Raw genomic sequence first — 70,898 nt, 5'->3', positions numbered from 1 at the left:
GTTGTAATTTTGCCCGGTAAATTGTAATCTTGGATTTATATCAGCTTCTGTGCAGAGAAGCCATACCAGTTTTAAAAAGGCGGTGGCATCTTGATGCCCTAGAACAGAGGGGAAGCTGATGGTTCTGGATTTCAAGCCCCTGCAAATGAACACAGAACCCCCTGAGCACTGAATAGCTCAGCAGTGCGGGAACTTTGCTGCTTCACACCCACGCACCAGCCTAGAGGGATGGGCGGATTTGAAGCGTGGCTTAAAAACAATGACCCTGATGTGAATTTTTTTTTAAAAATTGACACTTTCAAAATGGCAATGTACCAGAAGTGCCTGTACTAACCATCCTTAGCAACTGATGCTTTCCAGAAGCTTCCAGTAACATGTACTTTTACTTAATTATTATATATTCAAATTGATACATTGTTCACAGGGAAGTCAAGACTTCATTGTAAAGCTCTGCTCTGGAATCATAATTAAGTGGTGGCTCTAATTTAGGGATATTTTGTCTCAGTCTAGGTTGGTTTATTTATGCTCTCACAGTTCAAACAAAAAACAAACAAAAAATCTTAGAGTTGAAAGAACGAGCCTGTAATTCTGATTAAAAGAACAAAACAAGTTGTTTATACCGAACGATTTTCAAAAACCTGCAAACGCACTAGTAGACGTCACCACTGGAAAAGCAAACTGATGAGTTGCTGTACAAAGTTTTACTTCTGATACTTTGATTCTGGTTTGTGAGCGCTTCAGAAACAAAGTAAAAAAGCAACCTGTCTTCCATTAGTGCTCTGAAGTTAGCAGCAGCTGCCGAAAGAAATTAATCAGACTAGAATTTGCTTTTACACCCACTGTTTAAACAGAAAGTCGCCCAGTGCAAATATCTGTATAGTCTACTTAAGATTGTCATCTAGCAATGGCAGAGAGACAGGAACTGTAAACATTCCCACTACAACTTACAAACAGGCTGGGTGGGGTCATAACTACACCTTGAATTGGGTGTTTTCTACTCCAGTTGCTACAATTACTTTGACATTTATAGGTAAAAAGCTTTATTCAGATAGGTATAAATACAGGGCCCATTTCTGCACATACAGCCAGCTCAGTCCCTATGATGTCAGGAGAGATGGGTTGGGGTGTGAAACAGGACAGAATTTGGTCCAGATGATTTAGACATAAAATCTGATGAAAGCATTAATGTCTTGCTAGGGCTTAAATTTCCCAGGCCATTATGGCAGCAGTCTTACAAAACCAGTCAGCAACTGGACTTGTGGTTTCACTACAGACATGTGGACTCGGTGGTTAGAGACCCTTCTACCATATACAAGTTCCTAGCCTGCTCTTGGGCTTCATCAGGTTGGTTTAGATGTGGGCCAGATCACATCTATGGTCAGGAGATTTAATAGTTTTGTCAGCTATATAAAGAGGATTTAGAGCAGGGCAGGGAAGTTGCCATGCTCCTTGAAACTCTTGTTTGCATAGAGGACCTGAAAGAAAAATGGGTCAAAACAAGCATTTTCAAACCTGCTGACTTTCTGGATGGCCTGGGATTGGAATCAGATATGCAGTGACCCTCAAGAACTCCACATGTAGGGTGACCAGATGTCCCGATTTTATAGAAACAGTCTGGATATTTGGGGTTTTTTCTCATAGAGATGCCTATTACCCCCCACCTCCTGTCCCAATTTTTCACACTTGCTTTCTGGTCAGCCTACCCACATGCCACCATCTATCCACTTCTCTATGATGCATCTAAGAGGCAGCGTGAGAGCCATCGGATGGGGAGCTGGAGCATAAAATATCTCACACACAGGCTGTGCTCTAGTGAACACATGTGCTGCCCTGTATTCATCACACTTACTCATTGGCCTGCACAATGAGAAACCAAGCTCCTGTTTTGTCCTTGCCCTTTTCCTAAATCATAGGGCCAGACAAGGCTGCCCGGGGGCTGGGAAAGTGGGGCAATTTGCCCCGGGCTCCACAGGGGCCCCCACCAGTGTTTTTCAGGGCCCCTGGAGCAGGCTCCTTCACTCGCTTTGGGGACCTCAGAAAACTCTCGCGGGGCCCGGGCCCCCTGAGCTTCTTCCGCTCCGGGTCTTCGGTGGCAATTCAGTGGCACGGGGTCCTTCCACTCCAGGACCCACCACCGAAGTGCCCCGAAGACCCGCGGAGGGGAGTTCTTCCCCCCTGGGACCCGCCGCCAAATACCCCAGGCCCCCTGAATCCTCTGGGCGGCCCTGGGGCCAGCTCCTCAGTGAGTTTGAAATGGTGTGGATATAGATTAAAGTCAATAGAACTCTGCTGGTTTACACCAGTTGACGATTTGCCCCACAGTAATTAGAGATGGAAGAATTTTTTTATAACGTACCTCGACCTCTGGTATTCAACACAGGCTTTCACAATAGTTTGTGTTTTCTCCATTGCAGGCTGGGCCACCTGTAACTTCCCGTGCGTGATTACCTGGCATGCCACAGCCTCATAGACCATACTTTTCTGTACACCTGCCTAGATATTTGTACATGGTGTCTGAGCAGTAAGGTAATGTTTTCAGCAATTCATCTTACATTTCCTTTACACAGGGATCAGTTAGCCAGTTTTTAATCCATGTAATGTGTACCGTGTTGATTTTGGATCGTTCTAGTTTTTTAATCAAAATGTCATGCAGTGCCAAGTCAAAAGCCTTACAGAAGTCTGAGTATCACGTCAACGCTGTTACCTTTATCAACCTTATTTGTAATCTTATCAAAAAAATATAGCAAGTTAGTTTGAGATTAAATCACAGCTCTTGTTCCTTGATGATGAAATCCTTCAAACATTTACAGGCGGTATCACCTCACTGCTTGCTAAATTATCCTTCTTTAGCTATTTTAATCTGTTGTCCTTTTAGCTCCTTTGTTGCTCTTCTCTGAAGTTCCTGCAGTTTGTTGACATCTTTCTGATACTGAGTTAACCTGAATGTGTATTCTAGGTTGACTCTCAGCAGTCTCTCAGTATAGAGTTCATCACCTCCCTTCCACAATCCAACACTCATGAGAGACCCTACAATAACACACTAGTATGGGTAGCAATGGAGGAAAAAGCTGCAAGGAAATAATTAAATTTCCTTTTCTAACCCCCAAGTGGTTAACGATAAAAAAAATCTTAACAGGTCTTTTTTTTTTTAAATTGTGAAACGTATCAAGTACTCTTCAAAAGCACCCATATAAATGGGTGGGGCTGATCGAGTTTTGTTAGTTGTAAACATAAATCCTCTATCTACCACACAGCCCCCTCTGGTGAGCAGCCTCCAACCACCTGCAACCTGGGAGTCCTCAGAAAAGAAATTCCTGCAGGTTTTTAGGGTCCTTTGTTCACCTTGATCTGCACAGGAAAGAATTGAAAACATCATCCCCAGGGCTGGTGCAACCTATTAGGTGACCTAGGCGGACGCCTAGGGTGCTAGGATTTGGGGAGCGGCATTTTCTTTGGCAGCGACCGCTGCGGCCAGATCTTCACCTGTCCCGGTCACCGCAGCCATTTAGGCGGAGGGAGCTGAGGCAGAGGGGTGTGGGGAGGGGCACCTGCAGCAAGTAAGGGGGAGGGCAGCATGCAGGGAAACTCCTCGCCTCAGCTCACCCCTGCCTCACTTCCTCCTCGAGCACGCCGTGGTTGCTTCACTTCTCCCGCCTCCCAGGCTTGTGGCACCAATCAGCTTAGGCACCGCATGCCTGGGAGGCGCGAGAAGTGAAGCAGCGATGGTGTGCTCGGGATGGAGCTGGGGCAGGGTGAGCTGGGATGGGGTGGAGAGAGGGCGCTGCCGCAGGGGGGTGCCTCAGGGCACAGGGGGGGAGCTGCCGCGGGGAGGGGGCGCCTCAGGACAGGGGAGGGCGCAAGGTGGAAGTTTCACCTAGGACGCGAAACATCCTTGCACCGGCCCTGATCATCCCCCAGCAGGCAGCAAAAGTCTGTTGTTGGAGAGCAAGATTCATGGGAATTTAATATCTCCAGATAGCAACTTTCCAAAGGAAAAACTTGGAATGAAATGCTAATGACAACAGTGAAAGGAATTCACTCCACATCCAGCTGTGCATAGTGATCTATGTGAGCCAAGCAACCAGCAAGGTATAATGTGGAATGGATTGTGGAATTCCCTGTGGGCCTCGTGTCACAGAGTCACTGGGCGATGCTCTGGAACTGCTCCCCACCAAGCCAGTCAGGACTTTGGGGAGCCTCCTCTCCCTTGGAGCAGACTTGTTCAGGGCAAGAAGCTCACACATCTTCACCTCCTGGGTCTCTCCTTGGAGCATTCAGCATCTTCTGCCCCTCCGTGCGCTTCCCACAGCAAGTCCGCCCCGGCAAGGTCCTGGGGAAGCCACAGGGTCCTGCACCCCCACTTTGCAGTCAGATGTGACTCTCACCCAGCCAGTAAAACAGAGGTTTATTCGATGACAGGAACAGGGTCTAAAACAGAGCTTGTAGATACTACGAACCGGACCCCTCGGCCGGGTCCATTCTGGGGTGCAGGGAGCTAGACCCCCACATCTGCACTTCACTCCTTGTCCCCAGCCAGCTCCAGACTAACACCCCCCTCCAGCCCCTCCTCTCTGCTCAGCTCCTTTCCCGGGCCAGGAGGTCACCTGATCCCTTTGTCTCTAACACCTTCAATTGGCACCTTTTCAGAGGAGGGGCCCAGGCCATCAGTTGCTAGGAGACAGAGTGTCAGGTATTTAGGTGCACTGGCCCTTTGCTCTGCAGCAATCACACACCCTTATCCCACCACCTAGATATTAAGAACTATATAGGGGACGCTGAGGCACCACCACAGTATTCAGAGCAAACATTAAGAACATTCCCAGTTCATCACACCTGGGAAGTGATGTTCTTTGAGCAGGGCAGGACACTCTGTTATATTGGGGAACTCACAGAAAAATAAGGAATAAAAGTAGGATTCCAAACATCCTGTTTGCTTTTTTGACTGCCACTGCACACTGCGTGGATGTCTTCAGAGAATTATCCACGATGACTCCAAGATCTCTTTCCTGATTAGTTGTAGCTAAATTTCATCACCAGTGATGACATCTGAGTTCTAGTCCCAGTGTGGTAAGAAACAGGATCGTTTAGGCTGGATAGCAGGACAAACTTGCTGGCAGTGAGATCTACTAGCTTGTGGCATCATCATCTCAGAGAAGAGAGGGAGGTACCGTTGCTTGGGATTTTAAAACCAGGCTGGACAAAATGTTAGGGAATGTGTTGTAGGGAACAATCCTGCATTGCCTCAGGGGAAAGGCTGGTGGAGACTTAACCAGGTGTTTCCCTCTCTAATTTGTGATGTTCTGTGCAATTCACAAAACGTCCCTGTACAAAGTGTCAATTACAATGTGCACGCACACACACACACATGGCAGGGTAGGAGGAAGCACCTGCTGGAGCAATAGGAGCCTCACTTGTGAAACATGACAACCCACATTTAATGTCTACCAGTTCCCTCTGGCACTGGACACCTCTGTTGCTGTGTACCATGCTGAGGCAGATGCTTGTGCACATCACCTGGCTTTGTGGCGCAGCTGGTGAATTATGCCTCTCTCCTAACTTCAGGCAGCCAAGACGCTCACATGCAGTCTAAAGTTCACAATGACCTGAGGTTGAGAGAGTGGCACAATTCACAAGAGCATCACAGAACCATGCTACATCCATAAGCAGCAGCCACGTGACGTTATGGGAACTTCTGCTGCTCTGGCACCATAGCCAGGGAGAGGAAACCAGCCAACTAGCTAGGCCCATGAGGGGCACGGGCAGGACAGCTCCATGCTGTGTAGTTTACATTTCTCCAGCAGTGAAAGCGGGACAGTGCCAGCTACTCTGTCACATTCCTGAGATAAGCTACACATGCCCGGAACCTCTTCACTACTCTAAACAATGCCTGAGAAGAATTCATCTTGCTTGCGTAGGGACGCTGTCGGAGTTCGGTGGGGAAACTGGGCTTGAGATTAACAGCACTGGCAGAAACAACTCCCAAATCCAGGCATAGGGACTTTGTGTAAAAATCTCTGATTCCATGACCTGATGCAGAAATTAAATAAAATAACACAATAAAAAGCTGCTATCGGTGGCGAATGAAGAGGATCCCCTGAGGTTAATGAGTTACATGAGATTTTTGAAAAGATATCATAGTGCGGAAAGCTACTCCATCCCAACAGCACAGAGATACATTTAAAAAGCATTTGCTAAAGCAACTTTTATTTAGGAAAAACCAATGGGGAAAGCAGAGGGTTCCCGATTAATATCTAATCCAAACAAACCCTGCCCCTTAGCAAATCTGTCTCTTCCTGTCTGCACTGGGGAGAAACAACAATCTTTGGTTATGCAAGATATTTTCTCTGATAGAAACATGCCCGTCACAAAAACAGTATGTGCAAGCTTCAGATTTTGGGGGGAGACAGTGTGCTACTCCGTAGCCAGCAGAAAGAACAGGGGTAGAACAGGTTAAAATAGGAAGCCATTGCAGGATGCTTCAGTGGGCCTTGAGTCTGTAACTTGTCCGTTTCTCCTCCTCTGAGCCACACCCCCAGAATGCCATCACCATTATCATAATCAGGGCAAATCCCAAAGGGACATAGCATCCTTGCAGCTCATGCACTACCCAGATCGATCTCTAGCCAGGTCTTTATGATGGTTTGACTGAATGTTCAGTCTTTGTCAGTCATTGGTGATCTTAGTGATCTCTGATGCCCCATGCGATTGCCAGACAAGCAGGGGCACTCCTTGGCAAACACAGTTTGCAATTCATTGTCTTCCATCCTACTATATCTGTACCCAGAAAGTCCCTGGATCTGAACCAGTGCTAATGGAAGCAATTTTTGGATTCAGCTATGAATATTCTCATTGCCAGCCTCGTCCTCTCAATTAATATGGAGCTTTGGATGACTACAGCAATAATCTAAAACATCAATCTATTGCTCTACAGCCTTCCTCAGCACCCATGTCTCACTGCTGTGTGGCAGGATGGTTATAACCATCATTGTAGACCCACAACTTCGTAGCAAGCTTCATGTCACAGCGTCTCTACAGAGGCTGCCAAAGTGCCTGAAAGTTAGTGTCACCTGCTGCTATATGAATGTCTACATCTTTTTAGCCTCCTCCAGGCCTATGATACTTCCCAAGTATTTGACAGTGGCCATCTGTTCAAAATCTCTCTGGACTGGTTAATACTGAGCTGGCTGTAATCTGGAGTTGGTGGCTTTTTGATGATACTCCCGGTTCACTAGGCTCTTTCATATCACTGGCTGCAGGCAGCTGCAGGCTTTCTCTGAGAATGGAGGTCTTTAAAAGAGAGGTTACAAGGAAGTTCTTCTTAGGAACAGACCCAGATAGCAAGTGTGAAAAATCGGGACTGGGGGAGGTGGAGGGGTAATAAGAGTCTATATAAGAAAAAGACCCCAAAATTGGGACCGTCCCTATAAAATCAGGATATCTGGTAACCCTAGGCAAAAGCCTCTGATCTCCCTAAAACACAGCCCCCCTCAGACACTATGGGGAAGGGCACAGAAGCATAGAGAGAGAATCTTGCTTTGGCAAGTGCTGGCAGAGTAAGTAAATTACTGCTTCCGGGACCTGTTTATTCACTCTACTTCTTCAGGAAAGGTTAATCTGTTACTTGCAGCTCAGTGCAGCTAGCAATGTAGAGACTAATAAATGTGAGAGCTGAATAATAAGACAGAGGTGAGGAATGATAACTGGAGACCGGTATGAGGACAGCTCAGTTTGGCTGGCATAAACATGCTTCCTATCCCATTGCCAGTAAATTTGATCAGCAGCTGACATCAGCCTTGTTAAAGCTGCCATTCTGGGTGCTTCTAGAAGCATTCTTTAGCAATCAGCATTCTGTTCCTTGTATACGCTCATAGAGTTCATGTCTAAAATGCAGATGAATAATGATCAACTCTTGACGAGCAAATAGTTTGGAACTGGAGAGAGCCAGTGGCCTTAAGGAAGGTGCATCCAGCGATGAACAGGTGTTGGTTGTCCTCCTTCCTTGACACAACATCTCATTCTATAACTTGTCTTACACCTGCTACTGTTGAGATGGTGTCAGGAGGTAAAGATTCTTTGATCTGTAGACGTTAAAACCATGAACATTTTCCCTTTCAGCCAGTAGGAAAATGGCTCATTTAGGAACCATTGGTTGATGGTGAAAATCCGAGTAATTCCTCTGTATTTCCTGTTGTTCTTGCGTACAGTAAATACAGAATATATTTAGAAGCAGAGCCTCGCATGAAACACTCTTTGAGTGCAGATGATAGCTGAGTGGCTCTCATTTTAAGTAATCACTCTGACATTGGTACTCTTGGGAACCCTGGTACGAATTACCTCATAGAATCTACATGTCTGCCTGAAATAGCCTTAGATTGCTTGTTGGCCCTTATCTAGTGACTACTGGCTTTGAGTGACTAACTTTACAAACAGGTGTTAAAGCTGCTGCATATCTGGCGCTTTCTCCAAATGGCAGAATTAAAATGCTTGTAATCCAGATGATGATTAAAACTCCAGCTCATAACAGTAAAGGGCATTCCAAATGTTTAGATAAATGATTTCTAGTCATCTACCCACTCTCCCTTCATTAACTTTAATGTATGTGCCACAGATTTCATGTAGTTAAAGTTCCCAAACAATTGCTGATTGTTGTGAGATGCCCACACAAATGGGGTGGGGAGGGGGTGAGGTGCCAGAGAAGGACTTGTTTCATATGGGAGCAATCAGAGAAATAATACAGATTCTATGGAGCTGGCGCCCCTTATGTAATCATGCCAGAGATGTTGAACTGCAAATGCAGAGCAATGATGTGTAAAGAAAGCTGGGCCACATCAGGGAGTGTCTGCAGACAGGCTGAGTCAGGTCCTGGCTGCGAACCTAAAACAGGAAAGAACTGGAATGACATCTGCTTGGGTGTCATAAGAATGGGGCTTGTTAATGGATTTAATTTAAATCCTGATATCAGTTGCAAACTATGAGGAAAGCTTAGAAGGTTCTAAAAGCATTACCAGAGTATTACGCATGCAAACTAAGAACTTATTTATTGAAAATCGGTCTTTCATATCAGTGTCCTTTCTGATTGATATTTGTTGTTATTTGTATTACCATAGCCCATGGACCAGGCCCCCATTGTGCTAGGTACTGTACAAACCGAACAAAAAGACAGTCTCTGCCCCAAATTGATTACCAACTAAGTGAAGCTATTTCTTCACTTTCTGTCTAGGAATATGTCTACACAGCAATACATATAGGTGTAACCCTTCTGCCTGGCCGAATTGATAGCACCAAGGGCCGGGTGCAGTACATAGGGGTCCCTTCCCTACAACGTAATGCAAAACCAGCTTGAGCCCCCACCCAGTGACCTGGGAAAATCTTACACACACCCCTGGGCGCCTCGAAGAGGCAATACTTCCCCTCTCGCAAGCACAGAGTCTCGGTGTCGTGGAAAAGTTTTAATTACATGAGATAAACAACAAGCATTAAATTGGGAAAACACCTTAACTAGAGTTCATAGACCAAACCGTGAGCAAAGACCCACCCCAGGAAATTGGGCTGTGTCCTTTTCCCTGGGCTCTTGAGTCCAGCAACCCCCAAATCACCCCAAGACTCCAAAAGTCTCAATTCCCAAAGTGTCCCTTAGAGCTCCATCAACCAATGACTCTCCCACAGTCCCAAAAGTCCCCTCCAACCCAAATATGTCTCTTTGTCCCAGGTCCAGTGTCGCCCCAGATGTTCGAGAGTCTACTTCTGGCAGATGGTCCCTCTCCCCAGCCTGTGTAGAAAAGGCTGACCTTACGTGGTCCCGCATTACTCCCTCTCGCCTCTCTCCACGCATGCTGGCGGTTTCGTGGCTTAGCTCTCCAATCGACTTATATCACGCCTCGAAATTGTTACTTGCCTTCATCCGTCCTCCTTCCTCCCCCCCGTGCCTACCAGGCGCCATGTGCCTGCTTATAGCTTGCGTACCGAGCACTTCTCTCCCCAAAACTTGGTCTTGCGGCAAACGCGACGCAAGAACATGATCCCGGCGTCCACGCAGCTCTCCTCCCTCCCCACATCCCTCTACGAAACTCTGCCAGGCGTGGCAGTTCCGGCTGGACTGGGAGTGTAGGCCACTCCACCCAGTGTGGCCGCACCCAGTGTGGCTATAGATCGTCCCGTGCCTGTCCGCCTCCACAAACTGCTCCCAGCTCCCATAATATACAGCAAGCTAGCATCTGTTCGAATCTGGTCTCCATCAGGCTTCTAGCGATCTCGCATCGCCTTATCATCATCGTTGAGCGTCAGTGAACTCTCAACGTGAGCGTGATAGTAGTGTCTGCGGCAATCTCAGTGCTAGTCTCCTCTTTTAGTGCTTTTATAGCGAGCCAGTGATAGCCGGAGCACGCGCGCGATTGTGCTGTCGGCTCTGGCTCAGCTCGTATGCCATAGTAGTTCAGGCCCATACCTCTCGCTTACCGAAGTAACCGTGTGCTAACATTGTCATAGATGATCTTATATAGGCTGTGTGAATGCGAATCACTCAGTCTGACTGATGTCACGTTGGAGCGCAGATTAGTGGGAGTGAGCTAGGTCGGGATAAGGCACGACTCTGGTGCTCTCCTCGACAATCCACTCTAGAAGCTGAAGGCCCTTTACCTTGCACCAACTACGCCTCACACATCCCATACTCATCCAGTCGATTCCCTTGCGTACTTCCTATTTGAGTGGGGGAGTTTTGTGACACTCCCAATGTCTCAGTGACATTTGTAGAACGATCTGTCTATGCTCGCTCTGTTGATGAGTCTGTAAATCCCTTATATAGCTCTCCCATAGACAGACCCTGTTTCGTAGTTCCTCATTTTACTTTTAATCCATGAATAACAACCCCTGAATTGACAACCCCTGGCTTGCAGAATTTAATCATTAAATAAACGCTTGTTTGGTAAGACACCTGTCTTAATTATATTCCGACTACCTGTATGCCCACTCCCGAGAGTATCCACATAATGCCAAATTAGGTGGGCGTCCTCACCAGTCTTGTGGAAGTGACTATGTGCTAGTGGGGGATGGGAGCGTGGGCTTAATTCTGGTGGCGTTCGACTAAAAGGCTGGTGACTGGCTGAGCTGGTGGGTGCTAGATGCGTACTTGAAAAGCAGACTCCTGGATATCAGCCTCTGTAATTCTTTTCCTACACTCGATAACTTCGACCCACAGATGTCTCGATGATTCAGCGGATGTTCTGAGTGCCCTTCACTCTCGTACTCCCTCATCTCCTCCTTATCCAGCACGTCAATCCCTCAGATACCGTCTGGGAAATGGATCCAATTCGTCGGCATAGTCACTGTGGCAAGAGTGCAAATATTAAGACGTCGTGACGTGATCAATGGTCTCTGGACTAGGCGCCATGAGGGTGGTGGTTGGTGTGATTTGGGTGTATTGGACAGGCGAGCAGTCCGCCTCTTCAACTATTGGGAGTGATTGCTAGTGTTCAATCCCGTGACAGTGAGAGGAGCTCCCCCGGACTTTTTTCTAAGTGCATCCACCCTGCCTCTCCCCAGTCCTCCTTATCCTCCTGGTTCTTGCCTGGTCTACTGCCGTTTCTCGGTTACTGGGCGTGCCTGACCCAGGTCTCTGTGTACACTTGTTACCTTCGTCGCACTGTGTGCTGTAACCTTCTGCTACCGTGGTGTCCTAATGTGTGGCAGATCAGGTAGACGTGTGTACCGAAATGCTCTTTAGCAGAAGTGGTGTATTATCTACCTTTGGCTTTGTGAGCAATACGGAGGCGTTCTCGGTGAGGGCTGGCGCCCTGCTACGCTTGGCTTCCAGATAGGCTCGCGCCGATGAGATCCAGTAAGCCTCCTTGTGTGGTCCAGGCTGCTGCTCATGTTTGTCTGGGTTCCTCGGCGCGGTAAGACCTTGTTGGAGCCTGTTCGCATGGGACTCGAGGCCCTGCCAGCCCCTGGTTGGTGACATCTGTGGCGGTGATCAAGAGCTCCACGACTTGGGGCGGCCAGCCCGAGAAACACGGTAATGTGGTCAGCAAGGGCAATTCAAAGTAGTGACCCGGCGCAGCCGGGGGCATGATTATGCTCCTTGTTTACCTGGCCGTGCATCGGACTGGTGGCCGCTCGCTCCCCACCCAGTTCTCTGAGTTTGGGTGGATGCTCAGTCACGGAGCGGCGCCCGTCAGACGCTCATGGCGCTCGCTCTCGCTCCGCCGAATGTTACTCCCTGGGATACGCAGTGCTCCCATGCCCAGTGGCCAGTTTACAGCCATTCTGCGCTTTCCTCTCCACAACCTCCCACTTAGACTCTTATGTGCACACCGAGTGCATAGGTAAAATCGCTCGATTTTAGCGGTTTACTGTCTGCATGGATGTATAATGTGATGGAGTTGGACAGAAATCGAATCTTAAGATAGCAGCCTCTTAATAAGATAGTCTATAGCTCTCTACAGGGAGCCCGACGGAAGCAGCATCATCGTGTGATGTATGTGGACGTGGTTGATTGTGATCCTGGGGTGTTGGACTTGGATGATCTCCTGATGTCCTTCGCGCATGCGTATATATCCTCTCTTTCTCTCTTGGGGATCCCACAGCTGTGAAAGTAACCATTTTAGGCTGCCGTGGGCTATGCTAGGCGGAGTGGGTGTGCCTATGCAAACACGATCAGCCTCTGAAATTCTTTTCCACACTCGCCATAATTCACCACCAGATGTCAGGGTAGAGCTCATCCTGACTCTGCTTACATCGGCATATCTGGAAATTGCCATGCATGTTGTGGCAAACTATTAAAGGCTGCTGTGTTCTGCTGCAGAGGTGGTTGTGTGTTTGTGATGGGAGAAGTGCTTCCTGTGAGTGTGTTTATACCCGTGGTCCCCAAACTTTTTAACTTGCACCTCTCCCCCTTACCTCTGTCTGCACCATCCCTATGGAGCCAGGAGTGAGGCCGCGGCTCCAGGAAGGGGGGGACACAGACAGGGGTGGGAGTAGACCCTTGGCCGGCGCCGAGGCCTGCAGCTGGGTGCGGAGTAGGGTGGGCAGCCAGAACCCTGGGTGCAAGGCAGGCAGCCCCGATCCCAGGGCACGGGGCCGGCAGCCAGGACCTTGGGCACAGGGCAGGTGACCGGAGCCAGGAGCAGAGCTTGGTGGCGCTCGCTCCCCACCCCCTGTGGGAGCTAGTCCGGGCCCCAGCCATGCCCCCCCCCCCCGAATGTTACTCCCTGGGGAGCTTGCCCCATAGATTACAGGCCTCTGGTTTATACTCCTGCACATGTGCACACAGCATGTGAAGTGTGTCTAGATGACAAAGTGCATCGTCGTTGTGATAGTCTTGCAGAGCCGACCAAGCAGCCTCACTGTGATGTAGGATATTTTGATGTTGATCCTGGGGGTTGGACTTAGATGATCTCCTGAGGTCCCTTCCCACGCTAATATTCTATCTTCCTTCCATTGGGTTATACATTTTCCAGCAAAGAAATTGCAAACACAATCCTATTTCCTGTTATGCACTAAATCATCTCTGCACATGCAGGAAAGCAACTCCTGCTGTGCCCCAGAATCCTGTAAATTATTAACTACCAGCAGAATGTCTTGTCACTGCCAACCAAGTCATTCATATTGTTAGCTGAAGGTTTAGTGCAGGGCATTGGGAAATACAGGTTTTAAACATACCAAGCAACTTACATCACTTTACGAGGGTGATTGGCTGCACTTGCTAAAGGAGAACAGACCTTCACTAAGACTTGCTGATTTCTAGCTCCAGTTGTTTTTCCAAATCACATTTTTCCCTGCATGAAATAATTTTTATTCTAAACTCCCACGAACTTTCAGTCAGTAGTTCCCTTCTTTCTCCAACAGCTTTAACAGTGACATATCAGCCACAATCTATTGTATGAAATTTTTTCACATCAGAGATTTCACTGACTGCAATATAGCCCATGTCCAAAGATCCCTCTGGGTAGTGCTTTCCATCTGATAAATCACCTTTAAACCGGTGCAGTTGTTCCCAGTACATACCATACACAAGAGGTGAGAACTACACAGAATGTTTTTTGGGCACAGGCCAGCCTGTCATTTTAACTTCCCAGCCTTTGAAAATATAAAATGCGAAGAAAATCCATCTACTAAGATTATTATTGTGCTCACTCATGAGTGCTGCACGTCTGCCTGTCGCTCTACCGCATTTTACTGCATCTTCAGACATTGTATAAACACGCCAAAAGACACTGAACAGAGCAGGTATTTCTTCCCACTAGGAGTCAATAATCAGAAGCAAAACAGACGGGACACCATAGAGTGACTAGTGCAAACTGCACGCAAAGCAAGGGTTATATGTAACTGGGAACTTATACGGTCTTCATCACCATAGTATCTCAGACCTCAGTTATAAAAGGGTAGAGTAAGGAGGTATTTCCCCCATTTTACAGATGGGGAACTAAGACCCAAGGTAGATTAAGTGATTGACCCAAGGTCACACAGGGAATCTGTGCCTGCACTAGGAACTGAAACCGGGTCTTAGTCCAGTGCTCTGTCCACTAAACTGTCCTACCTAGTCCTCAGCACAGGGATCTGGCAGGATTCTGAAGAACCCCTGATGGGCGAGTTCCCAGGGACCCTTCCAGCTGGGAGAAGATACAACAATGGGGAATTTAACTTTAAGCGGGATTTGTAACATTACAAAACAACAAAACGGTGGTGAAACCCTCTCTGATGTATTTGGCCATAATGGCACTCAGCCACTGAGTGAGGGATTTGCCTAACCTCTGCACTCTGAGGGTACTTATGGGGTTAAGCATCCCAGTGATGGTGTAGTTTTGATCCTTTAATCTAGCAGGAATGAGTGTATCTGGCCCTTTCACTTCCTTTCCATTGCACTGATTATTCAGCATATGAATCCACGTTCCTTGCAATCTTCTCATGTTGCTCAGGAAGGAGCAACAATGCCCATTGCTGTACAGCGTGTGCCTCAGACCCCACGTATAAGTGCAGAGAACAAGAATAGACTGACTGAAGAGAACAAATCCTCTCAGCCAGCTGCAATGGCAGTTTTGGTGCTGTGCAATCCACCTCCTGCCTGGAATGGCCCTTCTCTTCACAGCAAGGCAGCTGGAAGCTACTCTTTTGTGATGCTGCTCTCTCCAAAGCTACATCACCCCTGCACAGCTGAAGGAACAGAACAAAAGTGACAGCTATCTTTCTGCTACTGCATCAGGAACCTCTACATCTGAGGAGTCACTGGCCATGCTAATTGCTGAGAAATCCTTATACTAATTGTATGTGCAGAGTCAGCTCTTCAGTCGGTTTTTTTCTTCCCCCTCCACGTTAGGCATTTAGTCATTCTTGCTTTCCTCCATCACTGCTCCCATGCTGTAATTAACACTTTTTGGCCTGACCATGTCCTTTAATTAAAAATATAAGAAAGGCCCTACTGGGTCAGTCCAAAGATCCATCTAGCCCAGTATCCTGTCTTCCAACAGTGGCCAATGCCAGGTGCCCCATAGGGAATGAATAGAACAGGGAATCATCAAGTGATCCATCCACTGTTGCCCATTCCCAGCTTCTGGCAAACAGAGATTAGGGACACCATCCCTGCCCATCCTGGCTATAATAGCCATTGATGGACTGATCCTCCATGAATTTATCTAGTTCCTTTTTGAACCCTGTTATGGTCTTGGCCTTCACAACATCCTCTAGCAAGGAGTTCCACAGACTGACTGTCTGTTGTGTGAAGAAATGCTTCCTTTTATTAGTTTTAAACCTGCTGCCTATTAATTTCATTTGGCCCCTAGTTCTTGTGATATGAGAAGTAGTGAACAACACTTCCTTATCTACTTTCTCTATACCAGTTATGATTTTATAGACCTCAGTTATATCTCCCCTTAGCTGTCTTTTTTCCAAGCTGAAAAGTCCCCGTCTAATTAATCTCTCCTCCTATGGAAGCCGTTCCATACCCCTAATCATTTTTGTTGCCCTTTTCTGAACCTTTTCCAATTCCAATATATCTTTTTTTAGATAGGGCAACCACATCTGCACACAGTATTCAAGATGTGGGCATACCATGGATTTATATAGAGGCAACATGATATTTTCTGTCCTATTATCTATCCCTTTCTTAATTATTCCCAGCATTCTGTTCACTTTTTTGACTGCTGCTGCACATAGAATCATAGAAGTGCAGGACTGGAAGGGACCTCGAGAGGTCTTCTAGCCCCGTCCCCATACTCATGGCAGGACTAAGTATTATCTAGACGACCCTTGCCAGGTGTTTGTCTAACCTGTTCTTAAAAACCTCCAATGATGGAGATTCCACAGCCTCCCTAGGCAATTTATTGCCATGCTTAACCACCCTGATAGGAAGTTTTTCCTAATGTTCAATCTAAACCACTCTCACTGCAATTTAAGCCCATTGCTTCTTGTCCTATCCTCAGAGGTTAAGGAGAACAAATGATCAGCCTCCTCCTTGTAACAACCTTTTATGTACTTAAAGATTTACCATGTTCCCTCTCAGTTTTCTCTTCTCTAGACTAAATCTTTCCTAATTTTCCCTCATGTTTTCTAGACCTTTAATCGTTTTTGTTGCTCTTCTCTGGACTTTCTCCAGTTTGTCCACATCTTTCATGAAATGCAGTCTCCAGAACTGGATACAATATTCCAGCTGGGGCCTCAACAGTGCAGAGTAAAGTGGAAGCAAGACACTTCTTGTGTCTTGCTTACTACACTCCTGCTGATACATCCCAGAAGGATGAATGGATTTGGAATGGATTACTGGTTCCCGGTGAGGCCAATTATTCAGATATGGAAGGTAAAGGCCTCTATATTTCTAAGAGTCATGCATGGGCCAAACGAGGCCCTTGCATTTTTCAAGAGCTGAAATAGAGCTCGGGGGACGCCTTTATGGGCTGTGTCAGTCAGAGCACACTGATGGGTTCTGTTCCCTGCTCTGCCACTGACCTGCTGCATAACCTTGGGCAAGTCACCTTCCTTCCCTGTGCCTGTTTTCCCCTCTATAAAATGAGGATGATAATACTGATCTACCTCACAGGGACATTGTGAGTCTAATTAGTTTTCTTTATTTAAGTGTTTTGAGGCCCTATGATGGGAGATGCTAGAGATGGGAAAGCCACGACAGTTTAAGAGTGGGAGATGTAATGCATTCAGTTTTGTCATAATGATGCATCCTGCAATAAATCTCCATTTGCTGGGGTTTAGGGAAAGTTGAGAGGGGAAGGAGATGGAATTATAGCTACTTGGCTCTAGCCGCCCCCCCGCGCTGCCACCGTCTGCTGTCCCAACTACATATTTTAAGAAAGTCCCCATCTCCCTCAAACAAATAAACAATCCCCCCAGCTCCAAGCCCCTCTGCAAACTGAGCACGAGTACGTTATCTCATTTTGCAGGTGACTAGCTCCCCAGGCCCACTTATTGCAAAGGAGAAGCAAATAAATAATATACAAATAAAGGTCAGCTGAGTAGAATCGAAAAGGAGGGAATGACCTGCACTGTTTGTGATGTACACCCAGATCAATGGAGGGAAGAGAGTAAGAAATGAGCCAGTTATGGGCTTTCAGAGATCCTGAATCAGAGGGGCTTGCTGGTGGCCTCTGGGCCATTTCAGACTCAGTGAAGGGGAAGAGTTTGACCAGCTGTCTCTCTGAGTTACTGAATGCATCTCCCGCAGGGGCCTCCAGAACTGTCACGGACACCTCAGAGCACAGCTTTCAAGGAGCAAGCCTGGGCAAAAAGAGGTATGGAGGAAGTCACAGACTCTGACAGACTTCTGGTAAGTGGGCAGTTTTTAGGATAGAATGAGCGAAGAGATTGTGCAGCAGGTTAGAATCCAGAATAAGAGTAACCAGACACCTGACACCTCTGGGCATTTCTGTAAGAAGGATCGAACTAACAGAACAAGGCACTAGCCTCCTAGTTTAGAAGTTAAGCAGAGCAGAGAGAGGCTTTTTTTAAAATGAGCTTGCCAGATAAAAGAGAGAAATCAGAGCAAAAGGTGACAGTTCTGATGTGGGATGAGAATATGCAGAGGGGAACTACACACATGTTTTGGCCTGGGCACAGGTTGGTTTTAAGGACACTAAAAGTAGTCAATGGATTCTTGAGTGTTGCTACAACCCCTGTGGGCCGTTGAGGAAAGTTGATCAGGAGATGTTTTTATGGCTATGAGAAGTTTGTAAGGCAGCCAGGGCCTGGATAATGGGGGATTTTAATTACACTGATACTGATGGACATCATAACTGTGCAGAAAACCTCAAAAAGAACCCTGTTTCTGGAGGGGAGTGCGAGTTTGATCCAGACACAATGTGTTAACTAACCTCAGTAGTTTGAAAGCTGGTCTGGCCCCAGTGCCAGGAAATGAGCCGAGGATGATAAATACAGTTGGGAGGCATCTTGAATCCAAATGTTTACAACATTGTTCAATTTCAAATATTCATGAGAATAAAAGCACTAATGGAGGCAACAGCAAAGCTTCTGGTTTTACAAGGGCTGCCTGTGAGGAACTGTGAGGTGGCCTCAGGAATTGAGGCTGGGAGTCCACCATTATGAGGAAAGGCTGCAAATGGTGGGAAATATTTCAGGGACTGTTGTAGAGATTTGTAGAAAATCTATGACACATCAGAGAGCTGAACGCAGCTCTCCAGTTACAGCCCCAACCGCTGCACCAGCCTGCCTTTTTCATGAGGAGGTGACTGCCACAGGCTCTGTTTGCTCTCAAGGCTGCTGGTGGCTCAGGGCTCATCCCTCTGAGTATCTGAGGACAGAAGACATGTTGGGGAAAATTTTCAGTCCGTCTATGGCCAGGCCCTGGAAACAGCAAGCTGCTGCTGGTGGATTTGCCTGCATTCCTCAGCCCAAAGTAGCAGGAAGCTCTGTGTAATTTAGTGCCCTTCATTAAGCTCCCATGAATTTTCTTCTGTTTTACTTGCAAGGAAAAATACTAGAAACAATTGGGGGCCTAAGGGAGCTTAGTGGGGAGGGGGGTAAATTACACAGGGCCCAGTAAAATATTAGTATCCAGTGAGTTGCCCCTCCCAGGGGCCATTTGCCAGAGCATGGCTTTAGTGAGGCTGTTTACACACACACCTGTTGCCAGCGGCTGTTTGCCATAAAGTCACAGACCCATGTGTCAGTGCTGCACAAAACCCCCACTGGCTATGTGTGAGCACGACTGTGCTTGGTGAAGGATGAAGCTAGTGCTGACACACGCTTGATTTGCTCCTAGTGTAACCTATCCCACTCTGGGCCCAACCCACAGAGTATATGCTCTTAGTTTGAGTGTCTGGGTTTAAGTTTTAGAGATCCCTGCATCCAGGTGAAGAGTCCCCATTTCAATCCCCTTGGCCTAATGTGGGCCAAAATGGCACCTACCCATATAAGGTGCCTCATCTGGGATTCAAATTGTTGTGGGCCACACATGGGTTGAGCTTTCCCCGCTCAGAGAAAGCAGGTAACCCAGCAGGCAGCGTGCACTAGAAATCCCCAGCCCACAGAAGCTATGGGTGTATTACAGCTCTTAGCTCAGGCTGTGACAACTTGTGCTTTTAGTTCTAGAGGTCACCAGTAGCTGTCCCTCAACATTCTAACTGGGGGCCCCCTGCCAACTTCCTTTCCCTCAAGCTCCATAATGAGCACATTGCAGGATTGGGGCCTCAGGCTGTGGCAAGCCCTGGGTCCTGGGAGCACTTGAGGTGAGGCTGCAGAAAACCTACCAATTTGTTTAACAAAACTCCCCCCCTCAAATTCAATAGGGAGGCAAACTATACTGGGGCACTCCAGTGTGAATGCTAGTACTGTACTCTATTCCTGGGAAATATGCTATGTGCACGAAGAGTCAAGCAGAGTGTTTGGCCGGTGTCATTTAGTCTGAAAGCCTTTTAGAGCAGCTAAAGGATTTCCACTGCTAGGATGGTTCTTTCTTTCTTTCTGTACCTTACATCTGGTGCATCCCAAAAGCAAACAAATCGATCCTTACATGCATTGTGTTTCTGGGATAACAGCTCTGGGGAGAAAGGTTTAGCATTGCCCAGAGGAGGGTGAGTTCTGTGAGGAGAGAAAATTACTCCTCTGTTTGGTGACAGAATTTCACCAAGCAGCTATGGGGATCCTCTGTCCAGCCCCTCTCTGCTAATAGCACAGAACTGCCTCCACCTGTGCGAGTGTCACAGCTGATCACATTAGCTGATATGGGTGGCCAGCAGGCTCTGGGAGCAAAGCAGCCAGGAGAGGAGGCTCAGGTGAAATTACAGGATTTGTGGTCGTTTACTTGTGGGGTTGGTCTCCTGAGAGAAGTGAATACAACTTCATTGTTTTGGGTATTCAGCAGAGTTAGAGGGGGCTGGGATTGCTCTCAGCTGGAGGAAGAGCACTTTCTCACTGGGGCTCATTGGCATGACACGGCTATCCTTTCCTCTTCAGGGGTTACCTACTGGATCCCAGGTTGGCTGCTGTCAGCAAAGGATTCTCTAGGGACTCTGACCTCATGGGAGCAAGTGACTGGTAGGAACTGTTTTCATATATGAATATCTGTGGTTTTACTGTCTCTGTAGATTAGCCTGCTGCTGTGGGACAGAGACAGTGCCTTCTCCACTGAGAAATGTTTCTTACCCAGGGTTAATCAGCTGAGCCCTGCCCTTGCAATGAGCTCTGTGTGCACAGTCTGCTGAGCCTGCCCGGACCCCTATTGGAGTCAATGTGGAATCGTATGGGATTGGGGGAGTCTATCTGTGTGGAGCTTATTGCAGAGTTGGCCCTAAGTTTGTTCTTAGGTGAGTGCTTGTGTTATGTTCCTTGTCTAAAATACACAGGCTGGTCAGGCTTCATAGAGCAAGCCCCACTCTTCTAGGTAAAGGGGCTGAACTGCACTGCAAAATAAATGACTGAGTTATTCTAGCCTTGGTCTGAGGGATCCTCTCCAGTAGTTCTAAGCTCATTCTAGACATAAAACACACATGGATCTGAAGGACAAAAGTTCTCCATAGAAAGACATGCTCATCCAAAACAGCGATTCATTGTCGCACCAGAATCAGTGCTGGGGCTGTTGTGTTGATGTGATGTGGCTCTGATCCTGCAGATTTGCAACTGGAAGTCAAGGGGAGGATGTATGTAAATCTTTGCAGGATCAGGCCCTGTGTTTGTATCAGTGCTTGACAATATGGTGGGACCTAGGGAGGGTGGGGAGTGGTGCTGTGTGGGGTTTGTTATTAATGTAATGTTGCTTCTGGTTGTGATTGCCAGCTAAGGACACTCCTTCGCTTTCAGTAACTTTCGGACAAAACTACTCCTCTGCCGTTTGCCCTCTGCTGAGTCAAACTTAATTTAATATGGATGTGTTGTATATTACTGGAGTGTTACGCACATGGATTTTAAAGCAGAAGTACTTGCCTCCTATCCCAACACTGGGAAGGGAAGTTCCAGGGCAGCTTGGCATAAATTTAAGTCTCCAAATGGTCAAAGCCATGATGCTTCAGTTCCTGGGCGGCATGACATGCATCCGATGAAGTGGGCTGTAGCCCACGAAAGCTTATGCTCAAATAAATTTGTTAGCCTCTAAGGGGCCACAAGTACTCCTGTTCTTTATGCTTTGGAGCATGACTTATTGGTGCAGTGCAGTTGCAGAATATCTCCTTTTCTTTAGTCTTTGAACTGCCAATTATATAAGGGCAGGGCCATTCTGTGAAGAATGGTGCAAAGGCTGCTAGGAAGGTTAGACTCTCAGATGATGTACTGAAGGCTACGGGAGCAAAAGGCTGCAATGAACGTGGCCATTCTATGCTGCCGTGTGTGATTCTTCTCAGGGGACAGGCAATTGATGGGAATGAAATCAGTTTCCAAGCCACTGTTTTACTAGCTGGTAAAAGGTGCTTTTGTACAACACCCACTACCTCCTTCCTGGTATTTCTGGTGTTCTCTGTTTTGGATAAAGTGAGGGGACCACTTTATTGAAGGGGTGTGACCTGAGCATCACTCGTACAATAATGTATTCAATGAAATATGGGCCACTACAAATAAACACATGGGCATCAGCCCTTTTAATTATCCTAATCTCTTGACAGAGCTGGGTGTCTAACTTCCCCTCACTGTTGAGTACATGACAGTTCTAGGCAGGCACTGCTACCTCCACATCTGCACTGCATTGGAACGTAAACTGGGAGGTGCTGTGGCATATGGCTTTTCTGCATCCAATGCAGTGTAGCCCAACTGAGGAAAGGCTCTGAACAACACCCAGGGTTTGATTGGGACCCTCAGTACAGCCCCTTTAAAAGTTGAACAGAATGTGGTATATTGCATGGAGGGGCTTTTCAGGCTAGAAAGGCTCGAACTTGGTGACTGTATGAAAAAGGGATTTTAACTGACTCCACTGCCATTCATTTTTCACTAGCCTCTCAGCAAAGTTGTCTCCCAGGCCCCTTTGTGGCTGCTGCTGGAAATGTGATGTTAATCATGCTGCTGGCCTGAGACTCACAAAGATGCTTGTTTCAAACTGAAATCACCTCTGCTTTATGTAACAGGGAGTTAATGTTCTAGTCCGCTGTCCACTCTGTTGTCGTCGTCATTCTCTACCAGAGATGACACAGAGATGGCTGTTAGTCTTTGACCCCGAGGCAGGAATCCCAGCCCATCTTAATTAAAGAGACAAAATGCTACCCAGTGTGACAATCACAGTGCTGCTGTGGCACTGGAGGAGCTGGTCTGGTGCTATAGCTGCTTTAAAATTGAAGTGTGCCACATTCTCTTGTTGCTCATTTGCTTCACGGTTGAAATTCTGCTGGATTTCAGCCTCCAGTTGGTAGGGAGAATGGGGGCGGGCAGTTGCTTGCTGAGAGTTTCCTAGCCCTATACTAGGCAGAGTAAGGTAGAAAAGGAGTGAAGGGATTGTGAGGCGCTGGCTGGCATAGCAAGTACAGAAATGAGTCTGGCTGACTAATCCCAATGCATGTCAGAAGCACTGTTGGGGCGTGGTTATGTGGTACATACCCATGCACCTGCTTGTCCAGGTGGAAAGCCACAAAGAAGAGGGCAATTCCTCTATCCAGTCACACCTATACAATACCTTGGTCTCTGTTTAGTGCAAGATTTAAAAGCTATGTGTGGGAGTGGACTGCTTGGCCCAGAGTCCTTCATGTGAAGTATTGGTCCTTTGTGACAATATGCAACATTAAAAATGCCCCATGCATCAAGCGTGGTTGAGACTACGGTGCGTGTGGATCATTTACAGTTAACCTAAATGAACATTTTATATGGTAGTTTGCAAAATGGCTAATGCACCATAGACAAAGCATAGTGTCTTGTTGTTTTAAAATTCTTGTTTCATGGTATTTTTAGGCATAGAGCCCCCTAAATAATTTACCACTGTATGTACCTTCAGTCACAGCTCAGCTGAGGCCTTATGACGTCTGGATCTTGTGATCATTGAGAGAGATCAGTAGTTTGAATACAATATAAAAATGAATCAAAGCTCTGGTGAAGTGGCTGTCCCAAAATGTCATGAAAGAAAGCCAGGTAAGGTCTGTGCACATCTTCCTTGTTTGAGGATGTTATCAAAATCTGAGCAGCTGGTGAGTCTCTTTGGAGGAACTGAATCTGATGTTTAAATTGTCTGTCTGTGTGTAGTTGAATAAATCTCTCTTGTATATACTTTGTAAACAAGGGCCACATTCAGTAACCCCTCTGCTTGGCTTGTGTACACAGCAAAGATACATGTCGTTAGAGGTAGGGGGGGATAATTTGCATAGAAGTTGGAGAGATTGTAGCCATTCTCTCCACTAAAATAACATGTTACAAGGCAAGCTTTGCATGCTCAGCTTAGCTCAGAAGCTGTAATTGCAACAAGAGCACTTTTTTTCAAATAAAGAGTTGTGAAACTGATTGGCAAAATCTAACTGGCTGTTTTGGGTTTGGATCAGGTTCATTTTTTTTTCTTAAAGCAAAACAAAACAAAACCTTCAGGCCCTTTTGAATAAATAGCTTTAGTTTTCTCCCATCTTCTCAAGTTTCTCTAGCTGCCACCTTCTCTCTTGCAGGTTCCAGAGACACTTTCCCAATACACCAACCTCCCTTTCTTAACTGGAAAAATAGTTTCTGAAGTACTTTTGAAACTTTCTGTACTGCTCTTTTGGGAGGGCTTTTGTTCCTTTCCCTGGATGCTGTAAGCACAGAGCTGTCTGCCTTGCTGTCTGAGAGGGCACTTTGAATTAGAGCTGCTGGCAGTCTTGCTTGAATTCAAAGGCTCCTGAGGCAGAAGGAAGCCTTTACAAAGAGTTAGTGCAGATGTAGTCCAGTTTGCTTCCTTACTGGAGACAGGCAGCTGGTGGAGAAATGCCTGGTGCTTTTGAGGTGTAGGGGGAATGTGTATCCCCATCTCAGGATGTGTCCGAACTTTTCTAGTCTAGAAAGGAATGATTATCCAGTGGCTACAGTGTCAAACCTATCTCCCAAGCCCCAGACTTATTCCCTGTGTGACCCTGGGCAAGCCACGTAACCTCTCTGTGCCTCAGTTCCCCATCTGTACAACAAGGATATTAGCACCGCCTGACCTCATGGAGGCGGGGGGAGGATGAATACATTAAAGACCGTGGGGCACTTTGGAGCTGTAGTGAACACATTCAACAACACCAAAATGCTCTCCAATCTCTCCAGAATGCCAGTCTAGGGATTCTTTCCTGACACTGTGATTGCTGTTAATCAGCTGTTCGTTCCAATATTTTGCTGTACATGTGGATGAGGCTGACAGCCCCATGCATCTTGCTTGCAGTGCCAATCTGCATGAGTGCCCTTAGAATACTTACGATCTGTTTTCATTTAGCTGGAGTAACTTTTGCTCTAGTTCATGCTGTTTTCCCGAAAGAGGCTGAAATCTAATAGAGCAAGACAATCATCAGTATGAAATATTTCCTACATAAAACATGCAGCGGCTAGTCTCAGCCTGAGATCTAGCTGGATGAGGTGTGGCTGACACAGACTGAAAGGAGTTGACCCATCTCTATAGGCTGTTTACTGACAACATCTTTTCCTAAGCCACAGTTATAAGGCAAAAGAGGGCACAAAATTAAACTTAACTAGGAGCTTTAATAATTCAAGCTGCCTTGTGCTGATCTTTTGGTTGCCCTTATGGGAATAAAACCTCAATTTCAGAGGACCTCAACTCTCTACTTACATGGCAGGAAAGGTGGCCTTGCCAAAGCTGTTGTGATATGGAGAAGTTGGCTGGGGCTGAAGCATGTCTTGGGTGGCAATGCCAGCAAGTGCTGGGCAAAGAAAACAAGGGACACTGATGGCTGGATTTTTTTCTACAGGTGCTGATCATCTGCAGCACCCATTCAATCCAGCGAGAGATGCAGGGCGTTCAGTGGCTCTGCAAATCGAGCTGTTAGCATCTGGCACACTAAAAAAACTCAGGCAGAAATTCTTTAAGAACAACATAGGAACAGCCATACTGGGTCAGACTCAAGGTCCCTCTAGCCCAGTATCCTGTCTTCCAGCAGTGGCCAGTGCCAGGTGCCCCAGAGGGAATGAACAGAACAGGGAATCATCAAGTGATCCATCGCCCATTCCCGGCTTCTGGCAAACAGGCTAGGAACACCATCCCTGCCCATCCTGGGTAATAGCCACTGATGGACCGATCCTCCATGAACTTATCTAGTTCTTCTTTTTTAAGCCTGGTATAGTCTTGGCCTTTGCAACATCCTCTGAAAAGGAGTTCCACAGGTTGGCTGTGCTTTGTGTGAAGAAATACTTCCTTTTGTTTGTTTAAACCTGCTGCCTGTTAATTTCCTTTGGTGACCTCTAGTTCTTGTGTTATGAAAAGGAGTAAATAAGGAAGTGTTATTTACTCTTCTCTACACTAGTCATGATTTTATAGACCTCTATCATATCCTCCCTGAGTCACCTCTTTTCCTCCTACGGAAGCCATTCCATATCCCGAATCATATATATTTGTTTCCTTTTTCTGTACATTGGAATTGGAAAAAGTATCTTTTTTTTTGAAATGGGGTGACCACATCTGCATGCAGTATTCACAGGGCAAGTGCAAGGATGTTCTGTGCCCTAGGTGAAACTTCCACCTTACGCCCCCCTCTGTGCACCCCACTGCCCCAGCTCACCTCTGTTCCGCACACGAGCACCCCGAGCAGGCAGTGGCTGCTTCACTTCTCCTGCCTCCCAGGCTTGCGGTGCCAATCAGCTTAGGTGCTGCAAGCCTGGGAGGCAGGAGAAGTGAAGCAGCCACGTTGTGCTTGGGGAGGAGGCGGGGCAGGGGTAAGCTGGGGCGGAGAGTTCCCCTGCGTGCCACCCCCCCTTACTTGCTGCAGGCAACCCTCCCCGCACTCCCCTGCCCCAGCTCTCTCCGCATAAATGCCGGCAGCAACCAGGGAGGCCAAAGATCCGGCTGCTGCAGTTACTACTGAAGAAAATGGCGCTCCCCAAATGCCAGCTCCCTAAGCGATTGCCTAGGTTGCCTAAATGGTTGCACTGGCCCTAAGTATTCAAGATGTGGGCGTACCATGGCTTTATATAGAGGCAATATGATATTTTCTGTCTTATAATCTATCCCTTTCTTAATGATTCCCAACATTGTTTGCTTTTTTGACTGCTGCTGCACATTGAATGGCCAGAGGTGGATGCTCTGCATTCCCATTCAGGTTGTGACCTCCTTTCAGTGGATCGGCTTCAAGGGGGAGATCAGTTGAATTCTAAACTCAGCAGGTGGCTGGCAGGGCTTTGGTGGTAGAAGAGGGCAGGAATTCTCAGGCCTTTGCCAAGGGTGCAGGAGACATTTTTAAGGAAAAGGAGAAATATTCTAGGGTAGAACTGACTTCCATTACAGGGAGCAAGCCTGCAAGGCGTCTCTTTCCGGCCTAAAAGATCCCCTGTAGTAAGGGACCGCAGTCTTAAACTCTCACTCAGCTGTGAAATCTTTGCTGCAGTGCAAGTATCAAAGCCAAAGGAGAGCAGCTAACTGCTCTTACGCTATGACTGTCGGTGACAATGGGCAGCGTGACCTGGTATGAGCTGGTACAGAATATCCGAGGGGAAGGCCCCAAAGGAGATGTAGTAAATAGAATAAGGAGGAAAACTGTACTAGGGCATCTGTCCTATCAACATATGCAGAGTTCCATCCTTACCAACACGTGACAAGAATAACTTGGGGTTTTATAGTTATCCTGTTAAGATCTTAATGCTTATTTAATCAACGCAGTGCAGACTGAAGAGACGGTGTAAGTGCATTCAGAAGCTTAATAGACCATTTTTAAACTGATACCATACTCCTTGACAACTAGTTGATTGTTCTAGCTTCTTCCCACATGGTCTACTCGTTTCTCTTCTCTGTCGTCATCCACTGTCCTCTCTCAGGACGGTTTTGAAAGACTTGAGCCTAATTCTAGTGACTGAATAATTACCGTGTTTGTAAGCCGGCGAAGGCTGTGAGTAATTATAGCCCAGCTGCAGATGTAACATCTATTTACACAGACTTGGAGTAGGTCATTCACTAGATAAAATTGTCCCTCAGCAGTGCATAATGAAATGCAGAGCAACAAGGAAACCTCTGTTTTCAGACTGGATCTCTCCTGGTACCAGCACAAGTAAGGGGTCTAGTCTGAAAGACTCAACTTGATCTGGTGGTTTCCCCTGGAAGAATGTTGTCCTTTGGTGATAGCTTGCCCTGATTGATTGGAACACAAGCATGGAAGATCGTGCTTCCATGATCAGCCTCTCTTCCTGACCAAGGAATTTCCGTGTGTGTGCGTGTGTGTGTGTGAGAGAGAGAGAGAGAGAGTGTGTGTGTAATATATGAAATGGTTTAACTTTTTTTTTTTTTTCTGTTAATGCCATGAATGATCCCTAAACACATTTGCACAGCTTGGAATCAAGCAGCTTTTCACCCTCAATAAAAACAAACAAAAATAAAAACAAAAACCAAGCTACTGCTGCCATCTGGTGATTGAAAAGGAAAAGGCTGCAAAGTTCTATTTGCACAGAGGAACTGGGGTAGTAGGAAGTGCCACAGGTATCATTGCATCAGATTTGCAGGTTGAAACAGCAAAGCACTTTTAAAGAAAATAAAAAATAAATGGAATGGTAAATGCTATTTTGAAGTGGCCTTACGCAAGACTGACTGAATTACCCACATGCATCCGACGAAGTGGGTATTCATCCACGAAAGCTCATGCTCCAATACGTCTGTTAGTCTATAAGGTGCCACAGGACTCTTTGCTGAATTACCCACTGTTTATGCCTGAATTAAGATTAAGGTGATTATTCTTTAAAAATCCCTGATACAGTGGTTTACACTAGTTTGATATCTGCTTTTTACCTTTTAAGTAGCAAGTTGTTGTGAGTAATTTACTTAGAAAAACTGATTGCCTGACTTACAGCTTTACCAGGAAACAGAACCGTTACGTTCCATCACAACAGGCTAATCCAGCCTGACCAAAGCACTAGGCTATGTACTGTAGGGCGCTATCCTCCACTGGGACTGGGTGATCTAATAGGCATCTTCCATCTCCGTTGTCCTTGATGAGGCTTTGTTAATATTTCTTGAAAGCAGGTGCTAAACTAGACAAATTACTTTAGCAATTACACCAGATTTCCTTATTCGTTGTAATTAGTGTGAAATGAACACCGCAGTGCTGTAATAGCCATCTTCTGAAAGTAATGTAAACAGCACATCTGTGCAGAATACCCACAAGAGAAATATCTTCCTAGCCTGTGTCCTAAGAGTTTCAAAAACAAAATGAGAAACTAAGTATCCTAACGGGGAGGTAGGAGGAATTCCCTCATTACAGCCGCAGACCAGCTAAACTAAACGGCCCCCACAGAGAACTATCCTGTGTTTTGCCACTTTCTCCTAAATCCTGCGTGCATGCTCACAAATCTAGACAACACCACAAAAGATAAAGTAGGCATCTCTGCATATTGATCCCTGGAGTAAAAAATATTTCCATCCCCTTATGTCCCATCTACAATGGAAGCCGTTTAGCGGCATTTATAGCAACTCCAGAGAAGCAGAGACCAGACCTGCAAGAAACCTTGAATTATAATGGAAATTCTCTGCATACTTTAAAGAGTTCCCTTGTGAAGGCATGGAGCTGATCATAACACTTTAAAACGGGATGAGGGGAAAAATAGAACTTAATAAAATTTTAGTTTATATTTTAAATTCCTAGAAATCTCCCTGACAACAAGAGGGTTATTCACAGCTCTTTCCGAAAGGTCTGATCTTTCTCTCCTTTCAACAACCATTGCTGCCTCGGTATAGTTTATAATGCCGATTATTGTAGCTATCTCTTGTTTTGAAATCTACTAAATGTGTCAGAATTGTAGTGGTTTCCTCTCCACCCCTTTTAATGACTTGTCACAAAGGTATTCTGATTTATATTTTACATCTGAAAACTATTCTGTGGATCCAACTTTCCTGGCAGCATCAGAGGCCAGAGTCTCCACTGCCATGTTTCTCGTGCAACCGTTTCCATTAGTGCAAAGTGACTGTGAAATGGCAGCATTTTAACACCCATCTTGCACTGACTGAAAGGACTCTGCACACATGGGGCAAGGCACCAGAGAATCAAGTCCTAAGGGAGTTACTGTGTCTCTAGGTTCTAAATGGAGATGGGTGTACAGCACTCGTTGGCAAGGTAAAATAACCAGGCCCCAAGGGGAACCCCTTTGGCTGCTGTTTAATCCTTTGTGAGGACTGTATGTGAGTGTGTGGCAGGTCAGGTCCTGGGTTTGTGGACTGCACGTGTTCAGATTATTGATTTGTCTGTCCCACCAAATGTCTTTTCCTGGCTGGTTTCCAGACAAGTCGTGGTACCCCGTGAGCTCTAAACATGATCTGGGACCTCATTGTGACGTGCCCCTCACCCCGGCACCGAGAAGCTTTAGGAACGCATTGGTAGTGATACTTAAGTGCTGACAATCTGCTCAGCCTCTACACTGTGGGCCTTAACCCCAGGGATTTATGGCTCAGACATAGATAAGATGCATGGGAGACTAAGAGGATGGGCTGAATTTGACATTTCTCCACTCCCCCCTTACCTGCACTCTGTTGGATGGAGAAGGCAGCGTTTGACTGACATGGGTTAGTGCTTGCTACCTGATGCAAGAAGTGAGTGTTTAGGAGGGATTTGGACGAGGAGACAGGACCACTGGGGGATTTCCCTCTGTGTGTGTGTGGAAGATGGCATAAAGGTGTCAGCGGGAGGAGAAAAGCAAAGGGCCTGAGCCTGGCATGGTGGGCAGAGGAGGGATACGTTAAACAGTAAACTCTATCTGAATGATGGAGGGAGACAGATGATGACATCCCTGGTGCAGTAGACTGTGCAGATGGACCCATGCGAGTGGACTCTGTTGTCCTGTGGAGAGGCCAACAAAGCCAGTGGGTTGTTTCATGGATGCAAGAATCCATTTGCTGGACCAGGGCTGAAATTAGCAAATGAGTCTATAAGTCCATGGAAGTCAGGACTTTCGAGTCCTGTGTCCAACTTCCACTGAAAGTCAGATTTCGCAAGGCCCCTTTGGGAACCCCCGAGAGAATTGCCATGTTCCTTTATCAAAGAGAACTGAGTACCCTCTGCTCTTACGGCAGACTTGGGTTTCTCGGTGACTTCACAAGCGATAGGGGTACCTTTTGGATTTACTGCTTCTCTTGTATGTAATGCCCTTCTTGGCAGTAACAGTAAAGAAATGAGCCTGAAGGAAAAATATTTTTAAAAATCCTGATTTTTATTAAGCAATTTAATGCAACTGAGGTTTAACTACAACTGCGGGAGCAGGGAAGAGGCAGGACGCCAATGTCATCTGCTTCCATGGAGATTTCACCAAAAGCACTGGCGGGATGTGTGCTTACCCCCACTGTGCCAGAACAGGCTCCTATAGGCTGATCATACCCAGAGAGTAGTGAACTACCAAGAAATGCTGCTTTCTGAGCCTTTTAATGGGTGCCACATTTGCTCTATATCTTATGCTACTTATAAACCCGGATACACCATTCCCTTTGACGGACAGTCTTGTAACATTTATCAATTCTACCAAAACAAAAAAAAATCCTTAGAGATTCATAGTTTAAGGTCAGAGATGTTCCCCCTTATTCTTCTTAGCCTCGCAGTCTGGACTGGCTTCCCCCAGCAAATGAGGCCATGGATCTGTTTTATTATTTATTACAATCGGTATTGCTGAAGCTCCTGCTGAGCCAAGGAGTGAAAAGTAACATTGCTGGCAGCCTGAGAGTGGGTAGGAAAGATTCCATGTTGCTCAAGTACTTGCTAGTATTAAGAGAATGTTCAGGATGAATGTTAGTTTTGGAACACTGATCACATTTCTCAGAACTGGGTGCCTAATACTTGGACTCCTTAATCTGTATTCAAGCTCCTACATAACTGGCCTGAATTTTTGAGTCTCTCTCGTTGCCCCCCACCAGCAGCCACATCAGGCCACCTGTGACTCATGTCACAATGTGCTCATCACGGGAGGGACTTTTTGCCTTGGGAACTGCCAGGCTGCTGAGCTGCAGGAAAGTTCTGCAGCTTCCTGTCTGAATGAAGGTGAAGCAAAGGGTAAGTCCACACAGGGATGATAAACCGTGGCTGACTCAGGATCGCGGGGCTAAACATTTTCTGTGTAGACATTCGGGCTCAGTCCCAAGCCGAACGTCTACGCAGTAATGTTTAGCTCCACAAGCCTGAGTCAGCTGATCTGGGCCAGCCGTGCCGTGCCGCAGATCTTTTATCCCTGTGTAGACATACCACATGTGTCAGATGGGCAATGGTTTTCTTTTAGTGAATCACCCCAGCGTTCGCTTATTCCCAACATTGAATGTCTTTTGTGTTCATGAAACGGGGCATAGGATGCTCTACTTAAGATGGACCTTTCAGCTGGGGTGATCCTAGCCAGATCCTGGCACAGGCGCAAATGCAAATATTAAACAAAAAGCTCTTTTGGTCTTAAGCTTGCACGCTCCTCTCGTCCCTAGTGAAACGCATGTGGCACGACAGTGTTTAACCTTGTATTATCCCTGCTCTCGTCGTGTCCCTGACACTCTTCAAGAAGTTCAGGATGCCTGAGCCACCGGTGCCCCTCTCTTGTAACGACGAAGGCGGGTTAATCTGAAAGTTGCCCGCCCAGTGGCTTGGCTTTCCTTTCTTGGCTTTGGCATTAGCAGCTGCTATGACGATGAACTTGGTGACGATAGCAACGTGGTAGGTTCTCAAGTCTGCCAGAACGGACACACACTGGTTGTAAGCTATGCGCAGCTTTTCATTTCCAGAGGACAGTATATGTTGCTTCAGTGAAGGGGCAGACTGGATTTCTTCTATGAAGGCCCTGTGGTGGGGTGGCATGTAGTCCCTCATCCTGTGTAGAAATGCAGCTGCAAAAGACCAACAAAAGAAGAGGTGAATCACTTAGCCAAAGATGGGAAGGGGGAGCTATTAATTGTTAAAGCTAATCTAGACAATTCCCAGGGAATACTTTAATACTGGTACCTGCGTAATCTCTAGCCCGCAGTGATTAGTTCTAGAGTGCTGCTGACAGGCGCTCTCCTGATTTTCCCCAAAATATCCTGCCAGCATGTCTCAGCCCTGACCTGCCAAGCACTCACTGACATGCAGAGTGCAGAATGCCAACTGTGTAGAATTGACATGGATCAATAAGGGTCTAGATTGAAACCCACCCAGCACTTTTTGCATTTGTGAACTAAGTCAGATTTACCTGCAGATCCCAAGTATAGGAACAAGCTTATATTCCCAACTGCACCCAGAACTCCCATCCATTGCTTCCCGGTAGCCAGAGATCTTGATAGGGAAGGTAGTGCCTGAGTCTCTGTCTGCCCCTTGATGGTAGCCGTGATGGTGACTTGCTTTATATCCTAAGAGGGCAATTGGAGACAACTTTTCCAGGCCTGGAGGCTATTAGTCAGTGGCACCTTACTGAATCCATCATATTGATCCTGTTGCAACCCTACGCAAATTACAGAGTAGACTAGAGACACTCAATGTAATATGGTCTCTCTTCACAAATGCATATGGCTAAATATCCCCAATGAGTAATATTTGCTCTTATATCAAGAAAAATATCCCTAATAAACCAAGTGCATGCAATAAATCTGGAGAGATGCTGGAGTTCATTTAGCCTTGCTTAAGACTAAAACACTATCACTGTCCATTCTTTGTTCTTTCAAGGTATATCTGTGTAACTGGGGAAAAAAATAATCACGAGAATTAAAAACATTTAAGTGCCTTTAAAAGAAACTGATCAGTATAAATTGCGGTTTTCAGCATGAGCCTATTTGTAAGAGGCCCTATTTATAGTTTAGATATGAGCCAATGAAAAATCACTTTGAGCATATTCAGGTCAAATCTGCTCAGATTTTGGAAAAGTCTCTATAATTAATGCTTCACGCTGATAGCAGGCTTCATAGTGCTTTGCAAGGTTGGAAAGCCTCAGCATCTCCATTCTACATGTGGGGGAACTGAGGCCAGGGGCACATTGTGATTTGGTAACACAGCTAGAAAAGGAATCCAAGAGTTTCAGGTCCTGTGGGTGAAATTCAGCCCCAGGCTGATGCACCACTGCTCTCCTTGAAGGAGGGCTTAAACTCAACTTACGGGGGGCATTGGACTTGTGGTGGCACTCTGCAAGGGGTGGCTTTTATACCTAAGGCAGGCTAGGAAATGCACCTTCGGAGGTTGAGGAGCTTCTACTGGGATGGTGTTCATTCTCACTGAAACAGGCGCTTCAGAAACCTCCAGCATGTGTAAATTTACTTTTCCATCTCTGCTGCTGCTTATTCCTCATGAGCCCTGTTTCGCCATGAGGCAGGGACATCAAGTCATGCGTCAAGCCCTTATTAACAATATGTACAGGCAGCTTTGCTTCCCCTCCCCCTTTATCTCCTTTCAATAGAATAGGACTAAATGGAATGTGAAAAGAACCCATCCTCCCGCAGCGTACCACTAAGGTTACATATTTAACCCCAAAGCCAATGGCCACTCCTCACCCACATGTCCTCATTTCAGTTCCTAGTTAGATTGATTATAAACAGGGCTGCCGAGAGTGGGTTTGGGCCCCGGTGAAAAAAATTTTCGGGCCCCTCAGCAAGGGCGGATCGGCTAAACAGGGCCGATGACGGGGGTGTAGAAGTGGGCCCTGGTAATTTGTACTAGCTTCCCCCCCGTCATCAGCCCTATAAAGTGTGTACATGGGGGTAAGCTGATGTTACCTGCAGCCTCTGAAGTCTTGCACTTCCTGCCAGTGCAGTGTCCATATATAACCTGGACAGACCTGTTTGGTTTGAATTATTCTATTAATTAGGACATGCCTTTAGGATTTGGTAATGGGGCTGCCAGAACCTGGGTTTAACAGACATCTTTCCACAATGTATTGAAGGGAACTTCTTCCCAGCTGACACAGAAGCAGGTGGATTTTGAGACAGTCTGATTTACACACAACTTTGTCCATTCGTAAATATACCTGATACAGAGCCACAGTCATTCGTTTAAACAAATAAGCAAAGTGTTGTTTGACTTACTGCTTTCCTTGCTATGACGAATTGTTAATAATTCATCAAAGGCATGAAGTACTGTGCTCTGTGCTGCACTCCCTCCAGAATATGACATAGGCTCATCAGAAACTCCTTCATATATCAGCCCTCCTGGCATTGCTGGGTTATCTTTCCACCTTAACAAGAATGCAAGGCAATAAGAAATGGTGCTTCAGTGAGCTAAGAACCCTACACAGGCCAGATGGAGTAAGTCCTCCTAGGTATGATTCGTACATCATCATCTCGGGGCTAACCCTCACTTCCTCAAATGTTTAATATATTACACTGGAAGAAACTGAACATAAGATGCATATGTAACAACAAGCTCCTTTCATGCCTCATCCTCGATATTTCCCTTCCCCATCCTGTCTTTATCATCCCATGCCATGGCAGTGTAATGCAGACTGCAGCGAAACAGATTAGGGACCTGCCATTTTTCTGTAAAGTGAGAAGCTCGACTGTTGTGCTGCATGAATAATGAATACAACAAACCAACAGCACCAATACTGATTTCCGCCCCCCTTGTAGTTAAAAATATAACCCATCCATTGCATCTCAAGAAAATTCACCAGGAGAAATAGGTGATGGTACTGGGGATGAGCCATCAAAGTCTGTTGCATAATCCTTGTACGCCACCCAGACCTGTGTCATCGTCTGCTGGGTTAAGTGCTGCAGAAAATGTGCTCTGGGTAGAAGAGTGCTGTGTGTGTATCTAATGACGCTCATGCTGTGCGCTTGTTTGTACACTATCATTTAGAACCTTCTGTAGCCAGATGTTGGAGATGCTCATGAGATCAACAATGCCTATTTTAAGCCCTTTGTTAACAATCGCATCGAGCAGAATGACGACAGCTCGGATTTTCTCGGCTGCCTGGAATACTCAGGAGAAGCATAACACTTGGCCAGGGCCACAGTGTAGTGGGGGGAAGGGTCTCTATTGAAACAGGATGTATATAAAATGATATTTTGGAAGTGACCAGTATGATGGTAAAGCAGTGTATCAAGATAAAATCCCAGGAGCCAACAGTTTAATTCCATTCTGTATAGTTCTTTAGGAATTAAAAGGGGTATGGCTTTTTAAAGTGTGTGTGTATTCTTCAGCAACAGAACATATAATTGCAAAGAGCAAGCTCTCAAGGTAATATGCAGGGATTAGACACTCAATTTTCATTAACCTCCAGGGCGGTTACTCTGAAATGACTGTGTAGTGGTCTTAAAATGTAACCTTAATTGTCTCAGACACCAAGAGTATGCTGGCTCATTGTAGTAGCCCACAGGACTGCTGCATAATAGTGATCGATCCATTCCATGGTTTTGAAACCGACATCTCTCAGTTTCTCCTTTTAATTTATAGTGCAGAGCTTGCAGGTTTGCTATGAGCTAAAATTTTCTAAACAACTCTTCCTCAGCACTGCATATTAAAATGTCATGCCTGTTAGACTAGATGGCAAGGGGGGTTATTACAAGATCAAAAGGGCAGTTAGGCTCCTATCTAACCCCCCTGTCCTTGACTTTCAGTTGGGAGCTAGAAACCTAGCTGCACTTTGTCTTTGGAATCTCCTTGCACCAGGGACCTGTCTTGTTTCCCTATAAAGCACCAGGCTTGACTATGCAATAGTGTGAACCATGGTAGTGGAAAGCATACGTGCTCTGTCACCTGCAAACGAATTTCATAGACTATCGGGGTTGGAAGGGACCTCAGCAGGTCATCTAGTCCAACCCCCTGCTCAAAGCAGGACCAACAGCAGTGGTATCACCCCAAACCCCATCACTGTTGCTGGGAAACGTTTGTGTTTAGTAGCTCTGGTTTTGCTAAAAGGAAAATAATAGCAAAACAACATTGCTATATTCTCAGATCTTCTGGGTTAGGAGAGCATTTGAGGCAGATATTACTAAGTCCTAAAAGTTTGTTTTTTTTACTTTGTTTTTTGGGGGGGGGTTTCTTGTCACCTTTCCTTAGCGTAATGATTCCTCTGGATACAGAGCAGGGACAATGTCCATTTCCTGTAATGGAGTGTAGGGTTTTACCTTTGTGATGTGATTCCCCTACCCTCACCAAAAACACTAGTCTTGAGCAAACCAATAAACTGGCTAGTTGTGGTTTTTCCTGACCTGATGTGCTTTTTCCACCACTCATCCAAACCCTGCAATGTTTGCTTTATGCATCCATGTTTACAAGTGGCTAAAAACTCTGAATGGAAAGGGGTTGGGGCAGGAATCAGGATTCTGGAAATAACTGTGCCCTGCCATGAATATATCTCCTGGCTTCTGAAGAATGTATGTATTTAGCTATTTATACTACTGAAAGGTTGCAATTTTTGGAGGTTTCAGTTAGGTTTCTGGGGCTGACCCTCCCCCTTACTTTAACTTCCAGGAACAGCTGTTATACAAATCTAAGAGGGAAAATAGTTTTATCAAACTTTCAGTTATTTTTAGCTCTCCCAGAAATACATTTATAGTAACCTCCAGTCCTGTGCTATTTATAACAGAACAGAATTTAAAAGGCATGTGTTTTCAGGCTGACAACCTTCAAGACAAGGTCAGTTTAGATGGAAAACTGAAGAAAATTTAAGATGCAGCAGGCCTTTAGACGCGGGAGCACTGAAACCTGTTACAAAATTAAATAGCAACCCAAAAAATATCACTGGTATTGGAGTAACTTTGGGGGTTCTGAGCTCTCCAAGTGAGGATCTCGCATGACAAAGGCGTTTTGAACAAGACTTCAATTATTCCCGAGATCTATCTTTTTGCTTTACATACACAAATGGTGGTGGGATGTGTGGGGATTTTTTGTGGTGGCTGGTTGGTGGGGGTTTTTTTGTTTTGCTGTGTTTTTTTCTCTGTTAATGAGCGGCATCCTGTTAAAACAGTGGCAAGGTAATTTGTTAATGTGATTCCATGGAGAACAGCATTTAGCAGAAGAGACCTACTGGCCTTCCAGCAATGTCTATAGAAATTATATAGCACAAGGTCAGGAAGAGAGAGCTGAAAGTACTTAGACTGTAATCTCTTTGGGGCAGGGACTGTTGTTTTGTTCAGTAGGACAATGGGGCCCTGTTCTGTGATGAGGGCTCTGAGGCAGTACAAATAATTAACAATGTGTCCAACAAAAAAACACCCATCTCCCAGGGTTCCTAGCTGGGTCAAGAACTTTTCAGGATCTGTTTCCGTATGATTGATACTAACAAGGTTCATGGTGCAGAGAACACCAGGGGTCGAGGGAAGAGTTGGTCTTTTGAAAGGCAGGGACAGATCGTGGGGAAAGGCAGAAGAGGAATTCTGACCAGCCGTTGTGCTCTCTTGCTGATCCAGGGTCCTGTGATCACTGTCTCGATATATGAGAAGTTTGGGATTGGGGCAGGGTGGAACACATCTGAGTCCCTGTGACATCTTCGTCCCATGCGTTGGGCTGGCCCAATGTGGAAAAAGCAAACCAAACATTCCCTTTCCAAAAGAGAGGGCTCTTCTCCTTATGCCTAGGCACAAGGGCGTCACTCACTATAACCCGAGTTAGCCCTGCCACACAAGAGATACTGTGGCACCCGATGTACCTACATTAGGGCTGCCTTCCTCCAACAGCCTCTTCTCTATCCTTGGGAATTGCTGACATGCGCATTTCCCTCTGGAATGATCACCTCTTACTTACCCAGACAGAAAGATCCGGATCATGGCATAAAATATTGCTGGATCCACATAGTCTAGGAAAGAAATCAAATTGTGATGTCACTCCAAGCCAATGGCAGTTAGTTACATCTGCATCAGCCTTCCCCCATCTCCCATCACCTTCTTTCTCAGTCTGAGAGAGAAATGCCCTGAATCTTAAGAAAAACAACTTGTGGAGGAAGCTGGAATGCTGTGTGCTGCCACCATCACCCTCCAAAATGCGACCTGGCCCCTTTAATGCTCCCATAAGCTTCATTCATGGCACTGAACGTTCACTTGAAATAATGGAACTCCAGGTACTGCGAACTGTTGCACCACGTGATTGGCTGATGAAGAAGAATTAAGCTGTCTCTGGCCAAGAACTCAGTAATTTGGGCTGTTGCTCATATTGCTGTATGGATTCTTCCTTGACGCTGTGATGCTGGCTCTGCCTTCCTCCTGAGACTTCAGTACCATCCCTCTGCCTTGGCCCTTGCTGGCTGAGAGCTGTAAATGATCTCAAGGGCACGTTCCCCCCATATCATAGAATATCAGGGTTGGAAGGGGCCTCAGATCATCTAGTCCACCCCCCTACTCAAAGCAGGACCAATTCCCAACTAAATCATCCCAGCCAGGGCTTTGTCAAGCCTGACCTTAAAAACCTCTAAGGAAGGAGATTCCACTACCTCCCTAGGTAACCCATTCCAGTGCTTCACCACCCTCCTAGTGAAAAAGTTTCTCCTAATATCCATCCTAAACCTCCCCCACTGCAACTTGAGACCATTACTCCTTGTTCTGTCATCTGCTATCACTGAGAACAGTCTAGATCCATCCACTTTGGAATCCCCTTCAGGTAATTTGACACCAGCTATATAATCCCCCCCCCCCCCAATTCTTCTCTTCTGCAGACTAAACAATCCCAGTTCCCTCAGCCTCTCCTCAGAAGTGATGTGCTCCAGTCCCCTAATCATTTTTGTTGTCTTCTGCTGGACTCTCCAATTTTTCCACATTCTTCTTGTAGTGTGGGGCCCAAAACTGGACACAGTACTCCAGATGAGGCCTCACCAATGTCAAATAAAGGGGAATTATCACATCTCTCTATCTGCTGGCAGTGCCCCTACTTATACAGCCCAAAATGTTGTTAGCCGCCTTGGCAACAAAGGCACACTGTCGACTCATATCCAGCTTCTCATCCACTGTAATCCCTAAATCCTTTTCTGCAGAACTGCTGCCAGCCACTCGGTTCCTAGTCTGCAGCTGTGCATGGGATTATTCCGTCCTAAGTGCAGGACTCTGCACTTGTTCTTGTTGAACCTTATCAGATTTCTTTTGGCCCAATCCTGTAATTTGTCTAGGTCCCTCTGTATCCTACCCTTACCCTCCAGCATATCTACCACTCCTCCCAGTTTAGTGTCATCTGCAAACTTGCTGAGGGGCAATCCACGCCATCCTCCAGATCATTAATGAAGATACTGAACAAAACCAGCCCCAGGACCGACCCTTGGGGCACTCCACTTGATACCAGCTGCCAACTAGACATGGAGCCATTGAGCCCAATGATCTAGCCAGCTTTCTATCCACCTTGTAGTCCATTCATCCAGCCCATACTTCTTTAACTTGCTGGCAAGAATACTGTGGGACCTATTAAGTTCTGTCTGTCACCCTTGGTGTCTGAGCACATTTCAGATGCGTTTCGTGCAGCAAACATGCTCTCCCCACCTAAGCAAGTCAAGGTAACTTCACTTGAAACCAACGCATCGCAGTGTCTATGCCTGTCTGTGTTCCTTGTCAGTGCAGAATGACACTGCTGCTGGCAAAGTCTGATTGCAGCCTGCTGGTGACAGCGGAGAATTACAGGGTTCAGAAGTCAGTGTGGCTAACATTACCCCCCGCTGTACATGAATGTCCATAATGGAGAGGAGGGGGCATGAATGTCTGGTAAGGCCAGGAGCTGTTTAAAAAGAACTGATCATTTATAAGGATGTGTAATAACAGAGTTGCAGCCTGAACTCCTCTCACACTTAGACCAGGGGGACTCTCATAAAGAGGTCCATATTGTCCATCATGGGGACAATCCTGGTTTGGGCTCTACCTGGCTGCTGTATCTCAGACAATTAACTGTAGCTGTGTGTGTTCCATGGAGCCCCTTTCTGTAAAATAGTCATCTGCTTCACAGAGCTTAGTAAAACATGTGTAGGGAAGTGATTTGAGGTCCCTGGGTAGACCGTGCCATGTTATCATTAAGCATTCACTCCTGTTTCCATGCCAGGGGACAGACACCAGCTTAACCCTTCACTCTAGCTAAGCAAGGCTGGTCTGAGCTGCTCTGGAATCAGAGGGGAGTTGAAGAGCAGTGAGAGGCTTTTCAGTGTTGCTGCTCTGATTGTCTCACAAAACTCACTTGATTTTATTCAGGACTCTTGCTGAGCCATAAATGCGCACACATCCCTGCATTGTCCTGGGAATATCTGTCTTGTATTTGATTTTTCTCCAAGCCATGACACCTGCAGCCCTGTCCCTGCCCAGAGTCTTTATACTCTGAGTCCGGTGGCACCTTTAAAGACTAACAGATTTATTTGGGCATAAACTTTCGTGGGTTTAAAAACCCCACTTCTTCAGATGCATGGAGTGAAGATTACAGGTGCAGACACTGTTATACTGACATATGAAGAGAAGGGAGTTACCTCACAAGTGAAGAATCAGTGTTGACAGGGCCAATACAATATTCCACTCCCAATAACTGATGAGGAGGTGTCAATACCAAGAGAGGGAAAGTTGCTTCTGTAATGAGCCAGCGACTCCCAGTCCCTATTCAAGCCCAAATGAATGGTGTTAAATTTGCAAAGGAATTTTGGTTCTGCAGTTTCTCTTTGAAGTCTTTTTTTTTTTTTCTTTTGTTTTTTGTGTGTTTGGTTTGTTTTGTTTTTTTTGGGAAGGTTTTTTTTTGTTTTTTGTTTTTTTTGTGTTCAAGTATGGCTACGTGTAAATCGGTTATAGAATGTCCAGGGAGACTGAAGTGTTCCTCTACTGGCTTTTGTATGTTACTATTCCTGATGTTTGATTTGTGTCCATTTATCCTTTCGCGTAGACACTGTGTCCAGTTTGGCCAATGTACATGGCAGAGGGGCATTGCTGGCACGTGATGCCATATATCGCATTGGTAGATGTGCAGGTGAATGAGCCCGTGATGGTGTGGTTCTGATGATGTTGCTAGAGTAGACATGGGGACAGAGTAGGCAACGAGGCTTGTTACAGGGTTTGGTTCCTGGGTTAGTGTTCTGTGGAGTGGTGTGTAGTTTTTGGTGAATAACAAATTTAACACGATTAATTTGAGCTTGAATAGGGACTGGGAGTGGCTGGCTCATTACAGAAGCAGCTTTTCCTCTCCTGGAATTGACACCACCTCCTCAATTATTGGGAGTGGACTACTATATTGGCCCTGTCAACACTGGTTCTCCACGTGTGCGGTAACTTCCTTCTCTTCGTGTGTCAGTATAACAGTGCCTGCATCTGTAATTTTCACTCCATGCATCTGAAGAAGTGGGTTTTGGCTGCCCCCGATACTGTACTCCTGAGTGCAAATGTATTTCTGCTCCTGTATCCCAATGAATTAATGTTTGTGCAGTGATCTGAAAACATTTAGGTGTGAAGAAGTATTATTACCATGCATCCGTTTCAAAGCATCAGTCATCTCTTTAATGGCCTTTGCCATCTCTTGCAGGGCCTTATGCAGGGCCTCTTTGTCAGGCTGCAGGATGGCATTACCTGCCTGAACAACGGCCTGTAAGAGAACAGTGGAAGAGCTGTGATGTACTGGAGAAACGTGGGTTTATGTGCCCTCGGTGTGCTTCTGGGCACACTGCCCCCTCTCTCCTTATCTTATTGGCTCATTCTGAGCTCACCTGGCAGGGCTTTCTCGCCTTGCCATGGTAAGAGAAACCTAAGCAAACTGCCATCGTGCTATAGGGTGCAGATGGTTCTGAATTCCAACCCCTGAAACCCTGCAGATGCTGGGGCGGGACCTCCCAAACCAAAGCACAGGAAAGATGGGGGGTTGTGTGCCCATGAGTGCCCCCAATGCAGGATTGCACAAGTGACTTCCTGAGTAGTGGCAGACATTGGTCTCCTTGGCCGTGTTTGTGACGGTCTCTGTTAATCGACAGCACAGGGGGAGCATGGGCAGTAGCAGTGCAAGCATCCGTATATGCACATTATACACAAAAACAGAGAGAACCTTCCTTCTGGAGAACACCTGCTAGGCAGCTTCACTCTACATACCCCATGTAGTTCTTTGCCAAGACTGCTAACAAAGCAGCCTGTGTCTTCTGAGAACAGCCGCCCCTCCTCTTCCAGGTGAGTGGCCATTTGTCAGGCTGGGGTACTACAGATCTGGGCCAGGCTGGAACACGTGATCCTTCATCTTTATCTTCTGTTTAATTCCTAATGAATCTGACTCAGATTGGATTGTGTTGACTGCAAGGCAGACCACCTCTTTTCAACAGACTCTTTTGACAATAGGCCATCCCACTGATACCTGTGACCTCCTGTCTGCTTTGCCTATGTCTCTGCAGATCTGAGTATATTGCATCCGGAGTCGTAAAGCATTAGGAGAGAAATGTACAGCACCTTCCTGGGTGGACAAAGGAGTTGTACTGTACCTTAAGCCCAGGCGCTGCTGCCTTTTCAACAAGGAAAGTAACTAAAATGAATCCTCTCAAACTCTCTCCACCAGGCAGTGAAAAGATGGTGTCCAGATTCCTTTAAGGAGGAGATTTTTGAAAATACATAACACGTGGAGATTGAAACACACACATTCTAGCAATGAGACTAATTGGCCCTTCATTGCTCTGAAGTGCAGCCAGGTTCTAGCCAGACCCTGCAACACAAGTGTTGTTTGCCTTAGCTTTGGGTAGGCTCTAGTAAGCTACAAATATTGCCACCGGTTAGATAGCAGTGTGGGGATATAGAATACCTTCCTCCTCTTTATCCCCTTCCCCAGCTGCCACATTCAGATTTGGGAGAGGATGCCACACACTGAGAACCCACCTAACATGCCCAAGTCTTTGGACATTCAGAGTGGAAGACGTCTGCATTGCAGATGGCAGCACCTGTCTCCTGTGAAAATTGCAAGTGGCTCATAGGTCCCACTGCCAGCCCCTCAGATCAAAGTGGGGCAATGCATGCTGGGGCATGTAGGGTCTGATTTTTTTTTTTTTTTTTTTTTTTTTTTTTTCCCCAAAGGAGCTCAGCACCCCTCATGCACCCAATGTGCCGAGCCCATCCTCTCCACCATCCATACCTATGTGTGAAAAATCACAGCTGTAATCTGGTTTACAGAAGTCTGGGGGTCACGTAGAGGCCACCCAGCTGCTGCTAAGTGATACTGGAATTCCTCTGGTCAAGAATGAGCTGTTTTATGTTGTGCTTATGTAGCAAGAGACAGATGTAAACTAAAAGAGCCCTGAGGTGATGGAGCAAATAATTGAATTGAAACAAAGCTAATACAGTTAAATAAATAAGCATATTAGATACTTACTCAATTTCCAAAGGCCTACAGGAGTTTCGGGTGTTGACAGCAAATGTGTAAGAAAAGGAAACAGGAATAACAAATCACTATATAGAAATGGAATCCATTACCAAAGATGATGATGATGTGTGTGTGTGTGTGTGTGTGTGCGCACGCGCGCTTCAGAATGAGATTCTGTCCTAACACTGATGTTAACAGTAATGTGGCATTGGCTCCTGTTTTCCTGTGTGTGCACACTGCAACACCCCTCAATTGACAAAGAGCTGAACTCTCCCACCAAACCTGAAAAGATCTTTGTAGGGAATATTCATCCTTCATGCCAGGCAGGCTCAGAACGGAGTAGGACAGAATATTTTAAAGGATTATCAAAATGTTAGAGCTAAAATCTAAATCTAAATGGACAAAAACGGTCTTAAAACTTCCTGCTAGATTGACCAATGGCTGCATTTGATACCTGACACAACCACTGTAACAACTCGATTTCAGTCTGTCCAGATGTAGATTTCATTGTTCTTGCATTTACCCGTTAAGATTCTTTTTCTTCCAGTTGGCTAGCACAAAATCTGCGTGAACCAGGATAGGAGGCAGTCCCAGCATCTGAGAGATCTCCCAATAGGGAACAGCAAGGTTTTGTGGCAGAAGCTGGAAGACACAAACTTGTGCTTATTCATTTTCTCCTGAAAATAATCCAGTTGGAATATTAAATGTAGCAGGCTCCTCGTCTGCAGGGGGCCGGGGACACCCTGGTCTCAGACACCAAGAGTACATCTATACTGCAGGAAAAAAAGGAGCGTTCTTAACTCAGGTTGAAGTAGCAAGGAAGACTCAGCAATCTGAGTTGAAGTTGAAGTTAAAGCCTACAGGGAAGCTGGGGTTTGAACTCAGGCTGCCAACATGAGTGAAAAGCCGAGTTCCCATGTCTTGGCTGCTATTTTAACCCGAGGTAAGACGGTTCCTTTTTCTGCAGTGTAGAAGACAAACCCTCAAGCTGCACTTTGCTATAGATATTGGCCGACATCAGGTAAGTTCAGAGCTTTGTAGCTGCCAATAGCACAAGCCGTTCCCAGCTCAGCATGGACTCTCCAGCTCTCTGCAGGTACAAACCTTTTACCTGGAGGGGGCCATTCTGCTGCCTATTCTGGTGGCATTAATCTGAAAAAAGCAAAATCTTCTTGATTTCAAAGAGCAAATAACCCATTTGGTGCTGCTTTTACCTTGACGGTCTCCACCTCTCCTTCTTGCCAGACGAACCCCATTGTGATGAAGCTGAGTGCGAGGTGGGCCAAGCGTAGCTCTCGATGCCCTTTGAGATGCTGACTGCTCAGCTGGGGCATCTGCCAACGAGAAACTTGTGAAAAAGGCATTTTAGAGTGGTAAAAATTAACATCACCAGAGATCTCAATGCACCCAGCCAACTCCCAGTGCCCTGGGGAGATATTCTCCTCCCATAAACTGAGGCCCTGAAGCAAAGTAATTTGCCCTGCATCACAAAACAAGTCAAAGGCTGAGCTCAGAACAGGACCCAGTCATCCTGATGCCCATCGCTGTGCTCTGTCACCTCTGTGAAATATCCTTGCCATCTTCAGCACAAACCGTTTCTCTCTCTGCTCAGTCTTCTCTTCTTTCTGCCTTCGAATAGGGCTTATTACACTGATGGAACTTCTCAGCTGTGGCACTACTATATGGGAAACCCCTGGTCTCTTTAGAGCGCTGGCTCTCATCCTTTCCAGACTACTGTACCCCTTTGAGGCATCTTTCTCTTGCATACCCCCAATTTCACCTCACTTAGAACCTGCTTGCTTACAAAATCAGACCTAAAAATACAAGTGTGTCACAGCACATTATTAGTGAAATTGCTTATTTTCTCATTTTAACCATATAGTTACAAAATAAACCAATGGGAATGTACTTTACATTTCAGTGTATAATATAGAGCAGTATAAACAAGTCCATTGTCTGATATTTTTAATTTGTACTGACTTCACTAGTGCTTTTTATGTAGCCCTGTTAAACTAGGCAGATATCTAGATAAATTGATGTACCCCTTGGAAGACCTCTGAGTACCCCTGGTTGAAAACCACAGCTTTAGAGAAGCTTTACAGAAAGGTGTTCTTTCCTCTCACATCTGGTCCCTTTTTTTTTTTTAAAAAAATCAGAGCACTAATTTGAGATTAAAAGTGCTGCAGCAAAGCTCTAGATGCAGGAATCTGGACTAGTTCCATGTTATGATTAACTCCAAAACCTATTTGCTTTCTAGCTGAAATGATGAGTCCTGGTCCATCTTTGTGCTTTACCTCTAGTGCCGCCTGAAGGAATTCTCTCCGTATTACCCACAGCTTCTCCTATACAGTGTGTGTTTTTTGTTTTACTTTTCTCCCCTTTTGGTTTTTTAATCCCGATACATTGGGATCTATGTTTTCTTCAATGTTTGTGTTTGTTTAGCTTAGTTTGAAGATGAGGCTCCAGTGCTGCAGGTGCAGAGGTGACTGGCACCAATGTTAACTTGAGGTTAATCCCCAAGAATCTAGAATTCAAGCAGAGGATTAAATGGGCACCTTGTACACTCGTGAACGGAGCTGATGGCTCTGGATCAGGTGAGGCAGGTTGTTGGCAATCTCCATCCAAGGCCCATAGAAAGCAGGGAGTTCGCTCTAGAACAGAAAAAAGGCCTTAAATTATCAAACAAACAATTCTGTTAGGAACTGGTGCAATACAAAGCCATTGGCTGTATCTCCCCACTGATCCTTAATTTGATGAGCAAGTTCATGATTGGGGTAGTAATAGATGCTTTGGGGCAGGAACAAGGGGCATCCGCAGAGTTCAGGGTGGTGTGACTGACATAGCAGGCGGGATGGGATTGATGGGCATGACTGGTAGAGCTGCATGTTCAGGGAGCCCGAGACTGGAGCAATGGGGAATTGAGGTGTGTCTGAACGCTTGCACAGTGCCCCACCAGGCAATATCTGGCTAATTATTAGCCTGCGTTCTCTTTCTTCTTGTTAAATGCTGTGGTGCTTAAAAAGAGCAGTGAGGGGTGTGTGGATGTGTGTGTGTGTGTGTGTGTGTCCTGTTTCTGGGGGGAAACAATAAAGCCACCTTTCTTCAACTGGAGAATCCTGATGCTTTCACTGTATTTTGTATCCACTGATTTTCATGAAGAAATAATTCCTTCAGGGCCACGTGGCTTTTTTATATTTTATCTGGGATCAACGTGAACTAAGTGGCTATTTCCTTGTGTGTGATCTGAGCAGGACAAAGGTTTAATGGGCATTTTTTCTGCTTTTAAAAATGCCACTGTAATGACCCAGTGATAACTGATGTGAAACAAATCTCTTGTTCTCTCACCCCTTTTGCCTCCGGTGATCCCAGTGATCAGAGGCAAGTTAAAAGAGAGGACAGGCTCGTTTCCTGACATTGCCCAACGTTGCTCCCATTACTTCTGCCTTCCCCAGATTCTGAGGCATTTCCATCTTCATTGCAGCGGGGATCCAGACAGCACAGTACTAGCTGACTTGCAATCCATTTAAATGGGCTTCTTTTCCCACTTTGTTTGAGGACGGTGGTTGGTATTTAAAACACAGATGCAAAGTAGGAGTGTATTGTGGAGGTGCCCAGTATGCAGGGAGGGGTGTACCCCATGGTGCCAGTGGGGGAGTATAGAGCTATTTTAGGATTTCCTCCAGTGTCAGTCCCTTCTATCTCCATTAAATTAGAATTGACACATTTTTTAAAGCACAAATGGAGTCATTTTCATAGGTTTCTCACTCCTCTCATGGGAGTGAGGCTTTATTCAAGAATAGCAGAGAATTGCATGAAAAACTGAGTAGCAATTTGGTGGCACTACTTAGCCAGCATCTGAAACTACCACTTGGCTCAGCTGAGCTTCTTGAAAAATCCAACCCTTCTTGTGTGTCTGCCCAGCCATTATGGTGCACAAGACTTTCAGGATGTCTTATCTCTGGGGATGGGTGTGGAACTTTTACATTATCTCTTATGTGCCAAAAGGGGAAGAAAATGAGCTGCTGCTGAAAGTACTTTTGTGATGTTTCGGGGCCTGCAATGAGCAGATGGGGGCAAGGGATCTGGCTTAATTGAATTGTTTATTTTCTGGTTTTGCTGAGCACTTTCCAAACAGACACAAGCACAGTCCCTGCAGGGAGAATATAACTCCTTCCCCAGCAGAGATGCACATGCCAAGGGTGCCACTTTCAGTGACTATGTACATAATTATGATGGTTACATTACCACAGCAGCATATTGTAGCTTGGCTCTAGACCAGTCAGATCCAAGCAGGCAGCAATCCCTGCTTTGGGAGCTGTTTGGCTGTGACATGTTCAATGCCTCAGCTAACACAGTATTGACAAACCCCAAGCACTCAAAAGCTGAGTCAGGCCCCAGGTGACTTAAAAAGAACCCAATATTTTAAGAAATCTCATGGGTTTTTTTGGCTTCTGTTTTTTTTGTTTTTGTTTTTGTTTTTGTTTTTTGTTTTTTTAGCTTTTATAGAGATCACTTGTTCAGACTTACTCTGCAAAGCTTTTGTTGCTGTTGTTACTACACAAGAATCTGTCATTAAACATGTCTCTGAGAGCAGCATGTGAGGGAAATGGAGCCGCTCTGTAATAACTGGTGAACCATGTATGTTGACCTAGTTACTGGGATATTACTGATGACTACGTGGCCTTAGGTTAATGAGGAGGACTGTAAGGAAACGGAATGGCTCAAGATAATCCACCCCTTGGTAAACACTTGAGGGTTCTTGAGAGATGATGGTTGAACTATTAACTTTGAAGACTACATCCTGGCTCCAGGCATCTTACAAAATGGGTTTTGATGAGCAGGGCCAAAGCCTGGAAACCAAAAGATCAAAAGGGCTGTGGCAGTTTAAAAAGGGAGTCTTAGAGGGGGAGTGGTTGTTTGTCTGGGTGGAACCAGACTGATCCATAGGACCTGAAGAAATGAGGTCTGCTTCGGGGATAGTAAGCCATTCGGTAAGATAGACAAACAGGTAGAGACTCTCTTTAAAATCCCTTTTCTCTAAACGCTTTGTTCTGGTTGCAGAATAGACAGCCTTCTGAACAGTACTGTCTGGTCACTGGAATCCCCACTAGGCTCAGACTCCCAAAGGGAAGAACTGCATGTGCCAAACCTAGTCAGACCTGCAGGCTAAGCATGGTTGACATGCAGGGTATATCGCTCAGGGCCTGGCCTAAAAGGGGGAGAATTATGGAACTCTGCCCCCAGGGGTGGGGGGAGAGTGTGTGTGTGTGAGAGAGAGAGAGACAGAGAGACTGAGTGACTGATATTTGAGGGAGTGCAGTCAGAGAGACCAGGAACCAGGGAGAGATGTAGCTAGCCATGTAATCGCACCACTGGGACTTTATAACAACTCTGAATAGCAAGAGAATCATGATTTTTATCCCAAGTTGGATACAACTATGCACAAACATTTATAACCATTTAAATAGCACCACTGTGGATACCAGGACTCTTTGGTTCCAGTACTCAGCTCATCTGAGAGACTCCAAAGGGGAGTGGGTGTTCATAGAAGCATAGGGTTGGAAGGGACCTCTGTCATCAAGTCCAGCCCCCTGTGCTGAGGCAGGACCAAGTAAAGCTAGTCCATCTGTGACAGGTATTTGTCCAACCTGTTCTTCAAAAGCTCTAGAATAGGGAGGCTGTACAATCCCCATCATTGGAGCTTAACTACCCTGGTAGGTTAGATATTAGGAATAACGTTCTAACTACATCTCCCTAGCTGCAGTTGAAGCCCATTAGTTCTCCACCTTTCTTTGGTGGACATGGAGAGCAGATGATCCCCATCCCCTTTATGACAGCCCTTCAAATATGTTAAAATTGTTGTCTCCCCTCAGCCTTCTTTTCTCAAAAGCAAATATGGCCAAGGTGTGTGTGTGTGTGTGTGTGTGTTTGTTTGTTTTTTAAAATCTTTCCCCGTAAGTCAGGTTCTCTAAACCTTTTATCATTTCTGTTGCTTTTCTCTCCAGTTTGTCCAAGTCTTTCCTAATGTGCTGTCTCAGTGTGTGCAGAAGGCAATCAATCCTGCTGTTCTGGCATTTCACTATCTGCAGAACATGGTCCTTTTCCAGCTTGGAAGCAACTGGAATGTCAGTTACTGTCCTAGTGACTGTAAATACAATGACTTTAAGGGCCTGATCCTGCCAGGTTCAGAGCAGGTGAAGCCAGTGGAGCTGTCAGCGATTAGTATTAGAATTTTGTAGAATTGGGCCCTTTCAAGTGCTGGCACTGCGATTTAAACACAAGCTACTGGATATTAAACTACGCTTGTTTAACTTCCCTGTCTGTATCATGTTTCTCAACATTTTACTTGCATAATCTTGAATTGATTTCTCGGTATCCCTGCAAGCTTCTGCTCAAGGAGTACCATTTAAAATTTGCTGTCACTTTTTTAAAAAGGATTAAAGCTGAAAGTCTGTATTCTGCAGCTCACTCTCGCCTGTACTCAGACTTGGTAAAAATCTGTAAATACAAGATCAATTCTTTCTTTGGTGTCAAGTGAAGGTTTCATTTCCCCTCTCCCCGCACTTTTTTATTGCTTTTTAAGAATTAAAATCTTGTCCTCCTATTTAATTTTATTAAAATATTTAAGCAAAAAACAAATTGTATTTGTGTATAAATAAATATTAGTAAATGATTCAATTTATAAGCTATTGCTATAGAATAAGAAAACTGCCCACCAACCCTTCTGTTTGAAAGTGTTGCATTTCCCTTGACATGAATGTCTTGTATAGAGGAGAGTCCCTACCAGAGGATTTGGAAGAAGGAAGCCATAATCTTCAGAGAGATGAAATCTTCTTAAAGTAAAAAGCAGCGGTTTCTCCTCATTTTTGTTGTTCTCCATCGTTAGACGTATGAACTCGGCCTCAGTCTGGGAGAGTAAAACCTACTGCATAAGAGAAGGTTCAGACTCTGTCTGGGCACTGGCCCTGCCAGAGGAAGCATCAAATAAGCCCACTGGTAATGTGCTGAGTAAGTAAAGTATTTCCTGTGGAATCCAGAGATACTAAACCTTTGTCCTGGGCCTAGACCCACTGGCCAATGAGGATTCTGAGTAAACATGATTAAAGGTTGCTGATAAGGCGGAGTGTGGAGCAAACTCTAATCTAAGCAACATCCCCTTATGGAAAAGTCCTGTAGAAAGATTCTCATTCTCTGTTAAAGTGTGGGGGTAGGGGTGGGGGGAGAGCGTGTTTTCTGGATACTCCCATGGAATTTGATAAAGAGCTAAAGATTGACTTGGGAACCTTATTAAAAAGATCACTCTAAAACCCCACAGAATTTAACAGGGCAGGGGAATATCTACCAAGCCCTATCGGTTTAATTCCAATAAATTCAATAGACATTATGGAAACGTCCTATGTCCATTCGTAACTGAAAAATGAGCCCATCAGAGAAGGCGCATGTCTCCGTTGCACTAGGGTGCTTGTCATTTCCTATACTGTAGCAAAAGATGGTCTGTAGTTGATGCTGGCAATGACTCACAAGGCACATCCTCTGACGTGCAGCCAGTGCGGTCTCCAGACACTGCAGTTTCCAGTAGACAGAGGTGCACCTTATGCATGTATGTTGCCATCCTAACTGTGTCCATACAGGGTGATGCATACACGCTGTGGGGACTAGTAGAACAGTTGGAGCACCTGTGAAGAATGCATGGGGACGATCTCTGCTGGCCAAGCATTAGCACTGTGATACGGGTAGCTGGTGTGAAGCCAGGAGAGAGGAAGACCTAGAATGGGAATGGGTAAAGTTTGACTCACTAGATGGTTTTAAGCAGGGCCTTTGCATACTGCATCTTAGGCCTTCAGAAAGCGGTTTAAATATCTGGCCTTCAATGAAAAGGATCAAATCCTTGGCTTGAACCTCTGAATGGTGGTGCAGGGAGACCACGCTGCATTGTGATCTGCACAGGGCTGGCAAGATAAGCAGGTCAGGCTGGGTCAGTGGTTGCAGGGGAGACATCCTGTGGGACCTGGACTTCCTTTGGAAATATTGGTAATCAAATAGGCAGGCACTTCCCTGCTCTGAGTCAGCTCTGCCTGCTTGCCCCCTTAGTCACCTCAGCTGAGGGTCCACCCTTTCATGCTCTGCTGTAAGATCCCAAAACATGTTTCCAAAGCAAACAGCAAGTTCCACTGTAGGCAACTATGTTCTGCCTCCTCCCTAGCCATGCCCCTGCACTCCAGCCTTGGATACAAGAGTCCTCTCCCCTCCTTTGCATGGCTGTCATGCAGGTCTGAGATGTGCAGCAGCTGCAGAGAGCAAGTGTGTGTGTGTGTGTGTGTGTGTGTGTGTGTGTGTGTTCCCAGAACTGCCTGGGAAGGAGTGCAATAGTTGGCTGACCTAACATCAGTCAGCCTCTCGCTCCTCCTCTGATAGCTTAACCTTACCCTGCCTGTAAGGAAGCTGCCCGTGTTGCCAATGCCAAATGCCCTGCGGCCTCTGTTATGTTCACTTGTCAGTTACAGTCCCACTGTAGTGCTGTTGGCCTGAAAATCTGACTCATGTTGATCCCGTGTCTGATCTGCAAAACCTGGCTCCGTAGCACGCCTTTCTGTTTCTCTGGGTGCTCTTTCGGTAATAGCCTGGGGGGGGGTTCAATTTTCCCTCCTCCTCCCACACAGCAGTCAAACCACTGCATTGCCATACACACACACACGCCAGTGAATGGCCAGCAGCCCTGCCTTCAATTCTTCCCCCACATCCAGTCGGATGAGCTCCAGCACCCGTAAGGATCTGGAACCCTGCCTCCTCTGCTGCACAGCAAACCTTGCTTGTGTTTGCTGTGGCCAGAGCAGGACTTCCCCTGACTATAGCCGCAATCCCAGTGAACCAGTTTATCTCAGCCCTCTATGCTGAAGGTGAGGTCCCAGCGAGAGAGTTGTGCACACCTCTCCGTTGCACATGGGTTCTTGGCATAGCTTGCTTGTGGCTCTGCAACTGGGCACTTAAATATTCAATTTGTCCTATTACTGGTCTTGGCTCAAACTCCAAAGAGCAGACTCTCTTTCCTCCGCTGTGCAGCACCTGTAGGGGTCAGAAAAGACTGGAACAATCCTTGTGAGTGAAAATCGCCCAAGTCCATGGACTTAGCTGGATTTACACAAGCTGAGGTCTAGCCTTTGGTATCTCCATTAACTCCCAAGGACTCTAAGTGTGCGGCGGGCTATTGGAGTTACATGACTCATGAGGACACTAAACGACAATCACAGCATGTTCATCTCCCACAGGAAAGGAGAGCAAGTTCTGTGGTCTTTAGTCCTACATTTTTTTATTTTTTTTAAAGACACATTTACCTTCAAGCTTCCTCTTGCTGTCTAGAATGTGACAGGTCCCACTGGTAACTGTTGCTTGGTAGGGAGATCTACACCCACTTGTGTGGGGGGGTCTATTTGTCGGTAGCACCTAAAAGCCCTGCCTGAGATTGTGCAGCCCCCCAGATGCATAGTGAGAAAGTCCCAGCTCACACTCTCTAAATACAGAACCAGACAAAAGTGGGAGAGCAACAGAGGCACAGAGAGAAGTGACTTGTCTGAGTCACAGAACAGGTCCGAGCAGAGCCACTGCAATAACTAAACAGAAGTTATGGGCTTGAAGCAGAAATCACCAGGTGAGGTTCTCTGGTCTGGGTTTTATACAGGTCGTCAGATGATCCATGATCAATTAGATTCTTCTGGATTTGAAATTAGTGAACCTAGATTTCCTGACTCCTAGCCTGGTGCCCCATCTACTAATCCAGCTCCTTCCTCTGGTTGCAGGAGCTTTTAATCAAGCTCAGACACTGCACGGAATGAAAACCATGATGCTAGTACAGAACCTGTCAGTGCTGATACCTGTTGGCTATTGTTCCAGCAAGGTCCACAGTTCCTTCAAAAGCAGCAGAGACTCCTGAGGCACTTTATAGACTAACAGACGTTTTGGAGCATGAGCTTTCGTGGGTGAATACCCACTTCGTCAGATGAATGGGTATTCACCCACGAAAGCTCATGCTCCAAAACGTCTGTTAGTCTATAAAGTGCCACAGGATTCTCTGCTGCTTTCACAGATTCAGACTAACACGGCTACCCCTCTGATATTTAGTTCCCTTCAAGCAGCCCTGGACACCAGCCAGGCAAGAAGAGTGCTAAAGTATTTTATTCTCTCCCCAAAGGGAACAATGCATACTGTACTAAGCACAGGCTGTATCTTCATCTCTGTGCTTGGATAAGGTGCTTCTGATTTACCTTGGCTGTGCCAAGGATATTATTAGCACATACATTAAGGGAAACCAAAACTGAAGCTGCTGTCACAAAAATAAGCACTTCACAGCACGGCATAAAATAATTTCCTAATACATGTTTCATGTCACTTGAGGATTTCTTTGAGGTTCCAGCTAACTTCCTAATGATTAAATGTATGCTAATGTTGTTATGAATTTGCCAATGCCAAATAGAGCATAAGATACTAATGCCTGTTTTAATTTGCATTAGTAAATTATATGCTGCTAATGTGCTTGTCGGTACCTACTGCATGCACCCAGCTAATGGAGTGTAACAAACAGCTATTTATGGGAGGGTCATTAGAATAGGGCTATGTTGATTGCCAAGCTAATTGTTTCAGTGATACATGGGAACAAAACTCCCTGCCCACTGGGTGGCTCATGCAGGCAAGGCTAAGGCTGCTGTCTGGTTAAGCAAATGAGACAAGACTGAGCAAACTGTAAAGAGCTCTAGCAAACTCTGCTTAAGTGCAGCCCTGCTCACCGTGTTGTGCACGGATACCAGCCCTAAAGGAAGGGTGACTGAGTTGTCCTAACTGAATGTGAAAGCTCAGAGCAAAAACATTTAAAATCCTTCACTGTTCTCGGTCCCTGCTCTTCCTTCTCAGTTCAGCCCAGCTCTCTCGCCAGAGCTTCTCTGCTGGGAACACTTAGTCTCCTTGAGGTTGTCAGCATTACTGGGCTCATTTCTATAAACGTTCCATGGAAAGCCACCAAAGGTCTGGGAGCCAGGACTCCTGGGGCTCTCTGTTGGTTCTGCCATGGATTGGCTCTGTGCATGACAACCTAGGGCAAGTCAATTTGGCCCCTAAAACTGGCTATCCAAGTTTGACTATTCAGGTCCTTTATGCCGCTGGCCAAAATTTTTAAACTATCTACCTCTGCAAAATTAGACTATTACATACGCCTCCTGTGGACTGACTGAGGGCATTTTCCCACAGAGTCCCTGCCCCCCAGCCTGCAAGCATGGCCAGGAAACTCTGCTACACACAGGGGGCCTTCGGGTGCACACCAAATGCTGAGCTCTCTGGAAATCTGACCCTACATGGCTTGTCCAGGGTCCTGCAGGAGGTTGGCAGTAAAACTGGAATGGGGGGGGGCGGGGGTTGTGACTCCACACCTGGCTCTGAACCACAAGACCATCCTGACTCTGGCTATGAGTCAGCACCTGCTTGGGGTTTTGGTGGGGCGGGAGGGGATTTCTTCAAGTGGTTCCTGCCCTTATGAATCAGACTTCCTCTTGTCATACCCCAGCCAGCGGCTGCCCCCGCCCCCACAGCCACAAGGTGTACAAGTGCATTGATCTGAAATCCTGAACTTGGGCTAAATGGGGAAGGTCTGAGCGTCTGCAGCCCGGACAGGCAATATGGGGGCTAGGTCAGCTGATCTCTTCCGGTCTGGGGCAGACCGGAAGTTCATCAGGCTTTGCCGCGCAGTGGCCAGAGCTGCTGGTGGTGGCTTTTCATGTTTGGCCTGTTCAGCTTGCTGCATCTGCAGTGTTTTTTGGTTGCCCTGGATTTTGGTTGCCTGTATTTTTCGAGGTTGCAGCTGCATCCCCAACTGATGGGCTCTCAACAGGGTGAGCTGCACCTGCGGTTCCTGGCAGACAAGTTTGAGACGCTGTTTGCAGAAGCTGCTTGGGTGTTGCCGAGGGAACGTCGGTCCCATTTCCCAGGGCTGTGAATAGGCATTCCTGTCATGCAATGCCCTGGTGTGTGGCTTTGCCTTGACTGCCTCCATCTTCTCCTCATGCTCGCTCTCGGCTCATGTTCCAGGCAGGGTTGGTTTCTCAGCTCTGGCTGAATGATGTGGGGGGCAGGTCTCCTTGCCCCAGGCCACCTCTGGCCTCCTCTTCAGTAAGTTCTAAACATCCTGTAGCTTCACAGCTAGGAAATGGCTTTTTCCTATCCCCTCCCTGCTTCTGTGGTTCATAAATAATGATCTGGGTTCACCTTGCACTGATCCTGAGGGATCATACGCACCCTGGGGAGAGCAAGCAGGCAGAGGAGGGGTCTTCACCCAGGAGAGGAAGGACAGTTTTAATTTCCTAGCAGGGCTCAGTTCGTAGACAGCTTCCTAGGAGCTATGCTGAACTAGCCTCCCCAGGGGCTGATGGGCCAGCAGCAGGCCCCTGGGGTTGTGGGCATCCTGCTCCCCTAGAAGCCAGTGTGACCGGAGGCCAGATACAGACTCAAGCATTTAGCAAGTTGCATTATAACTTTCTTCCCCCTGTGGCTTTGCAACCTGTTTGCACTTCCTCCTTCTGGGGGATTCACAAATATCACCTGCGTGCAGGGGAAGTTAGAGCTGGAAGAAGCGTGTGTCTCTCAGCAACCCCGGCTAGGGGCACAGCTCTAATAACTGCCAGGTGGGAACAGGAGCAACGCTAGGGTTTTTGCCATCCTAGGCAGCAGCGCTGCTCCTCTGAGCATTCGGCGGTGGGGGTCCTTCCGCTCCGCATCTTCGGGGCACTTTGGCGGCAGGTCCCAGAGCGAGTGAAGGACCCACCACCGAATTTTCACCAAGGACAGCAAAATGCCGCCCCCCAAATCCTGTCGCCCTAGGCAACCGCCTAGGATCGCCTAGTGGAAGTGCCGGCCCTGGGTGGGAAGGGGACAGAAATGTGCTGTTACCGCAGATACCATATGGACAGAGGTACAAAGCAGTTCACTTTCCTGCCACTCCCCAGTGCAGTGTGTGTGTGTGTGTGTGTGTCAGGGTTCCTCCCCACTCTGAAATCTGGGGTACAGATTTGGGGACCTGCATGAAAGACCCCCTAAGCTTATTTCTACCAGCTTACGTTAAGACTTTCCCAAGGCACAAATCCTTCCTTGTCCTTGGACGGTATTGCTGCCGCCACCAAGTGATTTAGACAAAGATTTAGGACAAGGACCACTTGAAGTTCCTGTTTCCTCAAAATATCCTCCCAAACCCCTTCACCCCCTTTCCTGGGGAGGCTTGAGAATAATCTACCAACCAAATAGGTTGACAAAGTGAGCACAGACCAGACCCTTTGGTTTTTAGTGTCCTAAAAACCCATCAGGTTCTTAGAAGAGGAATTTTTTTAGAGGTGCTTCTTTATTATAAAGGAAAATGTAAATCCGGATGGAAGGTAATTTTACAGGGTAATAAAAAGATTTAAAACACAGAGGATTCCCCTCCTAGGCTCAACTTCAAAGTTACAAAAACAGGAATAAACCTCCCTCATAGATTATCTTTTGTTGTAGCTTGTGAATTTTCCCTGTGCTAACACATTGTAAGTAATACATCTAAAATTACAGAAATTTTCTTGCTATCATTTCAGTAGGAGCTGGGTTACCTGCTTGGTGTGTGTGTGTGTCTCTCTCTCTCCCCCTAACCAGAAGGAACAAACAAAACCTCTCCTCTCCATCCCCTCAGCCCCTGATTTGAAAGTATCTTCTTTCTCCATTGGTCCTTCTGGTCAGGTGCCAACAAGGTTAATTGAACTGATTAACCCGGGGTAAGCAACCTATGGCACGGGCGCCGAAGTCAGCATGCGAGCTGATTTTCAGTGGCACTCACGCTGCCTGGGCCCTGGCCACCGGTCTGGGGGGCTCAGGATTTTAATTTAATGTTGAACTGAAGCTTCTTAAACATTTTAAAAACCTTCTTTACTTTACATACAACAATCATTTAGTTATATATTATAGACTTATAGAAAGAGACCTTCTAATAACATTAAAATGTATTACAGGCATGCGAAATCTTAAATCAGAGTGAATAAATAAGACTCGGCACATCACTTCTGAGAGGTTGCCAACCCCTGGATTAACTCCTTACAGGTAAGTGATTCTGTACCTCTGGCCAGGAGGGATTTGGTGTTACTGCATACATAAAGGTTGTTACCCTTCCCTTTATATTGATGACAGTATGCCTGGCTCTTTACACCATAGATATAAATACAATCTAGAAAGCAACAGATTTGCTGGCCGTAATGGCTGGGTAGTCCTTTCCCATGCTGCAAAGTGTGCACAGGTGCCATTCAATGGGCCAGGGGCCCCAGCCAGTCCTTGTGGTTTCAGTGGATGCACCCACTTCCAATGGTCCACAGATCAGGCGGGGTGCTCCCTTTCTGCTCCCCTGGACTGTGGAGGAGAAGGCCCAATCCTTCCCCATGCCTTGGCTGTCCCATCCCATCTCAGGGTTATGGCTAACACAGGGCTGACAGCAACAGGAAAGGGACCCATCCGAATGTGCCATCACCGTGGGCAGGTCAGTGTGTTGGCACCCGTTGCCTCCTGCTCCCTGAGCTGTGCCTTTCGGGTGGTGTCTCTGATGGCTTTGAGAAAGCGCATAAACCCTGTCCCACCGGTTCCCCTTTCTAAGAGCACTGACGTGCCCTCGTGGACGCAGCCCCCGAGCTGCTGCTGCTCCGCTCGGCACCTCACGGCCGGGATGGTGATGTATTTGGTGGCAATCTGTATGTGATAGCTCCGTAGGTCCGCCAGCGCCGACACACACTTGTTGAAAGCTGCATGCAGGCCTGCATCTCCTGTTGCCAGGACAAACTGTCGGAGGGAGGGGCCAGAAGCTAGGGTCTGAATGAAGGCCCTGTGAGCCGCTGGCATGTAATCCCTCATGCAACCAAGGTACTCTGCTGAGAACCCTGCAACAGCAAGGCAAGAGTATTAGTTTGAGAAATGCAGTGAGAGAGCTCGGCACTGGCCCCCACTAAAGAAAAGGTGCTGGGCCAAAACGGTGGTGGCGGTGATGGTGGTTACCTAGCTCAGCCCTGCTCTGCTCCGCGCTGCGTGACAAATATCACTCCTTGGAGTGAGTGCGTTACAAAAACAAATTTAAATCATTGGCCCCTCGGTGACTGATTCTCTCTCCCAACTCCACTGCCCTGCTCTAAACTCTTACCCCGTGACTGCTCTATTGCTGAAGTAGTGATTCCCTCTGAAAACTATCCAAGCCCATTGCTGCTTTACTGAGTAGTGTGGGCCAGGCAGCTGGCAAGCGGGGTGCAGGGCTGCTCGGGGATGGGAAGAAGTGGCGCAATTTGCCCCAGGCCCCGTGCCCCGCAGAGGGCCCCATGAGAGTTTTTTGGGTCCCCTGGAGCAGGGTCCTTCACTCGCTCTGGGGGCCCTGGAAAACTCTCTCATGGGGCCTGGGCCCCTGGAGCTTCTTCCGCTCCGGGTCTTCGGCCCATGGCAGGGGGGTTCTTCTGCCCCTGGACCCACTGCCAAAGTGCCGGGTCTTTGGTGGCAATTCAGCAGCGGGGGGGCCCCCGCCACCGAAGACCCCAGGTCCCCTGAATCCTCTGGGCGGCCCTGGCTGTGTGTGTGCGCACACAGTTTCTAATAACCTGTTGCTAAGCTGAGGCTAGTGGCCTCACTGTTTGTTCTGGCTCAGGCCCACGGGAGGTTTTGTTTTTGTTCTGTTCTGAGGGGAAATCCCTTTCTGGGGAGACCCTGGTCTCTTGCCCAGACGTGTCTGGCAGGAGTCTTCTGGACTAACCCGCTGAATAATATTCTAGTGGCTGGTGCACCAGAACCGGAAGCTCTTGGTGAAAGGCTTGTGTAATAGTCCCACAATAACTGCAGCTTCCACCCTCAGTTATTTCCACTTACCTTGGGCTGTGCTGTGCTGGATTCCTAGCAGCACATCAAAGCACTGTAATGTCGAGCTCTGCGCTGCACTGCCGCCGAAAAACTGCTTGGGGCTGTCCCACACCCCCTCGTACACCAGCCCCTCTGGCATCAGGAAATTGTCCTTCCAGCTGGTTCCAAAAACATGAAGCGAGAAGCAATTGCATGGCCTTTCCCATACTGAATGTGCTAACTGCCTGTTGGGGTTTCCGTGTGGCTTGACCCGCCATGGTGATAGACACTAGTGACTTGCAGCACAGGCAACTTCTCATCAGACAATTGTTCCTGGAAACGGTGGTTCTGCCTTAACGCAGCCCAATGCAAGATCTGTGTTCTGTTAACTCGGAGTGACTTTAGCACCACCAAGGTCTAAGCTGCCCCCTAGTTATCCCCATCGTGGAAGCACTGTGCTACCTGCAGGAAGGGGAACTCGGGGCTGTAACGCAGGCTTCCAGGCAGTGCCTGTTGGATTGAGCTGGGAACGTCTTATTCTTTATCCAGTATGGGATGGGCAAAGTTTCTCAGGTAACATCACGGTAGGGTGACCAGATAGCAAGTGTGAAAAATCAGGGTGTGTGTGTGGGAGAAATAGGGTCCTATAGAAAACAAAGTCCCTACTGTTGGCACATCTGGTCACCCTACATTTCAGCTCACTAGTCCAGTTTTTTGTAAAGTGGCCACCGCTCGCCAGAGAGGGCGAGACGTAGACAAGGAAAAGGGGAGGGGAATGGAGCTGGTGTCAGGAAGGGGAAGCAGAAGGCTAAATACCCGCTCTTGCTGGGAGGTGAGAACTCAATGTGCATTTATAAAATGATGGAGCAAATGTTATAGATATTGCTTAATGATGATTTTCCCCCCCATTTTAAGTGGGTACATTCTCTCTCCTTATACCTAATTGGAAATTGCATACCTCCTGCTTTGGGGTAAGATCAAGCCCTAACTGAGCGGGCTGGAGAAATTTTTTCTGTAGTAGGCAGATTATACTGTAACTGCTGTTGCTTACACCATCCGGTGCAGGTCCCTGTGGGAGGCAGGGTATTGGTCTGATGCAGTCTAGTGACTCGTTTGTTCCTAATAAGAGAGAGTGACCCAAAGACGGTACATACCCTGAGAGGTAGATGCGAAGGGATCTGAAAAACACTTCTGGATTTACACACACTGTGGAGACACGGAACATTCATTCGGGTTAATGAGTACATTGGAGCCATAAGCAACATGTGAAACTAACCCTTAGAGCCCTGGTTTTTCAGATATCACCTTTTGCCAGCAATGTGAGTGTTATGTCAGATATTATTTAGCTTGGAGAGATTCCATGCCCCTTCTTGATTTGGTTTAAAGTATTTAATCTGTTTAATGGATACATTTCTAAAATGTCACATTAGCCTATTCCTGAACCCAGCACTGCACAAACTGGGTGATCGCATTCAGGGGAGCCCCTTGCTCGCTTGGCCTTTCCGCAGGATAAAGTACAATTTGTGGTGGCCAACTGGGAACTGGCTCTGCTGCTGGCACAGAGGATTGGCGCATTGCTCTGTGGTGCCAGGCAGGGCTCTGCCCCAGCCACGCACAGGCAGTGGTCTGCAGACATCCCTTGCCCACGAATACTTGGGCTACTTGAGGGAAGTAATGCTATTGGCAGTTAGTGGTACTTGCAGTTCGCTTCATTTAGTGAGCCAAAGTGGTTTCCAAAACAGTTCCCAGACCCGGCATCGTGCTATAGCTTTAGCACCAGAGATGGTAACTCGTGATGTGGATTCAGTTCTGAACTTCAGTCTCCTGCTCATTTCAGTGTGTAACAGTGCTGCTGTCTGTTTGTCTCTGCGATCCCTCTCACGGGCGTGCTGACTGGCATACATGCTGAAACGTGTATTTGGTGAGACAAGCTCAGAATAAAATGCATCTCATTTCAGCAGAGCACTGACCGTGAGATGTCTTTAGGGACAGGAAATTAGTTCTTTGGCTGAAATAACTTCTGTGGATGCCCAGTTTTGGACATGTGGGAAGGGTTCAGGAGCTTCCTCAATCAGCATCAAACTCAATACATCCCTGTGAACCATTACACACTCGTTCTAATTGCCTATCTGACCACAAAGGAGACTCTGCAACAGACTCAGGGAGCTAACTACAAGCTGTTGGGGTGGGGGGGGAGGTGTCTGTCTACCTGGAAGTAATGAAATAGGGATTGATTGTTGCATGAATGTAAATTTTGTTGTGGGATTTTTTGGTCAGAATTCGCAAGCGCAGCTATCAAGTCTAAGCACTTACCGTGAATCAGTTTGAAAGCTTCACGCATCTTGCATATAGACAAGGCCACATCCTGCAGTGCTGTTTCCAAGGAGCAAAGACCATGATGCAATATGGCATTGACAATAATGGGGATTGCCTTGGAGGGAACAGAGGAAAAACACTCTTCGTATCCAGAACACAAGGGTCAGACTTTCTGAGGAAAGAGACTGCAGTGTGTCCCAGGTCACTCCCAGCTGTGATACTGTCGGGTTCTCCAGCAGGAGCCACCACGGGGATTGGTGGGGAATGAAACTGGGCTTCCATCCCTGGTGCCTCCTTAGCAGGAATTCACTTACAGTGGGGTCATAAAGATGCCACCCTCTTAAAGGGATGGTGTCCAAACCCCTTCTCCGCAGCTCTGCAGCTAGAACCTGCAGAGAGATGCTGAGGTGACTCCAGTGGTCAGCAGCAGCAGGGAAGGGTGGAAAAGAACAGAGCTAACAGCAGACCTGTTTATGATATGAGTCTCCCATCTGTGGGCAAATACGGAAAAAACCGATCTCAGACTCTGCTGGGTGAAGGATGCAGAGTGATTTCTACAGCACAAGAGTTTAGATGGATGGTGGAAAAACCTGAGCTTGTACTTGGTCACCATGTCTTAGGTGCGTTTGATCACTTTAAACTGCCATAGAATCTACTGGGCAGAACGCAACCTTCCTGTGAGGTAAACTTAATGGAGTTTGTAAGCAGCACTTAGTCCAGCTGTGAGCGAGCCCCCTTCCTTTTCATTAGGACTCGATACCTTGATTCCAGCTGCAGCTGCTGCTTCAACAAGGAGAGAGACTAGGAAGAAACCTTTGTTGCTGTCCCCTCCAGGGAATGAAAACAAGATGTCGAGATTCCTAAGGGAAAAAAGATGCATTTCCCAGGGCTAGGTTAGTAAAATGACCTCCAGAGAAATAGCAATTTGTAGCTGATGCTGAGAAACTGTATCCAAGGAGAACTCTGCGGTGTAAAAATATCATTAACCAGAAGCTAGTATGGAACCCAAAGGAAAACATGCAGTGGCTTTTGTATGCAGCTAGACTGCCCACTCTTCAGAGGAAAATGCATGTAGAAAAGCAAAACCTTTTGAAAACCTGAATTAGGTCCCATAACACCCATTGAGGCTGACATATACAAACGGCTGTGAAATCAGTTGTGTAAGGTGCTGCATGCACGTTTGCATGTGCTGTCTAAACTACCCTGCAGAATTGAATGGTTTGTTCCTTTCCCATATGTGTGTATGCTATGCTGGTACTCTTTCTTACAAGTCACTCCAGGAGCATAAACTAATCAATCCCTGCCTCTCTCTCCCCCCATCAAAAGTAGTTTTATCCCAGTTTTATGATGATGAAGCTGTAACGCAGCGGTGAAGATGACCCCACATCCTGTTTGGGGTCGGTGGTGCACGTGTTAGTCTGCGCAGGTTGAGTTGGGGATGCTGCTGTAGCCATAAGACCAAGCCGCCCTGCCTTTCCTTGCTCTCCCCATGCGTGTCGGGGTGTGCCTGCATCTCCAAGTAGAGGCGTGATTCCAGCGTGTGGAGACATACCTGCCCTAGCTTGATGGGCATTAGCATGCTAAGAACTGAATGTAGCCATGGTGGGGGGCGGGGGGAGCTGCACCTGAGTACGCATGTGCCCAAGAGGCTAGGCATGTACTCAGGGTGGCTAGTCCCTCCCACCCGCTGCGGCTACATGCTACTTTGAGCATGCTGGGCATGTCTCCTTGAAGTGGGAATTGCGCCCCTGGGGTCACTCTGGCCCAGCGCTCTACAGTCCTGTCATTCGCCAAGAGAAACCAGATCTACTTACTCTGCGTTCAGGGGTCTCCAGGCACAGCCGGGGCGGAGCCGCAATTGAGGAAGAAAAAAGAAAGCCATGAGGAGGAGGAAAGATTGTAAAGCTGTTTTAAGTGAGGACAACCCAGCGCTGTTGAGTGGCCATGACATGGGTTTCCAGGGAACCCTAACTAACTGGGGCTGCATAGACGGATGAGGGACTCAGGGCGGGAACTGACCTTCTATCTGGGTTCAGCTGTTTGAAGAGAGCATCCCCTAGTGTCTCACCCTGGCACTGCCAGAGCTGTGTGACCCCTAGTCTTGAAGCAGTCGGTAGCTGAAATGTTTGTACCAGACGGGAGGATGCCTGGATCAGTTAATGTGGCACCAGCAGGTGAAAGCGTCTGGACAGCACCTGTATGATTGCACTGACTGGGTTCACTGTAATACGTTTATATGCATTCAGGTGACCTGATCTGGGCATGACCTACAGGTGAGAGCTGCGTGCCTACACCTCCAGCAGGCGCAGGGTGGTGGTGTCGCTAATGTATATAAAGCGCTGTGGTGTCTGACAGAGGTGGTCCTGGAGCTCTACATACCCACCGGGGTCTCTCTTCTTCCAGTTTGCCAAAACACAGTCTGCATAGACGAGGATGGGCGGCAGGTTGAGAAGCTCTGAGATCGAGCAGTAAGGCACCGCGAGCACTCTGGGAAGGATCTAGGTTAGACAAGAGTGTTACAGTAACAGCAGATGGCTACTGGACTGGGCAGCGAAACAGGAGAACCTGGGGAGATTCACCCTGTTGGGATGGAAACAAAGGCAGTTTTGCAAATCAGTGCCGAGCAGGGCACTGTGAACCCAGGGCATTGTCAGTTCTTGCCTTTCATCCACCGCTTTATGTCGACACACTGCTCAAGAGTGTGGCACCCAGGGTCAGAGGTCATGCTTTTTGCTGCAGTTTGTGTCTTCAGGGACAGAGGGTGGCTGGTTAACTGGGCTTCCTGCTGCTTGCTCTTCATGCAGCACAGGGGAAGAGAGCGGTCATGTTACCGAACACTGCATGCCGTACAGGTAGGTGGGCTAGTAACATTCCCTAGTACTTGCTCCTCACTCTCTGATCTGCCCTAGTGAAATGGGAGCCAAGCCAGCCACTGGGTGTTGGCATCGTTGATGCTGGAAGATCAGGATGTAGGATAGCAGAGGGTAACAAAGGTGCTGACCTTCACTGTCTGTCTGCCGCCTCCTTGCCATACGTATCCCATTGTGATGAAGCCGAGAGCCAGGCGAGCCAGGCGCAGCTGCCTGTGTCCTCGCAGGTACTGTGTGCTGAGTAGTGGCATCTGCAAGAGCAAAAAGGCATTAGCTCAGCCCCAAGGAAGAGTTAGTTACCGACTGATAACCTGCTGCATGCAGCACCGGTTAGCTAACCTTTGCTACTTCCCGGCGGAGCTGATGTCCCTCTATCAGGTGGGGCAGGTTGGCTGCAACATTCATCCAGGGAGCGTAATAATCTGGCAGTTCTGTCTGTATGAAAAAGAAATCTAAATGAGTGTTCCTTTTAACAATGGAATGTCTTCCCTGCTGCGACCCAGCTCCCTTCTGGGTCTGAACCGAGCAGAATCCCGCCTGCCTGCTCACCAGCCTTCCCATATTAGTACAGAACTCCCACTGCCTCTCCTCTGCAACTCCAGGGGGAGACTTAAGAGTTCAGCTGCAGGCCGTTAAAGGCTAGGTTTTCAAAAGAGCTCGGCGTCCTGGATACACGTTGGGTGCAGAGCACTGCTGTAAATCTGGCCCCAGTTGTGGGGACTGAGCACTTGCCTGTGGCCAGGAGCCCTCTGGAAATTCCGCCCCTTCGGAGATCAGAATGTTCCCCTGGGGACGTCCTAACTAAGAGAACCCGAATCTAGGGGAGAGCTGGAACTAGCGATCACTTCCCTCTTGGTCCCACCCCATTCCCAATTCTCCCTGCCCAGCACCTGAGTGGGAGCTGCGGTCTGAACAGACTTGGTCACAAAATCTGGCAGTGCTGCTCATTCTCTCGCCATGGGAAGAACAACAGGAAAGACCCTCATGAGGCCTAGGGCCTGAATATTGGATGGGCAGCTAGTTCTTCCTGCTTCTGTCTTTGCTACAGCAAAACTCAGCTATGTTAAAGACTGAGGGTATGTCTATGCTGCAATTAGCCCAAGCCCAAGACACCTGGCAAGGGCCAGCCACACATGTCTAAGGGGTTGTTGAATTGCAGTAGAGATGTTCGGGCTTAGCCCAAAGTCTGGTATCCTCCCACTTTGCAGGATCCTAGAGCCAAGGCTCTAGCCTGAGCCTAGCCATCTACACTGCATTAAACAGCCTCTTAGACCAAGCCTGAGTCAGCGGGCATGGGCCAGCCGTGAGTTTTTAATTGCAGTGTAGGCACACTCTTCGTGTCTGGCCATTAATCCCTAGCTCCAGCGTATCACTTTGGAGCCCAGCGAGCATGCAGTGGGCATGTTGGGTGCAGCAGGGAATACTAGCATACCTTGAAATACGGTCGTTGTTCATCAGTAGCTGAAAGAGGGAAGAGGCTACAGAGGCAGAATATTCTCAGAGTAAAACACACACAGTTGTGAAGAAATTGTTCTTTGTTTTGTTTTTACAAATCAAAATTCCATTTAACCGAGTGGCAGACAACACATTCGCTTGTCCAGCCGTGCTCCCTGGTCATGGGCGATGTGGTTTGGCCAGTGTAAGGAGAACAGAGAGAATAACCAGTCAGGCTTGACAGATGCATCTAATTTGGGATCACTCAGACACTACGTAAGCATCACGCGAGACAGAAATGTGTTTTGGTTTTATTCACTTACTGATGGGGAAACTCCCATTTTAAAACCACCATGGCCTGATGGTGCTTTTCAGCACGCTGCACATGTAGATCTGAGGCTTAAATGTGCTTCTTCCTATTTATTGGGGTCTCACTGCATGTTTGTGGAGCCCAAAATGTGGCCTGATGTCATACTACAGCAAGGCACTATTTCTCCTGAATGTTTGCACTCCTTATGCTCAAATATATAATTTTAGGAGAAATAGTTTGGTGACCTTTTTCCCAGCTCACTGACATGATGAAAACCCTTTCTACAGTGGTTTGAAAATGATACAGGCACAAATAAAAAGGAAGTGCAGAGAGAATGAAGATGGTGTTGCGCCGGAAAATAAAATAGGTCGATTATATTCCTCGTATAGCCCAGGAAGAAATGATACTTAAGTTTCAGTAATAGATGGAAAACTCATGAGCAAGCGACATCAAAGTTTCTGCTCTGCTTGCTGGACATTTTGATCATGTAGAAACTTCACTGTATAATCACAGTAAATATTTAGGGATGCTCTGAGCTACAATGTGTATTCACTACGGGTATTTTAAGTCAAAAGTTTCAGTCCACGTAAGTCATTTCTCTTAATGTACACACATTTTTTTAATCGACATGACAGAACGGATTATTTAATACCTAATTTTTAAATTCCCATACCTAGATTGTATGTAATCTCCTCTTGTCCATTGCTAGATTCCAAGGCCAGATCTAATTTTGTGCAAGATGTTGGGCCGCCTCCTGATTTTACGCTGTAACTACTTTCTCTGGAGTGAAATCAGAATCTGGCCTGTTATGACCATGTGAACATATTTGTAGAGTATCAGTCAGTCTGCTTTACTTTGGGGCTGGAAAACCAGCCTTGCAATGAGGCTTAAGGAGCTCCAGTCCACTCTGACTTTTAGTTTATCAAAGAGAAGGTAATCAATTACCTATACACCGTGATCGCCAATGTGATAGCAGGGGCTTTTCAACCTCTCTGACAAAGGCATAACAAGATTCAGTGGCAGGAAGTAGATAATTTTATTTTAAATACCTTCAACTTCCAGTGCTGGTGATTCCATCTTCTCCCCTGCTAAGATCTTTCATTTAATCATCCTCACAGCCAGGAAATTACATCTTACTTCAAGGTTGAATGTATCTATCTTTTAAAAAGATCGACCATAGAATTTCTCCCAGCAGCTGGCATAAAGCGTCCGTATGCAGGGGGTCAGGCTGGTCCATTCTGGCCTTGGAATCTGTGAATGAACTGGGGGATTCAGACATCTCCTTTCCTCATTGGCCATGGGGAGAACAGGATTGCCTGCATTGCTATCAATGGGTTCATAACGCTTATAGCTCTGCATTGAGATTTTATTACAATCACTGGCTTATGTTTCAGGGTTCAGCTGGTTCCCTGCTGGGGTCGGGTGGGAACACCCACCCCAGTTGTCCAAACTGATGCTTCACAGAAAGGAGGGGGGGAAAACAGTATGAGATTAGCTGCAGAAGGGGGACGGGTGGTCTGAAGTGGTGCAGAGAATTCTTTCCAGATGGGGGCTGATGGGTCGTGCTCAGAGGCTCAGGGTCTAACCACCGATTCTCTCCTTTCCCCCACCCCCACACCCCTTGCGATTTGGGGCTCAGGAAGGAATTTTTTCCCAGGTCAGATGGCAGAGTGTTTTGTGCTTTCCAAGGTCTCTGACCATGTGTGACTGTGCAGATCACTTCCTCCAATTATCTGGGCATATCTAATCAATTCCCTGCCATTGTGGGCCCTCAGACACTGGTGGTACCTTGGTCTCTCCCTGGGGTCCACAGTTTAGTCTCCTGAGGACAGAAATGCTGTGGTCTAACTAAAGGTTTTGGGTAAATATAGGGTTATCGGGCTAAAAAATAATGACCTATAGAGAATGGATATACAGAAGATCAGGTGAGATGATCTAATAGTTTACAGAGTGTAAGGCCAGAAGGGACCAAGAAACATGAAATGGTTGAGCGCTTAGGTCCCATTGAAGTCAAAGGTGCATTTAGAAAATTATACGTTCAGGGTAGCAGGTGCCTAAATCATTTGAGAGTTTCATAGTTTTAATTCATCCACTGAGTCTCTTAAACCAACTGCAAATGTGTAGCTAATGGCAAATTACATCCATATGACAGGACGGGCTTTCAGCTACTGGTTTAAGGTATAATGTGAAAGTCAGGTGTGTTTAGAGGTTTGTTTGTTTGTTTGTTTGTTTTTTAAGTTCTCCACCATTTTTTGGGTAATCTTTACTGGGATTCACCATCTGTTTTAAAGATGGAACCTGGGGCCATTCTAAAGAAAAGAGCTCTCAGCCACGCTTGACGCTGTTTCCATCACTTCACGCTGACTCTGAGACATTTTTGGCTTCGGGGTGATGTTTGGGGATACTGCATGTGCTAGCAGTGGTGTTCTGTGGGTGGTGAATGAGGAGCGGGTGCTGCGGTGAGGGGCTCTGTGCATTTGGGATATTTGTCACATGGATTTGGCAGCTGGACCAAGAAATCCACCATCAATGCAGTCTCCTCACACAAATAATGAAATTGTTTTGTGCAAAGTAGCTGAAGAGTAAGGCGGTAATGTGTTCGTTACTGCTGTGATCACAACGGTCTAGGACTCTTGGAGTGACGTATGCAGTTTGTAGCTATGGTCAGACATGAATCTAATTTCTGATAACTTGAAAATTGGACAATAGCAGACAGCAAAACCCATTGCTTATCCAACCTGGAGATAGTCTGAGCAAAAAGAGCTCATAGCCATGTTGGAGCTGTTTCCAGCGCTTCACACTGTGACTCTACATACAAACTCTCAGGCAAGTCACTCTGAAGCCTTAGATAGCATTAAATAATAGACATTTGTTTTACACACACCATTCCTTAGCATACATACAAATTACTAAAATACAATATTAGTTATTACAAAACTTGTTTGTTATATGTATATTACACATACGCTAACAAGCACTTTGCATATAAAATTGCAATAATTGCTAATTAGTAAGCAGCGGTGTTATATTTTTGCTATATATAATAGAGCAGATATTATTTCATATTGCAATATGAAATAATATCTGCTCTATTTGCTCTAATTTTCTGTATATTGGTTTAGCAGACCAGGCAAATGTGCTGCGTAAAATTTTAATTTTAGTATTACAGTAGCAAACTCTTACCAGTGGGTCAGGGAGAACAAAGCCGTATTCTTCTGAAATGTGAAACTCCTCCAGGTTCTGCAGACTCTCTCTTTTGTCTTCATGTTCCATGCCTGTGATGTAGCTTCTTAATTTCCCTGCCCATCAGCCCCTGAGCAATGAGAAATTATCACCTCATCAGGGGTTGAAACTGCCGTGACTTTAAATAGGTTGTAAACTCCAAAGAGTAGGTAAGTGAATGGAATGTATGGGGACTTTTTTGTTCCCCAGTCAAAATCACCTGATGGCTTATTTTCTATTATCTGTTGTGTACCAGCAAACTGAAAATAGTATCGCTTCTTCCTCTTAATGCTTCTCTTTATTCATGAGGGTTGGGAAGTTACAGAGCTGAATCGATCCTTTACCAAATGTAGTGTGTAATAGTCTTTTGATGCAAATTGTCCTGATCGCACGGCAATTGTTCCTTAGGTCAGGGTTAAAGTCAGTTTGTTTTTTCTCTCCAGGGGGCTATAAATTACAGAACAACTTGATGGCACCCAGACACAATTTCCCAACAGTGGTTGTGTCTTGGTGCCTTTCATCCTGAAGGATCACACAGTGTTGGGGACTTCACTGTGAAGTCCCCATCTCTGAAGAGCAGTCATTTCTGAGATGGGATGTGGCAGCTATTAAATAGGGTGCAGCAATATTAAAAAAAGATTGGGCAGGAAGTGGGGGGGGGGTTTGCGGGGAGGAATTAGGAAGGCAGAATTCCTGCACGAATTCCTTTTGGACAATGTGGGTTCAATTTGGCTGGCAACTGGCAGGCACAGCAAGTTTGTTCAAGGATGGTTGAAAATGTTTGCTGTACCAGGACATACCTTGTAAGAGAAGCCATGTTAATGGGCAAGTGATCCAGCTCCTGGTTTTGACTTCAGCAGGGTTACTTCTAAGTAACGGAGCCACCTCACAATTGGGAGGGCAAGCACCTTCCAGGTGATGCTCCTCTCGGGATTTAAATATGAATTCTGACCCAGACCAAATCTGTCTCGATTAGCAGATCTCTCTGAGCTATTTTTCACCTCTGCCTGTGTGAACAGGTCATTTTATGTAAGGCTTTGAAAAGCAGCTCTGTTGCAGACTTCTAAGGGTACAAAAAATCAACACCCCTAAGAGGTAGTGTAGCCCTATGCTGCTCTGATCCCTGCTGTAGTCAGCATTAGCTCAACAGAAGATTTTTCTTTGTGGACTTAGCAACCTCCTCTTGGGGGG

General features: G+C 46.6%; 2 protein-coding genes across 2 annotated transcripts; both read right to left on the bottom strand.

Moving 5' to 3' along the window:
• Window positions 1-31,985: 31,985 nt before the first annotated feature.
• On the bottom strand, window positions 31,986-50,577 carry LOC116821428 (indoleamine 2,3-dioxygenase 2-like). Its single transcript, XM_032774622.1, has 10 exons — window positions 50,482-50,577; window positions 46,253-46,348; window positions 44,912-45,031; window positions 44,221-44,339; window positions 43,707-43,721; window positions 42,829-42,928; window positions 41,834-41,951; window positions 38,175-38,226; window positions 34,517-34,665; window positions 31,986-32,356 (listed from the first exon to the last, which is right to left on the bottom strand). Exons 1-10 carry the CDS (start codon window positions 50,575-50,577, stop codon window positions 31,986-31,988), a joined length of 1,236 nt encoding a protein of 411 aa, XP_032630513.1.
• Window positions 50,578-58,098: 7,521 nt separating this feature from the next.
• Window positions 58,099-69,758, bottom strand: LOC116821432 (indoleamine 2,3-dioxygenase 1-like). The gene is made up of 10 exons (XM_032774627.2): window positions 69,669-69,758; window positions 65,081-65,176; window positions 64,873-64,992; window positions 64,251-64,369; window positions 63,686-63,700; window positions 62,632-62,731; window positions 61,869-61,986; window positions 60,710-60,761; window positions 59,586-59,734; window positions 58,099-58,618 (listed from the first exon to the last, which is right to left on the bottom strand). Exons 1-10 carry the CDS (start codon window positions 69,756-69,758, stop codon window positions 58,212-58,214), a joined length of 1,266 nt encoding a protein of 421 aa, XP_032630518.1. The 3' UTR covers window positions 58,099-58,211.
• Window positions 69,759-70,898: the final 1,140 nt, after the last annotated feature.

Source organism: Chelonoidis abingdonii, chromosome 2 (genome assembly GCF_003597395.2).
Source record: "Chelonoidis abingdonii isolate Lonesome George chromosome 2, CheloAbing_2.0, whole genome shotgun sequence".
In the NCBI taxonomy this organism is placed as follows: domain Eukaryota; kingdom Metazoa; phylum Chordata; order Testudines; family Testudinidae; genus Chelonoidis; species Chelonoidis abingdonii.
This window is presented reverse-complemented; position numbering and strand designations above follow the sequence as displayed.

What these genes read in the sequence shown, in the direction of transcription:
- LOC116821428 (XM_032774622.1), bottom strand. Translation starts at nt 50,577, where the DNA reads ATGGAGAACAACAAAAATGAGGAGAAACCGCTGCTTTTTACTTTAAGA. An exon ending in CAGCAGCGCCTGGGCTTAAG is followed by an intron (nt 41,952 to 42,828) that starts GTACAGTACAAC and finishes GTTCTCTTACAG; the next exon opens with GCCGTTGTTCAGGCAGGTAA. An exon ending in TGCTTTGAAACGGATGCATG is followed by an intron (nt 38,227 to 41,833) that starts GTAATAATACTT and finishes TTTCTTTCCTAG; the next exon opens with ACTATGTGGATCCAGCAATA.
- LOC116821432 (XM_032774627.2), bottom strand. Translation starts at nt 69,758, where the DNA reads ATGGAACATGAAGACAAAAGAGAGAGTCTGCAGAACCTGGAGGAGTTT. An exon ending in AGCTTTCAAACTGATTCACG is followed by an intron (nt 60,762 to 61,868) that starts GTAAGTGCTTAG and finishes GTGTCTCCACAG; the next exon opens with TGTGTGTAAATCCAGAAGTG. An exon ending in CTTCGCATCTACCTCTCAGG is followed by an intron (nt 59,735 to 60,709) that starts GTATGTACCGTC and finishes TTTTGGAACCAG; the next exon opens with CTGGAAGGACAATTTCCTGA.